Raw genomic sequence first — 72,089 nt, forward strand, 5'->3', positions numbered from 1 at the left:
ATAATATTCTAAACCCCAGAATCGAGAGAATACTGGGTGTCTCTGGCACAACTCTGCCTGTCATAAGTCCTATCTTACTGACAGGCAAGAGTTTGTCTTGGCAACAGCAAGTCTACCTTCATACCAGTTCTCAAGGCTCTGTCTCTGCATTTTCTGTATCTACTTGCTTGTCCATATTATTTGTAGCTTTGGACTGGGTTATCATTTTTACCCTGAAGATACTCAGATCAATTGCAATGTTAAAAATGGATATTGATCAGAGATTTGTCAACTCACAACTTTCCTTGCAGACATCTTTAAAATTAAAATGCAACAAAACAGATGTCATGCTTATTAACACTAAAATCCATCTTAAGAAAATGAGCTTATTTTCAATCGCTGTAATTTATGATATAATTATGTATTATTCTTCAGCAAGAAATCTTGCGTCATTGTTGATTCTTCCCATTTTTATTCAACCCACAAAAGTTAAAATTAAATGAAGAAACTTTTAATTTCACCTCCACAACATACAGAATCCCATGTTCGTTGGTTCTTATCGTTTTTGGCTATTGAGAGGCTTGCCCATGAGTATTTATCACATACCTCTCTGACTTTTGCAACTCACTATTGGCAGGTGTGCTTCTAATCTATGGTTCAAAACTTGCAAAAAGAATCCTCATTCTTTTAACACAAAATTGCTGTTTTGTTCTGCTTTCAATGGCTTTGTGTTTGTTATACGACTAAATATATTATACTAGCCGACCCGCGGCGTATTATTGATGGGTAAACACTTCCTGAAAGACACAGTTGTCCAAATGGGGTGGGTTTGAGGGTACGACTGTAAGTGAATGAAAAAATGGAAGAGAGCAACATACAATTGTCCGTGACTGAAAACTGGTTTTGGCAGATACAGGCATATCTTTTTTAAAGTTTGGCCCTGTGCCGTATTAATTGTCATTGCAAAGGCTAATCTAACAGGAAATTGTCTGTATGTAAAAGTAAAAGGCTAATTTGAATCTGATGGGGTCAGGGAAATACGGGGAATAAGGACAGTTTGTGAGGTAGCAGCTGTGATAGTTTTACACTCCAATACATTGCAGTGAATGCTGGTAACAGTCAGTCTAGTGCCATTACAGAGAACATCTTGCTGGCATAAGGTTTTTGAGAAGCATGACGACTGAACCAACTGTAATTTTGAGTTTATGCGGAGGCATGCCAGTGGGAGTAAGACTGTTAAGTAATTCTTTGGGGAATGAAAGTTGATCTGCGGGATCATCTGTGACGATGGAGTCAACGCTTGTGAAAGTTACTTTGTCGGTAGGGATAAGTTTCAGTACTTGTTCATTAAGGTCTAGCGAGTCTTCGTTGGTGACGCTTAATATAGCTTGCGTACTGAGTTGTTCCGGAGTGACAGTTGAGAAGTCAAAGCCTCGAGAGCGAGGGTGGATGTGGGAGGAGGGTTAGAGTTGGTGGGCGGGGCTCTGTCGTGTGTTCCCCATGATGTGGGAGGAGGGTTAGAGTGGGCAGGCGGGGCTCTGTCGTGCGTACCCCATGGTCAGCGACTTGGTCGATTATATATATAGAAAAGCAGCCGGAACCAAAAAGAACAATGAAAAGTCAACATGGCTCAGAGGTGCATGTGGACTGCAGCAGAGATGAAAGTGACTGAGGCTGTGTTTGGTGAGGTGTTGCATGCTGGCACATGAGCAGGCAGTGCGCATGCCTCGAGAGCGAGGGTGGACGCGGGAGGAGGGTTAGAGTTGGTGGGCGGGGCTCTGTCGTGTGTATCCCATAATGCAGGAGGAGGGTTAGAGTTGTTGGGCGGGGCTCTGTCGTGTGTATCCCATGGTCTCTGTCGTGTGTACCCTATGGTTGGGCTACTTAGTTAATCATATATATAGATTGATAACCTATAAAGCTTTAAATGGCCTTGGGCCAGACTACATCAATGACATCTTCCAGGACCACAGTCCTATTTGTCCACTTTGGCACACTGATATAGTACTGTCATGCCCCAAATTAATCTGTGATCTATTCCACCCAGACTTTAGGCAGGCCATCCTAAACTAATTTGGATTCATTCCTTTAAAAAGCATTTAATTTACCCTGACGTTCATACCCCTTCTCTCAGATCACTGTCTCGGTTCAGGTGCTCATGAGATTATATTAAAAATTATGTTGCTTCTTCATGTTTTCTTTTGCCATTTTCTACTTTTGTATTTTATATTTTTGCTTTAACTCAACATTAGAAATTTCTGTTTCCTGCATTTATCTTTGAATTTATTGTTTACTATTTGTTTGTATCCTGTGTTGCTCAATTTTTTTTTATTTTATTTCTGATGTATTCTTTTAATATTTGTGCTCAGAGTAAAAGAAAGTGGTATTTAAATGAAATGTATTAATATACATTTTGAATTGAGAAATGCATGGCTGTAGAATTACATATATAAATGTACGTATGTATGTATTTATTGTCAAACACGTGCAAGTAGGGGGACATTGTGTAGACCAAGTAAAGGTAATTACATGCCAGGCCAGGGGAGGGTGGGTTGCACTAAACCTTCTCCTGTTATCTCTACAAACCAGCCGTGGGAAAACCTATCTGAGTCAAGAATGTCACTTCCAGTTCTGGCGCCCAGAAGAAAATCAATTCCAGTTCCGGCGCCCAGGCTGATGCCAGAAAAACATCACTTCCTGTCTGACCACTTAAAATCACCATCTTTTCCAACCTTCATCAGTTCTGTCTTGGACTCTGTACTCTCAACAACTCTGCTGAATAAAAAAGAAACCCTTAGTAGCTAGGAATATAATACGGGTGGCTGCCCCAAACCTTTTTACGTGTGTCAGGTCTGTTCCTTTGCACAGTATATATATGTATTGTCACACATGCACGTCAGAGAACCTCCTTGCCAGCTCACTCAAGGTAGGTGGCAACCTGCCGGAGCAAGAGGGGGCACTGTCGCTAACTGTGTCATCTCTGCCCACAGCTCTGAAAAGCTGACCAGTGAGGGAAATTAGCTCCGGCCTTTCCGGTCCTCCCATTATTAGAAGCCCGACTGATTCCACTGAGCTATCTTTTGTGACTGATACCTGATGCCTTTGGCGCTCCATGTGAGACCTGCTATTTTGATGAAGAGGTTAACCAAATACCTAATTTTCTTTTGTGCTTTGCCCTATAGGCTTATACCAATAGACGTATATATATATAGTCTACCACGAACACAATTTGGAGTGCCTTCGGAGCAATGTGAAGATAAGGAACCCAATTTGAGAGGTCAGGGTATCTCAGATGTTTTATTTTCTTTCCTTTATAAAGCAAAAGAAAATGTGGCACTGGAACAGCAGTGATAGGGTGGCTTGTTGAATAACAGAATCCATTGACTACAGAAAGCATCTATAGTAAGGGAGGATTGGGGTTCAAATGTTTAATGTTCATCTAAAATTTCTACAAATCATAATGCTGTATTGACATTAAACCCAAAAATTATAAACTGCCTCATCTTAAAATGCACTTAAATACCATCAATAAACAGTAAAATTTACCCCAACTTCAGTCATTGACTTTCTAGCATATTCTAAACAGTGATTAGGCAGTGAATGAAAAGATGGAACTCTGGAGAGAGCAACATACATTGTCCGTGACTGGCTGATACAGGCATATCTTTTTGAAAATTTGGCCCTGTGCCTTATTAATTGTCATTGCAAAGGCTAATCTAACAGGAAATTGTCTGTGTGTAAAATTAAAAGGCTAATTTGAATCTGATGGGATCACGGAAATATGGGGAATAAGGACAATTTGTGAGGTAGCAGCTGCGATAGTTTTACACTCCAATACATTGCGGTGAATGCTTGTAACAGTCAGTCTAGTGCCATTACAGAGACCTCTTGCTGGCATGAGGTTTCTGAGAAGCATGACGAAGCATGATGAGTTAAAAAATTGCTTATCATACTGTGTCATAGTCGCTAATGTCTATTGCACTTAGTAATGCTATGCCAGTGTATAATACCATTGGCTTTTTCAAAAATGTAAGGCCGGCCTATTAAAATTGCAGCCTGTGGGCCACATATGGCCCAGAAGCAACGTACGAGTGGTCCCGTCAGGGCTCCAGACTGCAACAAAAATGGTTGTAAATGTGACCAAAAATAGGCTTTGGCAATTATCATTTCTACATAGTTTGCCAGTGGTGAATGTGGGCAGTGGTGCTGCCTCGCAGTTAGGAGACCCGGGTTCACTTCCCGTTCCTCCCTGCATGGAGTTTGCATGTTCTCCCCATCTCTGCGTGGGTTTCCTCTGGGTGCTCCGGTTTTCTCCTACAGTCCAAAGACATGCAGGTTAGGCACACTGGTGATTCTAAATTGTCCCTGTGTGTGCTTGGTGTGTGTGTGTGCACCCTGTGGTGGGTTGGCGCCCTGCCCGGGGTTTGTTTCCTGCCTTGCGTCCTGTGTTGGCTGGGATTGGCTCCAGCAGACCCCCGTGACCCGGTAGTTAGAATATAGTGGGTTGGATGATGGATGAATGGATATTGTAACAGATGCAAAAGGCATTTTTTTATTGTTGAGGGGATGTGCCGTTAACATATGTGCCGGTACGGGCTCCCCTTGCATATCCCTCAGTTGCATAAAGGCTAGTTTATACCTCGTGACAGGTGTGAGGGAGTCGCGGCAAAAATGACATCAGACTTAGAGACACGTGCAGGAAAATATTTCTAAGTACAAGGCGCTGCTGAGGGAACAGCCGTGAATTTCAATGAGAGGCTGGTTACACATGTGCTAGAATAATGAACGAAGGGCTGAATATGACACAAGCAGTCATCTAAACAAAAGGTAGGCATGCAAAACATTTGAAATTCCTGTGCCCATCATATAAGTCCCCCCTGTTATGAAAATATCTGTGCACTGTGGAATACGGTTGTCCCTTCTGATTCTGTGCAGGCACACTAAAGTGTGATTGTCTCCAATCTTCTTGTGTTCATGCATCTTTGAATGCTTTTACTCCATGCAAAATGACGACCTGTCCGTCAGTAAACATGTACTAGCAGTCACCTGTCCGTTGTTTCGTCACACACAGCAATGTGATGAAGTCTGCATTTTAAGGTTGTAAATGTATTTCTTTCATTTTACTAGGCTGCTTTGTGATTAACTGTGGACAGTAAACTTTGTTAAAATGATACTGAAACATGCCACTTCGTTAGTTGTTACTCCAGTCGTTTTGGTGTATGCGCTATACTTTCTGTTACCAATAAATTCTTTAAAGGGAGCACATCATCAAAAAAACATGGAAAATAAGTAAAATAAAATAATATTGATAATTATAATTAATAATTCATTACTTGACACACAAGAACTCTGTATAAAGATATTTTAAAGACAAATCATTAAAATAAATGTACAACTCCATGTTCACGCCATACATGGTGCCTTGCTCTTAAACGTTTACTGAGGTAGTTTTTTCTGTGGAAAAACGATCAATTTCCATGGGAAAGGCATTGTTGTGGAACTGAAATTTCACGTCTGTCATATGAGTGATTAAAACCATGTAAATGAAATATAATATTTATTCTTATACAGTATACATTTTGATGTGCTTGTGTCAGAGAGAGTTTTGGAGTGCACACCTGGATTGGGACCCGAGTGCAGCTGGTGACACCTCAGCACCACACTAGAACAGTGTGAGGTTTTTTAAGGTGGCTGGAGTGCCAATTCTGCCACCAACCCCCAGGTTTTTCTCTGCAGGTTGGAGGGCCTACTTACAGGGCTGGATGCAAATTAATGTCATACTCAGAACAGAGAAATTGCAGGTTAAGGGCCTTGCTCAAGGGCCCAATGGAGTAGAGTCACTTCTATTGTTTACTGAACAGGAAACCTTCCAATTGCCTGTGCAGATATGAAAGAATTTAAAAGGGAAAAAATGAATAAACATTACTTGCTTTTAAATGCATTCATTTGTGTTGATTTAAAATTTTTCATTACCTGCCTCTTACCAGCTGCTGAAAATGTCTAGCCCAGCTAAATTTCTTGGTTTGAAAATCTGGCCTAACTGAATTTGTAATTGAATAGCCATGATATAAGGTTTTTCTTTGATAAAAACATGTAGCGTCAGCAACTAATTTCAGAGTTATTTTCATGCATGTACAATGCAATGAAATTTCTATATGCATGTTTGACCAACCTGCGGTGGGCTGGCGCACTGCCCAGGGTTTGTTTCCTGCCTTGCGCCCTGTGTTGGCTGGGATTGGCTCCAGTGGACTCCCGTGACCCTGTGGTTAGGATTTAGCGGGTTAGACAATGGATGGATGGATGGATGGATGGATAATGGATGTTTGACCAATTAGGTGCAGGCTGCTACTGTCCTTTTTACTGTGGCTCAAATCTTGCTCCATATATTATGTATCAGAAAAGTTTCCTCTTGTGTTCAGTTTTGTAAAATTGATGCTAAACTTCATTTCGCATCAAAGTATTTTTGGTTGAAAAAAAGGAACATTGCTCCTTAAGAGTTTGGCAACACAGCTTTGGACCCACATATTTCTCTGAAAAGGTACTAGAAGAAAATAAATGGAGAAAAACTGTCTTTTAGAAATTCAACAAACTGTATCTAAACACAACCCAAAGTGAGACAAAAAGAGTACTCTTAGGCGAAAACTGTAATCCAAAAAGGCAATGAAACTGTTATCCAAATCAGTTGACAGGAAGCTGCAGTCTTTGATGAGAACCCACTTTGACTAGCACAAGTAACCGTGTGTGCTGAAGGTGTCCTCCCATCAGCCCAAGGGCAACCTTGCTGACTAATTAGAATTGTAGTCCCCACGTCGGTTTTTGGATTGCTGCCACTCCATTACAACACTCCTTCCTGATAACTCATAAAGTCTATATTTTAATATGAACCAACGGTAACACACTTGGAAAATTTCATGAAAATCAGTACTTCCATTTTTCCATGATGAACAAAGAGACAAACAGTGACACATAACATCAACCCTCTTACCTGATTACAATTCAGTGCAAAACATAACGATACTCTACTGATGATTCCCTTAACCTAATGGACAAACTGACTCCTTTACCTTTTGCTCTGTCATTGCCAAAGCAACTAATGCAGTTTTTAAAGAATATTATTCCTTTCTAAGCTTAATTAAAAAGTGAGACAGCAACAAATAATGAAAGAAATATTTTATAACCCTGTAGAGCTCAGTTTGTCAGGGTCTCTGGGCTTTCCCTTTGTTATATTACATTTTTCTTTATGTCACTATATCTGGACAATACTGTTATGATTTTTATTTACATGTGCATGTTAAATTTGGCACACAGGGGCTCAGCAGTTAATATTGCTAACCAAGCATTGGATTAGATAGCCAAAGACAACTGGAGGCTTGTATAGTCAGCTTAAACACAGGATAGTGTATTTCTGTCCTCTGTCAGCACAAAATCATCTTTTCTTATTGGGAGAATGAGAACCGGCATATAAGCACTATGATATTTCTGTATTTTGTGGAGGAGGAATTCAGCCCTTGTTTGGAGACAGAGAAGACCAGCAAGTGAAGCAAGACATTATTTAAAGGCTTGGACAACAGCCAGACCCTTGGAGGCGGTGTCGACAAAGTTCGAAAAACCTCCCAGCGTGGAGACAAGAAAATGGCTGACTGTGTTGATCCAGATTTTTCCACCTGGATAAAGTCTGTCCATATGCCTCCCCGTCTGTAACCACGTTAACCGTCAGTAAATGTAAGCTAAAAGATATTTTTTCTCATGTGATTCTTGTACCGTAATCACGATGGGAGGGATATCGCCTTTTCTGGTATATTATGATATTGTTTAGTTATTTAATATGCCACAATTTCAAAAGAACACATTTCCAAGAGAGCTAACGCCTCTTCAGGAAACACCCTTAAAGATAGGGTTTTTATTTACATGGTTTTAAAGATAGGGTGAGAAGCTCAGTCATCCGGGAGGGGCTCAGAGTAGAGCCGCTACTCCTCCGCATCGAGAGGAGTCAGATGGGGTGGCTTGGGCATCTGATCAGGATGCCTCCTGGACGCCTCCCTGGTGAGGTGTTCCGGGCACGTCCAACCAGGAAGAGGCCCCGGGGAAGACCCAGGACACGCTGGAGGGACTATGTCTCCCAGCTGGCCTGGGAACGCCTTGGGATTCTCCCGGAAGAGCTGGAAGAAGTGGCCGGGGAGAGGGAAGTCTGGGCCTCTCTGATCAAGCTGCTGCCCCCACGACCCGACCCCGGATAAGCGGAAGAGGATGGATGGATGGATGGATAGAGCTCAGTTTATAATAAAAAATTCTTTCCTTGATCTCACTCACAAATATTTTACCAATTACCAAAGAATCATCCATTACAGAGATATTTCATGGACAGACAATGTATGGAGGTCCAAACATGATAGTAACATACTATATTTACTGCAAAAAGTACTAAAAACAAGGAAGAATGGCTTGTAATGGGCATTTTTCACAATCTTATCTGCTCTAATCAAGACTAGATTACTAGAGCTAGGCTCCCACCAAGAAATCACTTGAGTCCTTCTTACATTGAAGACTGGGCCATAAACAGTAAATATCTAATGTGTTTGTAAAAAAAAAAAAAATCTGTTCTGCCCATCAATGACACTAAAGGTAAAGACTGTTTGCAGCAATGTTTCCTAGTTAGGGTGCCTCACATCGGAACTGTAAGTTGGAGGATACATTTTTAGAAAAGGAATTAAAATTAAGCAAGCAAATGGAGTTTGGGAAATGAAAAAAAATTGAAAGCCTCCGCTATGTGCTTGAGTTTTGTAGGGTGTCATTTACTCCTTTAAACCTTTTCTGCATTGAACACAAATTTCCAGTTCCAGTAGTGTAACCTCAAAACAAGTACAGTGTCAAACAAATCAATTAGTACTATAAAACAGTGAATTTTTGTTTTCATTTTTGTTTCTTTTTTTGTTTGGTATTTAGCATTTCTTTGGTATTTCATTTGGTACTTTTCATTTCCATATTCTTTGGATTTTGTAATTTAAATTTTGTTTCTTTTAAAGTTTTGATTTATTATTTAATTTAATAAATAAAATGTAAAAATTAACAGTTTTGTGTTTTGGGCTAGGGGTTTCAAAGATTCCTTCATCTTTTGACATTGCATTTTCACATCAGTGGCCTAAATCTTTAAATTTTGTGATTTGAATATATGTGGCAAAGCTACCTTTCCAGAGAATAGTAGTTATAAATACACAATTAGGTGACTGCTCCTCCTAAACTTTTTTTCATTCAGACGGCTCAAAAAATATGTTTTTTTATTAATTACCTGGGTATGTTTGTTTCATATAAATCTCTTTTTAAACTTATTTTATATAATATTTAGCTTTTTTGTATATTGGCCTTTAAATTATTATGTTATTTCTGTTGCTATTATCCATATGTTTTATATGTTGAGAGAAAGGGGTGGAACTGCCTTAAATTGTGTCAGCATTCTGCCAATACAATGTTATGACAACCACCATACAAAAAAGGCACCAAGAGTGAGTAAGGATCTAGCTATACCAGGACTTCACTGGGTCTAGGCAACACCCCAGCAGTCAGGCCCCAAACTCAAGAGGCAGGCTTCCAGACCCATTAGGCCCAAAATGGTGTTCAGGTTTTTAAAGGTTCAAAATACTCAAAAAACTAAAAATACAGGAGAATGCCCTTTATGGGAGAGAATCCATTTTAAAACCTCTGGTTTGAGAGGACAAGGCAAACAATTAATCTTTATAAATGAAGAAGTTATATAAATGTTCAAAATAAGCATACAAAAAAATTATAAGGTACATTTTAGTAGGCAACCCCAGGCAAAGTTGTCCAATCCATTAACCAGAAAATCAGAATCCAAAAGTAAGCAAAAATCCACAATTACCAAAAAATAGAAACTGTGCTAACAAATAATGATACTAACTCTTCAGCAATCAAAGAACCTCAATATAAAGGCCTTGATACTCAAATATTTAAAAAAAAAAACAGTTATATTTAGTGTTCCTCCCCTGGGTGGTGTAAATAATCCTTTTAATGTCATTTTTGTCTATTTTTAATAATTTGGTTATATTAATAGTGTTACTGATGTTAACTATTTGCATCATCCTCTGTTTCTTATTAGTTTTGTGTATTATGTATTTTGTGTGTCTATGTTTCTTCAGCTGTGTTCCTTCCATGTGTCTTGTAGGTGACTCCCCAAGGTTCACCTGCCTTTCACTGCCAAGGGATGCCTCTACAAAGGCTGAGGAAAACCAATAGTCCTTTGCAGTTCATTGAATACACCTGGGTTGGTGATTTTCTTTTGTGACTTGAAATCGTTGACTTTAGACATTTTTCTGTGCTTTCTGGATTGATAGTTTTGGATGTGTGAGCTTTCAACTTGTGATTTTAGTTTTAGTTAAGATGTTAATTTTTGTTTTATTTTTTTATTTTTTTATTTTTTTAATTTGGTATTTAGCATTTCTTTTGTTGATTTCATTATATGTTGCCCTTTTTCTGTGCAATTTTCCTCCTTCATTGTATCTTATTAATGACAATTAAAAACGAGCAGAGCAGACACCCAAGCAAACAACACTGAATTATGAATGGCTGCAGCTACATTAGCATCAGACCCAGTAATTAGAAAACAATGGATTAATTTAACAATTAGACTACCTGGAAAAGTAGAATGAAAATCAAGATGAAAATATTGTTAAAAAGAAAACAAAATATGTTATTCCCATATAACTGCTTGGTACAGTTTAATATTTTTCTTTTTTTTTTTTGCCAGTTTTCTAATTTCTACATTGTGCCCAAAACACAGAACGTGGGAAATAACAGTTCACTTAATTGGCCCAGGAGTCCAATTAAAAACAGAAGCTGGTTGGAACAAAAACCTGCAGCCACAGGGGTCCCCAGGACTGAGTTTGAGAAGCACTGTACTATACCATTCTGACATCAGTCTTGCTCACAGCAACACTTAAAACTGAAAAACAGTTACTGCAGCTGAAAGATATCAGTTAAGGTGATAAAAAACTGGATAAATAATGATGAATGGGAAGTCTATCCTGCCCTGCTAAGCCTGTGACTGACAGTCATCATTCTACTAGCAAAGCATTACATAAGGTAAGGGATGAAACAAATACAGAGAATGCCCAAATAATCCTAAAATAATCATAATTTTGGGGTAATCATGATTTGATTTTATTTTGTTTCAAGCATTTTGATAAAATTATGGAGATTCATAGGTTGCCTTCAGCTTTTTGAGCTAATCTTTCAGTGATGATCCACTAAAGGATGCTCTAAAATAGAATCTGAAAGTATATTTGTATATGATTTTGAGTGTTGTACAACTGAAACTGACAACATCCTTGGCATAGCCCTAAGAGAGTTGTGGGCAAAGGTGGATGTAAAAAAATGAAAGTTTAAATAATTTTTTACTGAATTTAATTAACCTGTTTTGATTTTCAGACCATAAATTGTTGATGATTCATTACTTAGAAGTATCCCAAAAAATGGTAAAAGGAAAATGAGAGCCATACATAAATTGTGTTTGTTTGAATAATCAGGCTAACAGATTACATCTTTAAAATACAACATCAGAGGAAATACAGTTAGAAAATGAATCAGCTATACTTCTACCTTTAAAAGATATAATTAAGGGTTTTCACACAGACTTAACCTTCTTCTAATTTAAATTTCTGGATTCTGAAGGTTTGTGTTGCAAACTGATGTTTTATTCAAGGCATTTAAAAGAGAGGAATGCAAGCATGCACTTTTTCTCTGGTCAATGCTGTTTTATAGCATAAGAAGCTCACATAGGAGTGCAGAGCTCTTAGCACCCAAAGCCAGAGCAATCCATATACTGACAACCAACATAAAGTGGACAAACTGGAATAGTGAGTATTTTAAAAAAGTCAACTTATAGGGTCATTTGAATGTAGAAATTTCCACTGTTAGGCATTTGTTTAATTCTCCTTCATACATTGTGCCTTCTTGACAATACCTTTCTCCCACTGCTACTTAAATTACATGAACACACAGTTAATTCAGTCAACAACAGCTTACATTATGAGCTTTTTTGTAACCCTTTACAAAACAATTCAACATACAATATCACTTTAGTATAGCCATGTTATCTCAAAGCACATTCTGGGGTACAAATATTAAGAAGATCAACAAGGTTGAACACTAAAAAATTCCTAAGTCAACAGTAGTCATAAAAACTTAATTTCTAAAATTTAACTAGCAGCCAAGGAAAAGAACCAGGATGAGTACACCACTTTGAGATGAGACCTCATGGAGCAGGATGTGTAACAGATACTGTTTCAATTTGTGTCTGTGCACTACAAAGAATAAAAAAAACTTTCCAAATTGTATAGGGAAACAAAATAATTTAAATTACTGAGATTTCTTAAACTGGTTCAGAATAAAACTGAGATACACAATGAGGATTAGAACTGGCTACCACTGCAATATACCATCTACCAGTACAGATTTACAGGTACAATTGAAACAACATGGTGCAACAACAATGGCTTCCTAGTCATTTTCAAGGAACTAACAAATGAAAAGATGCAGAAAACGAATTTACATTATGTGTATAAGGACAACACTGCAGCGCATTGGTGAAAGCCTATATTTAGACCGGTTACTATCTATATAGAACCTACATGTTTTCCCACTTTCTGTGAAAGTTTTTCTTCTAGGTACTCTCTGGTTACATTGAGTTTACTATAAACACTAAGCTTAAATGCCGTGTCTTTGTGACTGACTGGTGAACTGTCCAGGATTAGTTCTTTGCTTTTAGCATTTCCCTCAATTAGATTCTGGTTCTTTGCAGCATAAACTGGAATTCTCAGCCACAAAACAGGAATGTCTAGTCATGTGTATTGATGTGGTTGGCAAACTGAGCACTGAGATCGGGGCAGGGTGGAGACAGGTACATGGAATGGCAGAAGAGCCACTCTTCTCTGCTGCATCCAGAAAACTCTTTGCAAGGGTGTGGTTGTGCAGTTGTGTTTGTGGGCATTTGAATAGGTGAGCCATCCGCAAAGATGGTCAAAGGAGAGACCATGTATGGGACAGGTGACCACAATGAGTAAGCCATAGAACCGTAGGTGTGTGAGGTGCTGCAATCGAATTAGTGAGAAGGTGGCAAGATAAGGAACATAATGGGTTATGTTGGTTTGTATTTGTTGTTTCAGTCACATTCTCCATGGCCCAAACAGTGGGAAAGTTTATTTGAAATTCCCAGTACAACATACAATATTTGCCTACTCTGAGTAAACAATATACCCACAAGATAATATTGAGTAGGGAGTACTCTGTGGTACCTCTGTTTCTCTCACCTCAGTGCTAATGAAATCTCCTACTATTGTTTCTCCTATTGGTGGTTAAAATCTTGATTGCAAAGACCTAACAGATTTTAGTTTCCATTGGTTTTCCCACACATACATTCTTAGCCTTATTTCTAACCATGACATACTGTATAATGGATCACTACTGGTCTCATCTGCTAATCAGTCCCCCTAAATGTAATAACAAAAACTATATTGTTGTTACCATTGATAAATAAACATCTAAAGTGGCTCCTCTTCAAGGCCTCTAAGTACTTGTCGGAATTCTTGTCATTCCATGTATTTATTGTTGTTTGTATTACAGTCTGAGATATTAAGACAGACTTTTTGAACTCCATGCCATCATTAATTTAAAAAGCCTTTTGCCACATCTATCTCTTACCTTAAAATTGCTTGGACTTTGTGAATTATGTTTGGAGGAGAAAGGGCTTGTTCCAGAGTTGTCTTTAAAACTTGTACATACAATATTCAATAATGTCTGCCAAAAAAGTGATACCCCATTCACTGATTCTTCTTCTTCTTCTTCTTGGTCCAGTCAATTAGAAAAGAAAGATCATACAGTTTAGTGGAGAACCTAAAAAAAAAAATAAAAAATAAAAACCTTTTACCAAGCTTTGATAAGGTTTAGTCTAGGAGAGAGATGGGAAAAAAATGTTCTATTAAAAAATAAGCTGCAATAAAACCAAGTTTCTGGGGTTGGCCAACAAAATGCTTCACTGGTTTGGATGTTGTGAGATTAATCAGTTGGTTTATAACAATACATATGGGCAATTACACTTTTTTATTTCTGGATTTTATGCATTAATGCTGCTTTAAAATGCACAGCTACACTCTTAAAAATAATGGTGTCTAACATTACATCTACATTACAAGCCTCATTGCTCAATTACAATTTTTTGCTCAGATTGGATTGAGCTTTCTTGATAGTTCACATTCATAAGTACAAGTGACCAGTTTGCATGTGCACATTGATATGTCAGTGTACGACTCATTTGCATTACCTACAGCAAAAACGTCGTATTTCTTAGATGACTAGTGGGTTTAAAACCAAAAATGTACGTGCTAGTGGTTAGTATATGTATCACATGATCAGATTGAGAAAGTGAAGAGATGTGTACCCAAGAGATGTGTGGATATGAGAAAGGAACCAGCAATGGTGGGGCCATGAATGTTGTCACTGCTGTAGCTCTCCTCCATTGCTGTTTTCATGATGCTTTCAGTGCTGCAGATTGACTATTCACAAAGACATTAACCTAAACTTTCTCCAGATTTATCTTAGGTAAGTGTGCATTATTTATCTGTTCTATACTATTTATTCATTACTCTTAATAAATGTTGTTGTTATCTGTCTGTTTATCACACTGCATATTTAACAATGAAAGCAGTCAAATATAAGCACTTATGGCAAAAATGTATTTAACAACATTAGCCTTTAAAATAAATTAAACATTAATCTTTAGTCATAACAAAGCAGAACATTCTCACACCTGGCCAATCCAAGTCTGAGTCACAGGTTGAAGCTTGAGGGAGCAGGAAATAACTTCCATGTTCATAGGCCCAATTCAGAATCTATGGGATTTGGAAGGAAAATGGGAGTACCCTGAGGAGAAAAGTGCAGACAGTGGAAGAATGTGCAGATGTCACTGAATCTGAGAGGCAGTGGAACTTATCAAAGCACCAATGTGCCACCCACAATCAGTCTATCAGTTTTCATTGTATTCAGTGACTTTTGAAATCACCCTGACCTGAATGGGAAATGGATGAATAGATATTGAAGTTAAACATGGCTAATAAACAGACTGTATAAACACTTATGTAGACAATCATGTATCTTTTACTATACTGCCTGTAAAATACTTCAAAAAAAATTTCCCACAGACCTCTGTATCAGATCTTTGACACAGATAACCATATAACAGCTACCATAAAAATACAGTACATTAAAGCACTTACCCAATAAGGGTAGATTTTTATAATTGCATAGAGAAAGCACAGAGAGGAAGTCTGCTGTGGCTCACCCAAATAAAGCAAACTTCCAAAGGTTAAACGATAAGATTCTGGCAAAAGGTCATAAGAATCTCTCCAGTGAGGTGAGATTACTCTTTAATTCTGTGACCATGGAATGTGTGCAGTATGTTTTGATGCTGTTTACAAGACTAACAGAGAAAATACAGGCACAAAATAATTTTAAAAACCACAAACTTGAAATGCTAAGTATCCAAACAGTACATATTTATTTATAAATTTTCCCAAGTCTTAAATAACATACATATGTGAATAAAAAGATTGAATTATACACTTTTCAACAGTTAATTTAGTTAGTGTAACATTTTTCTCCTTTAACATGGCTTTTGTCATTATAATTTATCAGTATTATAAAGCAAATAGAGGCCATTAGAAGTACAATGTGTGTATTTATCTCATGAATTACAAAAGTAATGAGTTACATTTACAACTTTCTTTTAATTGTTCAGGTTTCATCAACTTTCAAGGAAGACAGACTTTTTGAGATAAAGTTGTTATACTTACAAGTCATTGAAGCATAGAGTGGCAACATTGATTAGCACATTTAAGTGACCATTTCATAATTCTCTGTACACATAAAAACAATGTCCCTGTGATCCTTTAACCCATTTTACCTATGCTACTCTTTTTATGAACATCAGTGTGTGCTGGGTGTTGAATTTGCCCGGAAGCTGGAAGTAAGTCAACTGAATTGTGACTGGGCTTATTCCACAGACCCTCCAATTTTTTTTAATCCAAGAAATACAAGTTTTGCTTTCCTTGCATCTATTTTCAATTGACCATCTTATATATTAGCTCAGTCTTATATTTTCATGAATTTCATTATATTTTAACAAAAGATGTATATTTGTATTAGTGTTTATTCTACTAGATATGGGTTAATTTGTATGTAAACATTTTAATAAGAGACTTTCTCTGTTGCTACATTTTATTTGTACATCTCTGTTATTATCTGTAGTGTGTTATATAATAATAAACTGGAATTAAATTAATTTTCCTTTTTTGGGATACACGTTGATGCAACCCCACAATAAAATTTTTATTTTTAGTACAACTGAGGAAATGAAAGACATACCATTGTTATTGTTTTTGTTGAAAGTAGAGTAAATTATTATGCAGGCTGAAAGGGGTTTCCAAACTTTTTCATATGTCTATATTAATGCTGCCAGCACATTTGATAAGCCAGTACGGCACAGCAGTGAGTAGAACCAACGAAAGATAGAAATAATCACTCAAAACCTTAAAATACTTAATTTTGCTAAGAACTTGCCAAAAGACAGAACTATATAATCCAAATCACACTGAAAAATATACCATGCGCAAATGACACTTAAAGTTCACTCAAGAAAAACTTACTGCATGCCTTTAAGCTTAGTGATCCCACAGCTTTACTGACTCAAAAGAGACAGTGAATAATTGCTAATGAAAAAGGGGCCAGGAGAAAAGACATGGTCAAGAAATGTGCTAATCAAATGAATGATCATCAAAGCCCAACTCACTTGTTAAAAAAATCTAACTTTAAAGCCATAATATCAAAAGCAAAGAAAATAAAGGTTTGCTCGCAATCACTCATAAAATCCCAATCTTGGATAATTTGAGAAGGCATATGCTGTGTCCCCAGTTTTATAGCACTTCTGGAAGAGCGATCATTATTGCAACAGGCAATGCTATTGAAAGAAAATGACAGTACCCTAAAAAACAAAATGGTACAAATGCTAAAAAGTTTTCAACTACTCAAGAACATTTTGTAGAGCAAAATGAATGTTTACATTTTTCTAAATCCTACAAACATACTAAAAAATAAAAGAATAGCACCCATTAAAACAACATTTTGAACAAAAGTGATTAAAATTACTACTCTGCGATCACAACATACTCCATAAATATGCTTACTGCTGAGATACTAACAATTACCTATTAAAATTATGGTGAAAAAAATAAGGGAGAGAACACTTAACCTATAAAAAGTTTTACTTCAGTTCCATACCAGCATCCCACACCACATCAGTCCAGTGCCTGAAGTAGATATATTTAAGTTCTGGTACTCTCTGTTTAAGCCTGATTTATTGAATGGAAGGGATGTCCCTTGGTGTTTCGAGGACTGCGATGCTTTCACATTAGATCAAAGACATAGGGGGTCCCCTGTGGAGCCTAAAGTGCCGTAGTAATTTTATATTTGATTGAGGATGGGGTGCAGTAGGTCCCCCTTGCTGTTTTGAGCATTTTCAGCACTTTAACATTTGATACTGTGATACGAGCCAGTATGTAAGAAACACTGCAGTACACAATTGCTAAAAAATAAGTGCACCAGTCCATACTGGCTCACTTCAAGCCCTACATCTATCACTAAATACTGACGGGAAAAGACTCTTTTTATAATTATATTAGCTCTCAGTTATTCAATTGAGGGTCCTTAAGAGTCACTCCTGTCCTCATCTTGTTCATTACACCCCTGTACTCCTCTATATTCTATTTCTTTGCCTCTAATTCCTCTAACTTAAAAGGCAGATAAATTTACATTGTTTTATTGCACCTTACCACAAACTGTTTTCTTTTGTAATGTTTTAAAAGTATAGTTTATCTATTACTGCTGAAAGACAAAAAGGTTAAGGGTATATGTAATAAGGTTACATCAAATCAAACAGCTTTTCATTCAATAAAATTGACATAAAATGGTTTTCTTATCATAGTTAAAATTGAAAATGTAACCAATCCACTCTCTTTTCAGCCAAGCATGTCCTTACTTGTTAGGTATGTCTCCTGTAAGCATACTATCTCAGCCTTTAAAGACATGTGATGAGAGAACACTTTTTTCTTTTAAGGTCGTGACTAAGGCCATTAACATTCCAGCTCACAAAGTTAAATAATTGATCAGAATTATACTGTGCCAGTCTTCTAGGAACATGTTTTAATATTAGATAATAGCACTAAGATTTTTTAAAATGTTATCATTAATTCTACACTTTCTTTATTAGTAAATTATCCAATAAACTGTGTGAAAAAAGACAAAATCATTATAACTTTCTCTCTTTCCTTTCTCTTCCCACACCCCTCTATGACCGTCATCTTGTCTCCGAAGACAATTTTAAAATCAGAAATCATCACAAAGTCCCATTTCCCGGACATGCAATTTTTGCTGTAAATAACAGTGGTTCTGAAAAATGCCTTATATAGATTCTGAATTATGACCGTAAACTCCTATAGGTTACCACAACAACATGACTATAAAAACAATTATGATGTGAAAAGTAGCTTTTTGGCCTTGAACCCAACAATCACACAGAACACACATAAGACTACAAGGCTGTTATATAATTTATATTAAAACGTATCACTAGCATTGATTATATGATTTAAAATAAAAGCAATAAGAAAAATAAATGCCAGTTTGAAACTGTTAGCTCAGGAAAAAATTCAGTCCATCGGGTTCATTATGAAATTGTGAAACCTTCTGCTGTTTCTATCCCTCAAACTCAATTAAGGACATAACAAGAAGGTTCAAGACTTTACTGTCCATTGTTGGACAGGGGTATCCAACTCCTGTCATGGAGGGCAACAATGGCTGGAGATTTTCATTCAAACCACTTTCCTAATCCGTGACCAGTTTTCACTGCTAATTGACTCATTTTCCCTTCATTTTAAAAGCCCAGTTTTTAAGGATTTAGTCCTCTGAATTGATTCTGTTCTTCATTAAATGGCAGTCAAACAGAAATTAGGTGTGAAGCAAGCCAACAGATAATTGGCTAAATTGGGGCTTCAAACTCCAACCAATTTCACTCCAACCAGTTTCTTAATTAAAACCAGACTCTTGTTATTAATTAAACCCATTATTTAATTCCATAGCTTGTTACTGCCACAGCAGACATTTCCAAAACTGATGGTTTTCTGTTTTTCTAAGAACACTGTCAAGATGTTTCGGTGACCAAAACAGATAAGACTTACTGAGATCTACATCTTTCTTCATTTTCAAATATTGTATGATGGACACAGATTAGCTGTTTATGTGGTGGCTCGTTTTGTGTGTTATTATTTTTTGACTGCTAGTTACGGAAAAACACAACTAAAGGGTCTGGTTCAAGTTAATTAAAACTAAGGCAAAAAAATTTAATTAACAGCAAAAACTGTTCACAAATTAAGAAGAAGTTTAGAATTAAAACCTGCAGCCACTGGGGCCCTCCAGGACCAGAGTTGGACATTCCTGATTTATAAACAAAAACTTAATTTTTACTTCAATGTAGTGCATGGCTTAACTGAAAACAACAACACAGGGCTATGTGGAGTTGTATCAAACAAAAGAAACGTTAGATCAATGTCAATAAGTTCACAGCATCCTTCATACAAATTTTAAAATGTGCAGCTGCTGTAGAAATAAAGATCACTTAAAGCAATTTCAGAAAAGGGAACTCTAAATCTTAGATCTAAGAGTAACAGCTCTGAAGAGTTGAGAAGAGTAAAGAGCACAGCCTTCAGTATTGCATTTCATCATTCTTCTTATTCTCTGTCCTATTTTATTTTATTGAGCTTAAAGCCTTCTTATGACAGCTTTCTATTGCTACTTTCATACATGTGATTTTGTCAACAAAAGTCTATCTGTTCATTCATTTGAAAAACCAACTTACTTCAATTCACGGTCACAGAAACCAAGAACCTTTTGCCACATCAGCTACACGGAAGGAACCTAAATAGGACACCAGTCCATCACTGGATACATTTACTGATAATGTCACAATCTAATTAACCGTTAAGCTGCCAGTTAAACTAAAATAAAACAAGAGGAAAACAAATCCACACACATTTGGAAGAACATGCATATTTCACAGCATATTTAAAACCAGCAGCATTAACCACTTGCAAAGGTATTAATAGTGAACCCATAATAAAACACCAATGTTCTCAAAAAAATGAAAAGCTCCTACCCAGTGAGCTGGTCAAGTCTGACAATAAATAGAAAGGCTGTTCAGTCTAATAGCCAATAAGATACACCACAAAGCATGTTTTCAAGATAACATTCAACTTAGAATGTAGACACAACCCATTGTTACTAGCAAATGAGGACTTCATAAATATTTTAAAATATTTTAGCCCAATCGCCACTATAAAATATCACATCTCATCTTATTTTCAGCTTGCTTTATTTGGTAAGGCGATGTTTGTAACGGATTTATCTGACCAACTAACTAAAACTTTGTTATCCCCAGTAACATTCACCAGGTCCTTTTGTGGTCCTTCCCAACTAAGGAATATTATCTCTCCAGTGGGCCATGGCTAATACACCTTCAACGGGAAATGCCCAAGGATCATCATCACTAGATATCCAAATCACATCAAGTAGCTCTACTACATACATAAGAACAGCAGCTCCACTTTGAGGTCTCCAATTATTGTTGAGCACCAGACCCTATCATTGAGAGTGAACCTAAACATTTTGGTTGCATTTACCCTATGAAGGAATATTTTGGACAAAATAAAATGACTAAATAAATAAATATGCAAATGCATATATTTATTGCAAAATATGACAATAAAGAATAGCAAAACGATATTTGAGCATACATAATAAAATTTATCAAGTCACTTCAGAAAAAAGCATCTGCCGAGAAAATAAATGTAACTATAAATGTATCTTGTCACGTATTTCTTCATGTATTGTGGCATGTAGAAAGACTTTAGTACCCCAAACCCAAAAGGAAGTACTTCTGGACATGGTGCTGACCCATCTGACAAGTAAGCCTCATTCCAGCAGCTACCTCCAGCTGCACCCAAGGATCCCAAAAAAGCTGCCATCTAGAACTGCTGGTGTCCATACAGAAGCTACGCTAGATGCCCCCCACCAGTGTACTGGGAGAACAAGTGGCCTGAAAGTTCTCCATTTGTTTATCCATTATACTGACCTCTCAATCAGGAAATGGAAAAGCAACCATCCATACTGGGATGCCAGTCCATCCACATGCTTTATCATAGTATTTCATTATTTCAGTAACACTGCATGCAACATGAAATATACCTTGAAATACTGCATTCTAGTGAATATTGTGTTTTGACTGATGTGTGTAAATCTTTTCCCATCTTTGCAACCAACACACATCTGATGCAGACTCCTGGGGAGATTCACATAGAAGTTCTAGGCAAACAAAGTGCATGCTCAAACTTTTGCCTGTTGCTCCGTTCACACCAAGGGGATCAAAGAAAGTAAGTATACAACATGTTATATTTGCCATAATGAAACGTTAAAAAAAAATCACACTAATCTAATTCATAGAAATTAAACCAGTTCCATCAAATACTACTGGCACTGCCTTCACCCAGAAGGGCATGTTTAATAAGTTAGGAGGAAGTTAACATTTCCTCATTTTTCTCAAACCTTCCACCTACCCTTCCTAACAAGAACATTGGGGACATCTGACCTATCTTAACTAAGATCTTGAAATAATTTTCCAATTTCAATTATCTTCCAGATAACAGTACACAGAATGCCTGTTTCATTAGTCTGGAAGCCTCACTAACCATCTGTGACTACCAACAGTGCCTAAACAAGTAAAATTTAACATTTTATTGTTATGCAACATTGAATCACAGCAGATTTAACTTAATTTCTTTGAACTGATTAATAGAAAAAAACACTTTAATGTCAAAATGAAAACAGATCCCTGAAGAGTCATCAAAACTAATTACAAATACCCAAAATAATTGATCCCATAAGACACAACTAAATCATCATTGGTGTAACCATTTGGCTTTAGAATTCCTATACTTAGTTAAATGGAGATCACATGTCTGTAGTCAAGGGGTATCAATTGATTGTAGCATAAATGCACCTACAGTACATCTGGAAGATCCAACTTGTGGTGAGTCAGTATTGTGGCCCAACCTACCTCCAAGCAACTCCGGGAAACAGATGATTGAAAAGCAGAAGTCATCGGATGGAGATAAGAAAATATCCAAGTCACTGAGTATTTCTTTGAGTTCAGTAAAGTCAATTATTAAAAAATGGAAAGAGTATATATAGCACAGCAGCAAAACTACCTAAGCAGATGTCTATAAAAACTGAATCATTGTACAAGGAGGTCTCTAGTGAGGGAGGCCACCCAGTTACAAGCTAAAATGACTCAGATTGGAGAAACTGTGGGTTAAACAGCTGTTGCAAGAATGCATCACCAGTCACAACATTATAGGTGAGTGGGAAAGAGAAGGCCACTGTAAAATAAATACACACAACATCTCAGCTAGAGTTTACTAAAAGGCACATGAGAAACAGCTAGAAGAAGGCTCTTTCATCTGATGAGACCAACACATATTATCAAAAACACAGGATCCACCAAAACATGGTTGTGGAAAGTATCATACTTTGGGGATATGTCTGACTTTGGGCCCTGACATACTTGTGAGGATAGAGGTTAAAATGAAAGCAACAAAATACAGGGAAATACTTCAGGATAGCCCGATGCAGTCTGCAAGAAACATGCTCCTTGGGAGATTTGTTTTCCAGCAACACAACAACCCCATGTATAAATCCATATACAAAGAAATAACCTAAAAACAACAATGTTAACTTCCTGGGGTGACCAAGTCAAAACTTATTCCAATTGAGAATTTGTGGCTAGACTTGAAAAAGCCTGTTCACTCACGATCCTCATGTAACCTGACAGAGCTTGGGTAGTTTTGCAAAGAAGAATGGTTAGTCCAGATGTGCAAAGCTGGTAAAGAGAGACGAGAGCTAAGCACACAAATTCAGGGCAATAATTACTGCCAAAGGTGTAGATGCTAATTATTTGTAATTCATTTTCAGAATTTTGTAAAGACTGTTATCTTTGCATACTGTTGATCAGTGTCAGAAAAGCGAAACTAAATCCATTGTGGTCCAATGTTGTACAATAGTAAAATGTGAAAACTTCCAAGGGGGTATATATTTTTATAGGCCTTGTCAGTACCAGCAATGCTTTGGCATCAGTTCCTTACATTTGCCTCCACAAATGACATTCTAGATCAGCTTTATTCAGACTCTGTGTCCCAGAATTTATTTGAAATACAGAAAAAGCTGTTCCAAAAATGAGAGTTAAACTCATCAGCAGGCCATAATTAGACTCCAATGATGTTTCTCAACACATTTATCAGTATCTCAACTGGAACAGGGATAACAAGACCCACTTCCAGAGCAAGGCCTGGGGGGACATTTGCCAGCACCTGATGACTTGGTGGTCCACATAACCTGGTCAAGCTCAACCTGAAGTAAATACCAACTGGAAGACAAAGGGTAAGAATAGGGTGTGTTGTTAGCCACACAATGGGCATGTGTAGAACAGATCCAAACATACATTATTAAACACAGAACGTAAGGGACAATGAAAGGGCCATATCAAAAAATGTGTTAAGTGTCAACATGTAATTATTAGTTTGTTACTTGATCTTTAGATATGTGAAGTGTTTAATTGGCTTGGAAAGACTTTTTAAAAATAATGTTGGATATGTTTCTATGTTTTCGTACAATCATCCTAACTATTCACAATTATTTTGTCTCTACAAAGAGATACTGATAGCAGTTTCTTTATCTGTATGTTCTAGGTATCAGTCAAATCACTTTGTTATCACCTAACTGCTTAGTCTAGTACTTTGCTGCAGCTTGATTTAAGCCTGCTAATGGCATAAATGGTATGATTCATAAAAGTCTTAAAAAGTCAGATACACAGGCTATAAGCTACATGTCTGGTTTTAGCCTAAACAAAAATGATGACATGTAATGTCTTAACAGACTGAACTGAAATAGTCACGTTTAAATCAAAATTTTACATCTACTGTTTTACAGAGTCATGATGCCCTGCATAGGATAAGTTGGCCTAGAAAATGAATGAATATAATCTTTTTACCAGATTGTTGGTGTATGGTTAAGGCTTTTGACTTCAAATCCTAAAGTTGTCATTTCAAATCATGCTACTGCCACTGTGTGACCATGAGCAACTCACTTCACTTATTAGTGTTTCAAAATGGAAAACACAAAAGAAATATAATCAATTGTAACTCAGAAGGTGGTAGTCAAATAATAAGTGAAAATAATAACAATATAAAGTATACCTAGTTTTATGAAAAGTTACATATAAATAAAATGCCTTTTATGCACCTGAAACTTGTAGACTCCATTCACATAGGCACAGTGTGAAGGCACAGAAATCTCAGCTGTATTTGAAAACCACTGTCTTTAAACAAATGAGTGAGATACATTTTCCTTACTATGGCTTACAAATTCTAAACCACTGACACTACAGTTATATAAGATTGTATACTGTACATATATAAAATCATGAAATAAGCATGCATATTTGTACTTTTTTATCTTATTCAGGTTCACATGAGCCTATCCAGACAGCACTGTGGGCACAGCAGAAAACAGTTCTGTAAAGGGTGGGAATTCATCAGAAAGCAAAATTTATTTCTACTTAATCCATTAGAAAATAAAGTGTGAAACATCCCAGATTCCATTCACACACATACTCATTCACATTAACACATGGCCTACTTTGATTTGCCAGTCAACCAAACGTGCATGTCTGTGTTGTGTATGAGAAAGCTGAAGTACCTGAAGCAACCTACTTCAAAAAGCACTAAACCAGATGTATGGACTGAACATTCTAGCACTTGTTATATTCCTTAAGTAATTAAGTCTCTTTGTTAACAAATTTAGATACATAGAATGCCATTTCAAAATGAAACACCATCCTGAATCAAAGCAAATAAAATATGGAATCTAATTGATAAAGGAATAATAAAAATATTCTTTAATTCAAAAAACTGGGAAACTAGATATTCCATCCATCCATTATCCAACCCACTATATCCTAACTACAGAGTCATGGGGGTCTGCTGGAGCCAATCCCAGCCAACACAGGGCGCAAGGCAGGAATCAAACCCCGGGCAAGGCACCAGACCACTGCAGGAAACTAGATATTGAATGTGCAAAATATTTTATACTGGGTAGCCATCATGAGGAAAATGCTTTGTTCTTTTAAACAGGAAATTCTAAAATACTATAATGCTTAATTGGGAGGGTACTACAAGCTGCCTATTCCAGAAAGTCTACAAAAAAACAAGCAGAGTTGCAGCCATAACAAACTTGTCCAGGGTGGAGATAAGGATATGATGAATCACTGAAATCAGGCAGGGCTAAAAGTAATCATTCTGAGAAGAAGGCGTGGTAAATTAGAAACAGTCATCATTCTACGTAAACTGTGAGCACCACTGCATCTTTAGAAGTAATATATCCATTGTAATGTTAACACCGATAATCTGAAAATTAACATACATTATGTATAACATTAAAAGAACGTAAATTTTCACAATTTGTGCATTTAACAGTAGACCCAGATTCAAAATAGACATAAATCAGATACAGTCTGCCAGCTTTTATTGTAATTGAGCATATAGAGTGTTACATATCTCTCAAAAGATGTGATTTAAAACAGAGAAGGAAGAAACAAAACTTAATCTTGATTTTTATAGGTCTTACAAATGCAGGACCTGGTTTCAAAAATAGAATTTCATAGAAAATTAACTGAATCTACCCTGCTTATTTATCTTTATAAACTTTATTTTAAAGTTGCTAGAGATACCTCACTCAAAATTGTCTAGTACCACAAGTAAAATTCATTAGTATTGGGTGATTAATTACTGATTCTACAAGAATTTGTCCTTATGAGCCCCTGGCTCAATCATACTCTTTTCTTTCACTATCAATGTATTTTTTTAGTTAAAAATAAAATCTTACATTTCAGCATTTCATGTAATGAAATGTGTAAGGGAAGTTAAAAAAAAAATGTTAACTAGCCATTCTCTGATGCAGCATTAATCACCAAACTGTGAATGGCAGTCATTGATGTCTAAGTGACTAAGTGAAATCTTAGTATTGTCTCAGTGATTAAAGAGAAAAAACAATAGATTAATTCACTATCAGTGAAGTGAATGTCAACTCATTTAAACATTATTAAGTAAAGGCTTTTTTAATGTGATTGACCATTAACTGGTGATTTAAAAGTTTTAGTAAACTGATCACACTTATAAGAAACTCTTGAATGGAAATTTGCTGTTAACCCAGATTAACGGTCCATCACAATTAGATGGTCATTTCATACATATAAATATCTTTAGAAACTGTCAAGATCAAGCATTAGATTGAATGTAACATGACCTCAGTAGGGACTGAACAAGCAGTTTAAGCAACTTTCAATGGGTCACATTGTGAGTCAGTGATGATAGACACAATAAAAGATTGTAATCTGCTGTCTCATATCACCAGTCCACACTGTCTGGTGTTTGAACTGAAATATTACTTTCCAAAAAAGTCCTATACATTTAGACTATGTCAAGCACAGTAACTCCATATCACACCAACATCTCTTATATTAGAGCTATCTCAGAAGACAGAGCAGTGTTAGTGTGCCTGTAAGGCCTTGAACCTCAGTCTTCTGTGTTGTTCACAGTTCCTTCTGCCAATGTGATACAAATTAGATCAAACACTTGTTCACTTACAGTTGAATAAACATACTGTATATATTTAAAGTTCCATGCACCTCAGTCATTTCTGTTTACATTTCTAAAATGACCTATGTGATTGGCATACAATATAATGTAATATTGCATCATTGACACAAAAAGTAGCCATCTACAGTAGTTAAGCATTAGGCCTAACAGACTGTGATGGGCTTCCAAGCGGTTGCCAATGGGGACAATAACAACACTACAATGGCATGGAATGGAATAAAGCACTGTATATTAGTTCCATAGGAGAGAGAGTATCACAGTAATAGATAGATACTGCATTAAAGTGTGTTAAAGCCACTAAAGGTTGTCTCCTCATGTCGCAGAAGCCTTGGAAAGACAACTGGATTTATTAAAAAGAGCTACAAAGAGAGATATTTGTAGCTTGAGTGAAAACATGAAATGATCTCTCAGTACACAAGAGAGCAGGTGACCTGGAGGGTTGCAAAGAAAGAGAAAGAAATGGTACAGAGCACTGGACACAGGCCACAAGATCACCTGCTGACAGGTGGCAATGCATTGTTATTAAATGGAGAAGTGGAGTTAGGCTGCAGTTTGGGAAGACTGCAAGGAGAAAAGTGATCTTGCAAATTGGAAGCTCTCTGAGTGAGCCCAAAATGATGAATGCTCCACATACTCTTTATAATACAGTTTCATGAAGCACCTTTAGCAACTGAGATGTTCCACAGCAGTGTGCTAAAATTTGCTCCTGGGGCACTTTTTGACCAGAGCTAGACTGTATAGTGCCTACTCTTACTGTAACTCTTTTATCCTTACTGGTTTTAACAGGTACACTGACATAAGGATAATATTTTGCTGACAGTTCAGAAGAGGAGCTTCAGCGTTCATAAGTTTTATAGTCGCTTGTTAATATGTAAGGCAAACAAAACACTTCTCAAAAGTTTTATTGCTAGCAGTAAGGGACTAATACATGCACAATAGGGAGAATAAATCGAGGTCCCTCAGCTTATAGTCAAAGAAGGACCCCAATTGACCTCCAGATGGGACTCTGACACTCATTTAGAAGTGACTCTGGGAAGGGACTGCCTCTAGTCGGAGTCTTCACTGTATCTTTAGAAGAAAGATGTTATGATTACATCAAAGAAAGCGAGAGTGTGTGTCACAAGGTATGAAATGTAACTCCTGGTAGCACTTGGGAGGAGGAAGAGTACAAAAAGTTACCCAACCAGAGAGACCTGTTTTGAGAGGTATAGACAGGCAGTGAGATTCTTATTTCATTATTTGCTTTGTGTTATCCCTTTCTTTAGCAATTTATCTTTATCTTTTATAAACTATTTTTTACACTGTATATTTGGCATCCTTGGTGTCAAGGTGTTTGTTATAACACTAATAAGTGGGTAAATAGTAATATCTATCAGATTCTGTGGTTTCACACCACCAGGAAAAAGCAGGCTTAGAAAATAGATGGAAGCTACTGTTTCATGTTAATGCAATAAAAAAGCAGAAAAAACAAATAGGAAAACTGACATTTTAAATCTGTGATATTTAAACATACATATTTTCCCTTTGTGGGTCTGGGTTTTTCTCCAGGTACATCAGCTTTCCTCCCACATCTTAATGACGTGTGTATGCTGGGTGTGTGAGGGTTGTCTACAATGTAGTGGCATCTCTTTCAAGCTTGGTTCCTTCTTGGCATCCATTGCTGCTGGGGTATTCTCCAGCACTCATAATCCTGAACTGGATTATGTGTGTTATTTATGAATGGATTGGTTAAAGAATAATTAAACTGTCAAGAATTGCATGACAAGTTTGGTTTAAAGATCCAATTTAAAGGAATATCATTCCTTTCAGTATGTTTAATTCTGGGTTTTGCAGGAGGTTTTACAGAAATCAGCCACAAGGGCCATAGCACAGGAGGGCATCATATATATAGCTGCACAAATTTAGAAATAGAAACTTAACACATACAAAGAGTAAACACTGAAATTCCTCACAGATGGCCTCCTAGTCTGAAACCTGATGCTACCTAAGACTACCATAGTAGCAATTTAGCACTTAATAGACAAAGTGAATTATTTTCAAATGATTTTTCAAAGTCACTGAAAAGATGTACAGTATTACTATATTCCAGTGTTTCTTAAACTATGGGTCCTAAAGCAATTTGATCGTAGACATTATTGTAAGTCATCACCAAATGATAGTGCAGTAAAATTAACTGAGTTTGTTCAAGTGTGATTTCTGCAGCAAGTGATGTATCACCCTCTATTACTACTATACTGTTTACTGCAGTAGTATGTGATCCAAGACACAGCTTATAAACAATGTCACTGACACATCACAGAGAGCTTATCTTTCTATGGTAAGAAATATAATAAATATTCCCCACAACATTACATTCCCCTCTCACAACCAGTTCAACAATCAAACTGAGATGAATGGCAAGCGAAGACGTATAAGAAAAAGGTAGAGAGATGAGAATGACAGATGATCATGTGGTGAAGAACCATGGTGCTTGAAATGCAGAAATATAAATAAGAGGTGCGGCACAAGTATGTGAAGATTATTAGGATATTGTGAGGTGTAATACAACAGGGCGGATATGCATACTGTATATTGCCGTGGCAATGTTGGATGTTAAATGCAGTTTCAGTAGCCATAGACAACTAGTCGAAGCCTCATTGCATGTTTCGACTGCAGTATGCATTGACTCCTGCACCATCAGTCAGAAAAGTAAGTTATGCAGCCATTCAAATACTGTTTAAAAATCATCATATTCTTCCACCACACCTGTTACAACAAATTAATTTTTTTTGGTTTACTAAAGTTTTCACTAAGCAGTTAAACTTGCAGTGTTATATCTCAAGAATCAATTCTGATTGGTAATTACTGTTTTATTAACCACTAGACATTAAGCCCGTTACAATAACGGGCGCTAGAACAGTAGTGTATAAACATTAGTAGGAACAGTCTATATTAAATGGCAAGGACCTGGACGTCATTCTGTTTGTTGTCTTAATTTTTTTTTTTTTTGTCAAAAATATTTTTGCAAGAAGCCTAAAGTAAAATAATAATAAAAATAAAATAGAAACATATATGACAATACAGTAAGTATAATTAATATTGTCTTAGTGTAAAACTTTGTAACAATCTGTAAGACACAATATTTGAAGAAGATATTTAGGTAAAATTTTCTGTTTTTTTACCTCATAAATTTTTCTGTACAATTTCATTATAGACAACATTTCTTGTAAATATTCTGCCTAAATTTTGGCAACAGTTTGCCTTGTTCAGGCCCATCTACAACCTTGACAACAACATCTGGAAAACGTCTAACTCTTGATAATACAACATATAGCTGACCGTGGCTGAATACTGGTTCTGGCAAGTAAATGCCAACTATTTCTAAGGTTTGCTCTTCTGAGTCTTTCTCTTTTAGCGTTTTTCAGACGGTCATTTTTCTTCAATCGATCTGTTTACTCGTATTTTTCTTTGTCTTTCAGCCTTTCTTTTGTTGATGTTTACTTGTTGAGCTGACCGTTCTTCCAGGAGATGTTGCTTATATAGGAATTGATTGTCTGTGTCTTTTGTGACTGTATTGTGTGTCTTTAATTTTCTCTCGCAGTAATACTGGTTTGTATTTCCATAAAATGCCTGCAATTTTCTCTGACAGTAATACTGGCTTTGTTGTCCGTAATATGACTTTAATTTTCTGTCACAACATTGGGCAATCAGCAGAGTGTCCCCAGCAACTGATGTAATGTGTGCCGTGTAGCTGATAATTGTGCCTGTGGCGTCTCCCCAGCAAGTACTGTTTAGTTCCTCAGCAAGTATTTTAATCTGTGCTGGCGTGCAGCTGCTTATTGTATGTGTGGCGTCTCCGCAGCAACGGATTTTATGTGCGTGGCCTCGACTACCCAATCAGCACTCTCCCCAGCAATGTTGTCCTTTATTTCTTATCATGCGCGGCCGTGGCAAGGCCATTCAATGTGTGCCCAGCTTCCAGTTGTGTGCTTTATTTACTTATCATGCGTGGCAGCAGCTAGGCCATTCACTGTGTGCCCGGCTTCCAGTGTGTGTGCGTCCACAGTGCCGCGCGCATGGGCGGGGCATGGTGCGATGCACAGCGCAGCCCGCACATGCGCAATTCACCAAAAGACACACACGCACGGACACCTGGACGCACAAAGGGGTTTTATTAAAGAGGATATGATACTTTTTCTTTCCACTTTTCTCTTTTTGTAATATTCATGTGAGAAATAAACTTGAATGGAAAGAAAAACAATTATTGCTTTTATTATCCTCACAGGTGGCACAGTGGTAGTGCTGCTGCTTTGCAGTAAGGAGACTGTGGAAGATTGTGGTTTTGCTTCCCAGTTCCTCCCTGTGTGGATAGCGCTTTGAGTACTGAGAAAAGCGCTATATAAATGTAATGAATTATTATTATGTGGCCATTTAATTTGTCTGTGAATGACTCTGTTGTCATTACAGTAATACTCCCTTTTGTTGGATCCAAATATGGTAGCAGTTTTCTTGTTTGGGTTCTTTGATTAAAACAAAATCTAAGAACCTCTGCCATACACTGTTTTACACCAATGGTGCACCCAATCCATTTTGAACCTTCTTAGTACATTACTGGGCTTGGAAGAGCTTGAGCTCAGTGGCACTGAGTGCAATTTAAGAACCAACACTGGTAAGGATGCCAGTCTGCTGCAGGGCTCACTCTTGAACATACCAACACTTGATCATGCGAGGCAACTACTGAGTCACCAAACAACATAACTATTTCTCTTGGACTTGGATGAATCCTATATGAACACAACACTGCACACAAAAGCTAGCTCTGGCAGTAAACAAAGTAAGAGATCAATGAAATTCATACCCCCATCAAGCTCTCTATTAACTGTACAAGTCTATAAAATATATCTGTGTTTAACTATCAATTTCTTCTAACCCTTTTAATGCAATTCAGAGCGGCCTCCTAGGAGTAGTGTGGCATAGTGGTTAAGGCTTTGGACTTCAAACCCTAAGGTTGTGGGTTCAAATTGCACTCCTGACTATAAGCAAGTCACTTCACCTTCCTGTGCTCCAATTGAAAAAAACAAAAGAAATAAAACCAATTTTATCTATGTTGTAAGTTGCCTTGGATAAAGGCATCAGCCAACTATGTGAAAATAGCATAGTTTTAATAGTAAAGTCTGGTTTGGTGGTATTAATTTGTGCACTAAAAACATAAAATGTGATTCCTTTAAAATACCAGTCAGTACTTCATGAACTGATACTCAGTTTTCAGTGGCAAAACATATTTTTGTAGTATTTTTGTAAAATGATTAGGCTCTGACTGCCACAGTCACAAATATAAGAATTTGGTGGAGAGATGTATTTTAATTTAATATAACATTCTCCGACCATCCATTTCAGGAACAGTAACATCATCAGCAATCTAACACTGAATGGGGTACTAGTCTATCACATGATCACTCTCTCACACACACACACACACACACATATCCAGTATGGGCCAATTTGGAAGCGCCTGTTAACAACAACTTACACATCTCTAGGGGGTGTGGGAAGAAAACTATCTGGAGGAAAACCCGTGGAGACATTGTGAGAAAGTACAAACTCCACAAGAAAAGCAGTGTGGAATTCAAACCCAAGATGCCACATATTTCTTATATAATTAAAATTAAAGGTGGGCAGTTACTGCTAAAAACTAAGAACTATATTGAGGTCAACCAAAAACCGGTGCTTTACATGTCACATAGGCACAGTTTTCAGAAGGGAAAGCTTTAGATCTACAATGAGGTTCTCAGAAAGATGCTGCCTGGGCAGAGCCAAACGATAACTATGGCTTGACACTGATAGACATATTTAGTATTAAGCTAATGAGGTGTAAAAACTTGCAACAGATTTATTACCCTTTATAGTATTACTGTTATAATTCTCATCCTTTTTATTATTGTTGTTGTGGGTGATCAGATTTAAAATGACATAGGTAAGTAGTGGATTTCAGTACCTGGCATACCATTAAATAAAAAAGGCAACAAGATGAAACAATCATCCTGATCCAGGGTTGAGTAGCAGTCACATGACATGGCGTCCTCCTAATCTCCTTGGGAAACGGTGCCGTCTGATCTGGAAATTAATTTAACTTTTCTACCTACCAGGGTGACCTCTAGTCTAGTCATTACAGTCACATTGCAGCCGATTAATTATGCATAGACACTCGTGATCTGTGTACGCACCTTAACCAAAAAAAAGGTAGCAACGAGACGCACACTGCTCGTGCGTCACAGATTCCATGGCACTCCCGGGGGCCGGAGCACATGTGCCTCCTTTGCTACTCCCCACAATTTCAGTAAAGCAGCCACCATACCATCCGAGTGCAGTAGTGTGAAGTATTAAGTACGTATATTCTGCTGTAGAGGTAGTTACAAGGATTCGGTGACATTTGTTTCAGTTTGATTTGTATTTACATCAACATTACCATTCGTTCCACGTTTACTCTCAGTCTCCGCCACCTTGCCCATGACGTTGAATCTTCAATGGTTTGTTTGTATACAAGCGTCGTCGATTGCAGCCAATCCTCATTGACGGAGGCGTGGTCTAATGTTAGGGCTGGCCTTAACCTTCCGTGTGTGCGGCTGATGCAAGATCTCACTATAAGAGCAGACCAACGCCGGTGAGACGTTATATGAGTCTTATCGCATCCTTAGTGAGCTCCCTTGTGTCTACCGACTTTTAATTATTGTTCTACCTGTTCAGCTGATTATACCTATTTATTTGAAAGCAATCATTAATATTTTTTTGTTTCGTTAATATGGATGTTCGCACATTGTAGGATTTTAAGAAGATTTGAATTATTTATATTTTGCCTTCTTCTGGAAAATTCTTCAAAGACGAGGTAAGAACATCCGTTGTTGGTGGTAACATGTTATTCTAAGAGTTTTGGTGAGATTTTCTTTTACTTTGTTTTTTTTTTCTCATATTCCACATACAGTTAAGTGAATGAAAAAGGGTAATATTTGTAATGTTTCCGCTTGTCGTTTGTGATCTAAAGTGGCAGTAACCACAGGGCAGCGGTTACATTTCTTAGAATTAAAAAGGCGCGCACTATGTATAGATCGGCCTTTCGTGAGAATACATCAGTAGAATATAATGGTGAAAAATAAGAGTAGTTTAGGAATTGGTAGGTTACTAACTGCTTTTTCATGTAATCCTATTTTGTATATAGCCATCTCTTTATTAAAAAAAATCACACACCTTCCGCATATGTTGAACAGCAGCACGTGCCTTTCTCCGCAGTGTGCCGGTATGGGTGGATTGTGGGAGGGTGGGGTAATAGAAAAAACATAAAAATGTAATCAGAATTATATCTCCGATATCCCATTGTGCCCATTAGTATGTCCTTTGTTTTTATTTCGATAAGCGCTTTTATTTTTAAAATGCCTAAATAGTCATTGACATGTGTTTTATGAAAGCAATCCGAGTTATCCATTCAAATACAGTAGGATAGGGTTATTATTATTAACATTGTATTGCTTCAGTGATTAGCAAATGAGGGGAGACGGTCTATTGTGATGCTGGATGGTGTGGATAATGTGGGATGCTGGCTGGTACTTTTCCACTCCTTAGATGAGTCAGTAACCCCCATCCCCAACCCCCTCCCTCCCCATCACATGATGGAGATCTATAGAGGATGCAGCAGTCCTCATACTGTGTGTGTATTGATTATTCCATATTTCCCCAGGGACCCACACGCTGTTCTATCACAAGGACAAAGAAGCGCACTGAGGTGAAAACGACGCAGGAGGATACAGACATACACCTTTTGAGCTGAGCCAAGCAATTTGCCTATTTATTTATTTATTGAGCTATTTATTCTAAACAAAGACACTTGCCGTACTTGAATTACAAGATGAAGAATGCGCCAAAAACAGAGATGAGCTTGTTTAATGCCTCATCTGATAAAGACAGTGGCTGCAGTGCCGGTGGCAATGACTGTGGATATACTGAGTGCACCAAGAAAGGACCAATAAACAGGTCTGTACTATTTTCATCATAGATATTGGTATTTGGGAATAAAACAGTATTTTTACATACAGTTCAATGTCATACGTGATAATACAACTATTTTTTTACACTTTTTCTCATGTCATTTTAGTCAATATCATGACATGGACCCAGAAAGTCAAAATTTCCTCACAGATTACCATCTGAAAAAGAAGAAGTATGAAACTGAATATGTAAGTGGCATTTACATAATGAAATGGGAACGGTACATTTATCTCCGCACCGCCCATGCCTTAAGATCTGATGCAATCTCTCCCATAGATTTCACTTCCTACCTAATACACTTTGAGGCACGCCTATTTCCTAACCTTGATGAATTATGTGCTCTTTCTTAACAGCATCCTGGCACCACCTCATTTGGCATGTCAGTATTCAACCTTAGCAATGCCATCATGGGAAGTGGCATCCTTGGACTTTCATTTGCAATGGCAAATACTGGAATTGCACTTTTTGTGTAAGTATTTAATGTCTGTACTGCAGCGTGTTCTTCATTTCAAGACATCTGATCTGCTGATAATGTAAACCTTGAGGGTTTTGCTGACTTCAGCTGATGTAGCTGCAGAGTTTGAATAGTTGTGTCGTCTATAATTTCAGATCTCATGTGTTCACAATGCAGAATTATCTAACATGTGATATAATTAATGACGCAAAAGATGGCCTGTCGTCACAAGAGTGGGCGAGAAAGTGTTGTGTTAAAGATCATACAATTTGTGGATTTAGACCTAGGCAACCAGTGTTTACAAACAATACACACCAGCTCAACAGAACACACGCCAGCTGCTTAATGTGTACGTCTAGCTAGCCTCAAATGCTAAGTGGAGTCAATCAGCTTAGAATCCCTAATCCAGCACTATTTACTCCAAATACATTCATTTTGTATGAGCTGTGTTATGTAAAAAAAAGAAAAACAGCAAAATGGCTTAAAATTTTGATTAGAATTTTGATGGCCCGATGTCATGAATCCTCATGCTTTTATTCTTTTGGATACTACACATAGAAAGGTGACTGCATAGATAAAAAATGAATGAAGGAATTATTATATATATTTATTACTAAATGAAAAAAATACTATATACAGTACATTGAGTGTCACGAGTAGCATATTTTTTCTTTACTTGACATAAAAGCATGTCATTAAAGATGAGAAGTACAAAAGAAACACAGAAGAGTGGATGCTCATGTCAGTGAAATGATTTTCCTTAAATGGCTTTGTTCTGATAATAGAAACTTTGTTTGATTTGAAGTAGTATAATTTGTAAAATATGCACAGGTCTACCCTAATTTGACTGGTCTAAATTTTAGTGAGGGGGGCACAATGTTGAATATTTGTGCCTCACCAGTCCAGTTAATAAAGTTTGAATTCTGTGAATGTAGTATGTGTGTTCTCCCTGCCTGGGTTTTTCACTGGGTACTTAAGTTTTTCTTCTACTGTTTCCAAAGGTATGCAGGTTAGGTTAGGTTAGTGGCTCAAAATTGGGTCTGTCCAAGTCTAACCATCAAAGTTGATATTTTTTATTGTCACTGTGCTTTCTGTATTCTCTGTAGCATTCCATGAGTCAAGTTTGACAACTTTAACAACGTGCTGTTTGATGAAGCAGCTGCAAGTGTTCTGTAACCAGATATTTTAAAACCAAGAGGCGCCATTACTAAAGACGCCATTACAAAACAGGCCGTGAATTTCAATTTCAGAAACCTTAAGGCTTTTTAGTTTGCCATACTAGTTTTATAATTATTTTTAAAACATTTTTCTGAATGTAGCCTATGCATAGCAACTGAGGTTTTAGAAAAATTGAAGCTATATTTATAGTGTTTGCACATTTTACATGTAACCAGCTATGCTTCTTGAAGTAGGCTTTCCTGTGAATTAAAAAACACGCACTTATTAATTAGCCAGTTTTATATGAGGTCTTTTTAAACATAAAAACGGCTGCACACCAACTAAAACCAAGAATTTTTTTTTTTTAGAATCCTCCTGGTTGCTGTTTGTATATTTTCATTGTATTCTATTCATCTCCTACTGAAAACAGCCAATGAAGGAGGTACTTGTCTTTTTTACTTTACTTGCAAGAAAAAAAATGACATTAGTGTCCAACTCTTTTATAGCTGTCTTTTTATTTGCATTTTCCTTTTTCTTTTAGGTGCATTAGTTTATGAGCAGCTGGGATACAGAGCCTTTGGGCTGCCAGGGAAACTGGCAGCCTCCTGCTCAATTACAATGCAGAATATTGGCGGTAACTATAATAATTTTTGTCATTGACTTTGTAAATGAAAATGCATAAATGACACTATTCTAAGGCTGCATTTCTTATTTTCATTTTAGCAATGTCAAGTTACCTCTACATTGTGAAGTATGAACTGCCAATTGTATTTCAAGCATTCTTGCACATAAAGGAGAGCTCAGGGTAAGCGACTACCTCTTAGGCAAATGCATGCTTATATAAGGAGCTGTTTGTCTGTTTTGTTTTTTTAATACATTTCATACAAATTTTGTATAGTCCAAAAAGTCTTCATGCAGTACTTTTTAGAATGGGTGTCACTATGGGGCATTGGTTGGCAAGGCTATCTTACAGCAGAAGACAGGTGTTGAATTCTGGCCCAGTTTTTGCCAATGCAGAAGACTTTGTCAGGGTGGTTGTTTCTCTGTGCTGTTATAAAATGAGTGCCAAGTTGATTGACGACTGTAAATGGATATGCACGAATGTACAAGTGTGTCATGAGAGTGTCATACAATGGTGTGTTCTCCCAACTTTGAACTGGAAGAAATGGGTTCAGGAAAATGTTATAGGTGAAGTAAAATATTCACATACTTTTGCAGGCAGGTTAAGCAAAATGGCTTTGGTACAATAATTTAGGAGTAGGAATAAAATCTGTAACATCACACACAGTTATACTCCTTAGACATTAATTAGATTGTACAGCCTGAAAATAATGCACTACAGTGTATTTTTAAATAGAGTGTCTCTAGTAAAACATTGCAGTGTATTAAAAGAACAACTAATAAATAATGCACATTGCCACATGGGATTGTTATACTTGTGTTTTTATATATGAATGTAACCTACGTTCGGTGTGCTTAAAAATGTGAATTTCAAAATATTACATTATTTTCACAGTTAAACATTTTTCTTACTGCATCTATTTCTTAACTTATGTGTCAAGTTTGGGATTGTAAGACATTTGTGGCTATACCAATTGAACAGAGAAGCATTTGTAGGCAGGGTGCCAGTTCATTTTAGTGTGCACACTTAGACACTACACAATGGAGCAATGGAGCACAGTTGTGGGTAGAGTTTGCAAACTATGCAACCTAGCTCAGAATTCTTCCACAACCACACTACTTTGTATATCAGCATTTAAATGTGAATATTTTACTTACTTTTTGTATAAATTTTGTATTATTTAACCCTCTAAATATCACTACAAAATTTGAATTGAAAACTGTTGAGTACATGTACTTGCTTTTTCAGCTTTATGTGGAGGGATAAAAATACCCTGTAATTATGACTTTCTTTCCTTCTCTTGTTTTCTCAAATGTGATATGAATTTTTTACTACAGCCAGATCAGAATTAAAGGCAATCATCCTTTTTGTTTATTTCAGGGAATGGTACCTCAATGGAGATTATCTTGTCCTCTTGGTGAGCGTTATCATCATCCTTCCACTATCGCTGTTAAAAAACCTTGGTGAGTAAACATAATAGAAATAAACCTGCCTAGTTTTTTTGTAACTTGAAACGAAACGTTTGTAAATTAGCTTAGTCATTACTTGTGGAAATTGGCCAAGTCATTGTTACTTTTCCACATCTGCCTGTACTCCTTTGTTATCCCCTCTTGGCAGATTAAGCAAGCGCCTGATGTAAACAGAAACATGATTTGACAGTCATTGTTTTCTTTTGTGCTATGTTTCAGGTTATCTCGGTTATACAAGTGGCTTCTCTTTGCTTTGCATGGTCTTCTTTTTGATTGTGGTAAGTTCTGTACTGTTTACTATAATATTACAAGTAATGTCTGTAACTATGTGAGATACTTTTCCGTAGAGCGTTGAAGAATTGAACACAATTCTTTTGTTTGACAGTGTTGAGCAAAATTCTTGTATTAGTGTGTATTAGTCTCATTCACACTTGATTATTTTTGGACTCATTATTTAAATATTTTTAACTGTTACAAGTGGGAACCATTCTGTAAATGAAAAATGTACACTGCTGTCACAGTTCACAGAAAACATGGTGGAGAATGTGTTTTTTTAATTTAGCATAATGCTCTATACCTGTACCAGAAACCCCATCTCCCAATACTTGGATGTAAACATTGTTAACTGCTTCGTTATTCAAAATGGAATGATGGCAAAGATTTAAATGAAATGTCTAGCAATAATTATGTAATTGGAAATTATTTGAAGACTAGAATGACACTAGAACACCAATGACGGGACACTATGCAGATGCCATTTTGACTGCACCCTTCTGATTCTTGAATAATTCATTAAATTATAACTGGTAACTTTGTACTTAGAGTTTCTCTGGTCTTCAACTGTAGGTATCAAACAATTACAATGTTTGCTTTCTTTAAAGTAGACCAAGCTTATGTGTAAACTACAGAAGTGACAATATTGTTTCACTGCAGTTTCAGATTTGTTTATGTATAATTCAAACCAAGCAAATGTGCTCAATTCTCAAAGTGTTACATAGGCAATGTCTGATTAGGAAAGATATTTGCTTAGCATGATGAAGGTTTGCTTCAGAAATTTAAAAAATGCTTTTTATGTGTGTGTTTTTAGGTTATTTACAAGAAATTTCTCATCCCTTGCCCTTTGCTATTGGAGGATGATGCTCTCAACCAAACATTACTTAATGCAACCTCACATGTCATAAATTCTGTAGTACAGAATGCTAGCTCTGCTGATGATATGTGCACACCTAAATATTTTGTCTTTAACTCTCAGGTATGTATGAAATTAATGTGCTGGTTAACCGTTTGCAAGGGATCATTTTAATCACATTTGTAACTTTGTACTCCCTTTCCTTGCACTTTGTTAAAACATTTTTTTTCCCCACAGACTGTTTATGCAGTTCCTATTCTGACATTTGCATTTGTGTGCCACCCTGCTGTACTACCTATTTATGAGGAACTCAAAGGGTAAGCAAGTCTTTACAGTATTTAAGGTAGTAGGGTGTTGTACCGTGTTAGCCATTATGAATGCAATGAGAACTCAAGCAAAATGACACCTTCTGTTGGCTAACTAAACAAATTACAATATGCAAGATTTCGAGGCCGCTTAGGCCCCTTCTTCAGGTAGGTTGCTGCCTGGAATGCTTGCATATTGTAATTTGTTCAATTAGCCAATAAAATGTGTCAATTTGCTCGACTTATCTTTGCAATATTTAAGGTTAACAGGTGGTGTAATATGTAGGTGTATAGAGTTTAGCTAGAGAGAAGTAAATGAAAATGTGTTGACACATTATTTTTTTTCCACTACAGCCGATCCCGCAAGAGAATGCAGAATGTGTCCAATGTTTCCTTTTTTGCCATGTTTGTAATGTATCTTCTAGCTGCTCTCTTTGGATACCTGACCTTCTATGGTATGTTCACAGTCCCCCTGTATTTTCTTCTGTTTTAGCAATATGTTTAGTACATTTTACATTTAGAATATAGACTATAGTAGTGCTATATTGCATGTAGTGCCAAGTGCATAGACATTTTTTTGCATGCATATTGATTTTATGTTGTTGAGCAATAAGTAAGTTTTAAAAATGTTTAGGGTTTTGTTTCCACAAAATATATTTTGAAATTTGTTGTGGAGATTCATTTCTGAGACACCATCATGTGACTGTTGATATTTGCTTCTAGGCAATGTGGAATCAGAACTGCTCCATACCTATGCAAATGTGTACAAGTTTGATGCCATCTTGCTTATTGTGCGGCTTGCAGTTTTGACAGCAGTCACCCTGACCGTTCCAGTCGTTCTTTTTCCTGTAAGTCATTTGAAGTACAGTAACTACTTGTGGGCCATTTTTAGAGCTTTGTACTATTTTTTTACTATCCAGTTTATTAAAAGGATAAAATATAAAAAAATGAATCAAGATTTCATTAATTCCTAATAAACAAGTATTTCAAAAGTCTGTCATGAATGAAAATGACATAGCATTCTTAAGCCTGCTGAAATTGTCATACTAGGAGATTGATGTGAACTGAGTAGATTTCAACACAGTAATTTAAGGTACACCTTAATGGTTGTTTTTAGCAGTCTATGTGATGCTTATCAGTTTACTCTTGAGACAACTCCTATTTTTATTCACACCTTAGATTTATATTATGCATCCATTCATTTTGTGGACATGGTGGCCCAGAGCCTATCCTGCTGCATCAGGCACATAGCAGGAATTCACCTTGGGTGTGGCAAGGCTTCCATTGTGCTTGAAAAATATTGTAAATGTAACACTTAGTGTGACAATCTGTCTTGGTAGCTCTGTTAAGTAAATGCTTGTGTTTTGGTTCATGGAAGAGCTGATGTTGCAGAGGAGCACCGTAATTCAGTTTTTATTAAAGGAAATTCTGCAGCACTGTCCCCAATTACATGTCAACTAGGGCAACCTAGGTGACTTTGTTCCCCCCATTCATTGTTAATCAACAAATTGAGGAGCCAAGTCCCACCTAGGGTATGTCCACATATAAAACAAACAAAAAAACTCAATTTTTAAAGATGCAAAATGTGTCTTTTTACTAAAGAATCAAATCTCACTTAGATTCCTTTTTTGAATGTCTTTTCTTTTTTATTTTCAGATCCGTACTTCACTGAATCAGTTTTTATGCCCCTCCAAAGAATTCAGCTGGCTTCGTCACATAGCGATTACTATTTTCCTTCTTGCTTTCACCAATGTTCTGGTCATTTATGTCCCTAATATCAAGGACATCTTTGGATTTATTGGTAGGTTTTTTTAATCAACTGGATTTATTTTTCAATGAAGTATGCACACAGTAAAGCCTTTATCACCTCTTAATATTTATGTTCTGTCTTACAGGGGCTTCTGCTGCTGCTATGCTGATCTTTATCCTTCCTTCTGCATTTTACATTAAGCTAGTGCAAAAGGAGTCAATGAAATCTGTACAGAAGATTGGGGTAGGTTTCTTTGCTTTTAGAAGAACTCAGAAAATTTCCCCTTTAGATTTAGTTTTCTATACTCTCTAAATATTGTAATGAGCATGTGAGTGCTTTTCATAGTGCCATTTCCCGCCGAAACCAGAATTAGTTACTTTTTTATTTTGGGGATAATTAATTCTGCAGCAAATTTTGCTTAAAGACATACCTGTTTAATTTCAGCCTTTTTAATATTCGCAAGTTGGATTTGTGATATTTTAACTCTTTATCACCAAAAGTGGATTGGAGTAACAAAAAAGCATGGCCTGCATGCCAAGTAAAATAAGCTATTCAGCAAAAAATGCAGAATTAGGGTTGCCAATGACAGTCCAGCCCGGGTTGTAAACATCAATGGTTTTTATCAGCTGCTTACTATAGAATTGCCAGTAATGTATGAAGAAGTTACAGTGGGCCTTAAAGTAGGTTGTTGATTTTAAATAAAAAAAGTGCTTTGTAATGCAAAAGTTTGAGAACCACTACAAAAGATTGTATTTGTTAGAATGGAGACATTTGCTGTATTAATTAACAACATTTTCTGCTTTTTTCAGGCTACAATCTTCCTTATCTGTGGATTCTTTGTCATGATTGGGTGCATGACGTTGATTACCCTGGACTGGATCCATAATGCTAAATCTAATGGCAACTAAACCACTCCGTGGGATACTATCCTTTTAGTCTATGGAGTTCAGCCTCATCGGCACTCTAGCTTGTCTCACATTATCAAGTGCATAAAAACTCTTAGAAGACGAATGGATGTTTGGTGGGAAATATACTGGATTTGCTGAAAAGCATCATAGCACAAACGTTTTGCTCAACCACAGACTGTGAGCAGTGATTTATACCATTCCAAGAGAATGTAATTAACTTTGTACAGTATGGTATTAGGCCACATAGATGGCAAAGATTGCCCTGTTAGTGATATTTTTATAATTGAAACTTTCTTATCTTAGTTATCATGCATATAATATTGAGCGTGCCTAAAACAGGGACATGTGTAATTTAGTAATACATGAGAAAAAATGATGCAGGTACAGAAATGATATTTGGAGCGTAGGTTGTTTCTGATTTTTTTTTTCATTTTTGACAAGGATCTGTGAATCTTATTTAAGAACTGACTTAAGTTTGCCATGAATGAGACTGATTAGGAAACATCAGATTATTTCAGTAGGTATTAAAAATGGTCCGTTCACTTCTACTTTAGTTTACCAAAAAGTTGTACATGTAATCTAATAGGTAGTTACTGTATCAACATTTTTGAGAATGTATAAATTATATATGATAGAGTTTATATTAGATCATGATCTACTGTATTTATCAGAACACTGTATAATCAGTTTTAACAGTATTTGTCTCAAGAAAAATGGACACAGTAATACTCCTAATTAGCTTTATAGAGGATAGATTTTATGGTTTAATGAGATACAAACCAAGAACTACCTTGTGTACTATTTACCCTAAAGCCAAAAACACTTGTACATTTGTGGGAGAATTGCAGTGGAGATATTTTACCTGTCCACTGTACACAGGATGAAGTTAGAAGATTTTGACAGTTTGTCTCATGGTCTACACTACATATTTTTGAAGCAGAGCTTTAATATTAATACAACACGCCACATGGGAAAGGTATAATCATTGTGTAAAGGGACGGCACAACAGTGAGCAACAAAGTGCCATCCTCAGTACCCTTTTGTTCAACCACAAGAGTGGAAACATTTTGAATAACCTTTCCTTTAAAATCACACTTTACACCCTACAACTTTAATATGGAACATTTTCTGTATGGTGGCTGCTAGACATGAGTAAAGATCTGTAAAATCTGAGCCAAGCTCTAGACTGTATCTTGTACTACTGTAATACCTCCCTCTTTCTTCATTTGACTTTTTCGTGATGTTTCTTGTGCAGTGGCAGCTTAATTTTAAATGAAGTCCTTCCTGGGCTTTAATAATGTAGACAGCTTCTTCAGCGAAGCATTGTGCGTACAAGTGTTGACAACAATTCCTACCGGACACTTTCATCATCATGACCAGGATTGCTTTTTTTTTTCACAACGTGTTAAATGTGCTTCCAATTGCAGACTTCACCATCATCTGTGGTTTACCTGTTCCTCTATTTATGGAGCACTATTTAATCTATTTTGCTATATTTATATAAATGTATATATGTATATATTTGTACATACACATTTTGTTTTTATGTTACAATTTTTTTTTTTGGTAATTTGTTAAATATCGTAACCCTCTGTTGTCCTAAAATGAAAACTGTTTTAACCACCAATCAGTTACAATGGACCAGTTCTTGTCAATTTTGTTGGTAGTCAGAGCCCAGCAAACCACTAACAGTAGTTACCAGTATGCAATGCATCAAGTTAATATTGAAAGTAAAATAGCAAAGGGTCTATGTTATTTGCGGGCAGTAATTGGCATTACCCATTGCTTTTTAGTTCTGTCGTAGTGCCAGGTACGATAACATGACAGTGTTTTCAGTTTAACCCAGTTTATCTATGAGATCCCATCCGTCAGAAGCTGACTGCTGTTACTTGAACTTTCAACAACAGTTGTTGATGTTAACTGTTGTTAGTCTGGAATTGTGTTTTATGTTTTTTTATTTATCTACAGTGGATTTAAATGCAATATAAACTAATAGCTGAACATCTGTTGTGTGTGAAATCTGGAGTTAACTATCTGACAGTGCTTGTATGTAAACTTGAATTACTGTACGCGTTGGTCCTGCAAACATACTTTCAGTATTCTAGCACTGATGAAGAGCACACTAGCTGAAAAGTGTGTCACTTACGACGAGGGCTCATTATCACCAGTGCTACACTCTTGTTTCAGTGAAACATTATGTATATCCTGTAATTATTAATTATGAATAAATAAAAGTTATAGATTACCCCAGGAGTAAATTGTGCCATTTGTATGCCCCTGCACCATGAACACAGCAAATCCAAGGACAAAGCCCACGGATGAAAGGTACGGTAAAGTGCAGCCCTGCTTTAAAGTCCAGATTTTTTTTTCTGTTTATGTTGTAGTATCCCAAATAATGGGAGACACAGTGGTGGACCTCAGTCTCACAGTTTCAGACAACTGGGTCTAAATTTCATTTGGGGTCTTATCAGTGCAATTGGCATGAGCTTCCCTAACCGCTAGAGAACTCCAGTTACTTTCCCTCATCCCAAAAGTCTTTAGGCCAAGTACAAGCGAGTGTGTGTGTGTACCCTGTGATAGACTTATGGCAAATTCAAGAATGGTTCTGGTCCCTGGGGCTTCAGGGTTGGGCAATGGTTTCCTGTAGCATATTAAGGGTACTGTTGTGAGCTTGGCTCCTGTATCCACAGTGCATATCAGCGTCCTGCCCCATTCCTGGTTATTTGTATGTCAATTTTGCACATTTCAAATGCACATTCTCCCCACATCTGTGTGATTTTTTTCACTTCTGTTTACCTGTGCAAAGATATGCTGTTGAGATCAAATTGACCCTGTGTGGGTGTGTATGAGTGGGCCCAGTGATGGACTGGCACTTGGCTGATTACACCGGGGGTATATTCTGATCCCTTATGACCCTGATTTGGATTAAGCAGGTTTAAGAATGTAATGTGCTATGATGGATGTTGTTCCCTGTCTTGCACCTCTTTCTGTTAAGTTAATCTCTATCCTTCAACAACACTGTCTTGGAAAAAGATGGTTGAGAATTCCAAAAAGATGCAGGTCGGAATAGAGATGGTTTAGTAAGAGTGAACCAATAAACCCACATCTCTGTTATCTTATTAACTGACTTGTATTTAAAGTCAGTAGGCCTGAGTTAATGTGATTAGTATATCTTGACAGCAGCTGTGACACTGGAAAAAATTATTTTACCTTTAAGATTGCGTATGATGCCTATTTGTCTATAAGAAACTGTAAACTCCACAACTTTGCACATGAGATCATGAGGTCTGAGGAGCTTGTATGAAGTTGGCTTTGGGGTAGAAATGCAAATATTATCAATATGCAGTACATTTGAATCCCTCATTTAACTCTTGGCTTTGTCACCCTATCTGGCATTGCCACTTTTTGTAGAGTGATGAACTAATCTACCTGTCACCCACTTTCTGTTTGTTTTCCTTAAATACTGACGCTGAGCCCTTTTTAACCTCAGGTCAGTTTCAAAGTGATGATTTGGATCAGGGGGTGTTTATCAGCTATTAAGAAGTATGTTGGGGGATTTAATATGAAAAACCAATACCAGCTGTTCTAAGTGTTGTTCTGTGAGCACATTGGAGGTAGCTGCACTTGTGTAAATTAAATGGTCAATTTCAATCATTTTAACATTGTCATGATATTGTTGAAGGAATCAGAGGCCATCCTAGCAGCTTTAACTGCACAACAGCAGCCAACCCTAACAGGAGATGTCACCCCCGCAGAATCCTAACAAAATGCTAAAAGTGTAGCTACACATCACAACATATTGCTTTGTTTCTTTGGTTAATTCTTGTCCATGGTGTCTTCCATGCAGACTTTACATACAGTATGCTCCATGTGCTCCCAAAGGTCTTCTCCAAATGATCTAAAGATATACACTCCTAGCTTAAAGTGTCCTGATGTGGTTTTATTTACCTGCTGCAAGGACCACAAACAGATGTATTTAATGCACAACCTTTTTTTAACAGGTTTATTGGGTCATTATTGTCACATGCACAGAGTAGAGTTCATTTTTACTTGCATGTGCTACTGCTCATTAACATGCAGCACATCACAATTACACAGTATTACAACCTTACCTTGACACTTCCGTCTTCCTTACCTAATAAAATCTCAGAACACTATTTACAACTTTATCTACTTTTAGGAGACATATTAAGCAAGCTACAATTTTTAAAATCCTTGTCATAAAATATAATGCACTGCGGTGGGTTGGCACCCTGCTCAGGATTGGTTCCTGCCTTGTGCCCTGTGTTGGCTGGGATTGGCTCCAGCAGACCCCTGTGACCCTGTGTTCGGATTCACCGGGTTGAAAAATGAATGGATGGAAAATATTATGCATTTCTGCATTCATTAGATTTTAATTTAAGTGCATTATGTTTTGGGGATAAAACAATTGCAGAGATTCAAAAATATAGAACCTAAGATGTTTGACAACATTAAAAATGTCCAAGTAGTGGAAAGCTCAACGATGTCTATTGGGCTGGTACCTTTCAGAAGCTGCTTTTCATTCATTAGAGAATCTTAAAACAATAAATAACTTACAATATGTTGAATAATAAACAATACCATTTTAATAACACATACAGTATGTGCATCTGTTACAAATGAATATTCTAAAGGTCAACAGGCTTCTTTAGGCATATACTGTAGTAAAATAAGTATCCTGATGTTCAAGCACATTTGTGGTCCTTATCTCAAGACAAATCAAGACAACATAAATCAGATGATTTCATTTGGTCAATAAAATCAATCAAATCTCCAGAAATGTAATTGCCCCAAATACTGTTTATAGCAAATACACTAAATCATATCAGAGCATAGGAAAAGGCAATATAAGGAGAGTAGCATCACATCATCTAAAAGTACAGAATAGTTGTGAAGAACTTTGTCTTGTGGTGCAGGGACAACAACCTGCAGCTCAACATCAACAAGACAAAAGAGCTGGTGGTGGACTTTCAATGTGCCATGAAGAGTCTAAGATCTGTCACCATTCAGGGGAAAGATGGGGAAGTGGCGCAGAGCTACAAGTACATGTTGGTTCAAATAAACAACAAGCTGGACTGGTCTGACAACTCAGCGGTGCTGTACAAGGAGGGCCAGAGTACACAGTACTTTATAAGGAGACTCTGGTCTTGTGATGTATGCAACAAGTGGCTGGAAATGTTCTACCAGTCTGTAAATGCCAGTGTGGTGTTCTACACTGCAGTTTCATGGGGGAGCAACTTGAGCTCAAAAGAAGCACAATGCCTGAGCAAACGTCCCCTCCATCCCTTGCAGGAGGAGCTCTCTTGGAGTTCTTTTAGCACCAGGCTCATTCCATCACAGTGTGCTAAGAAGCGCCTCTGGGGGTCTCTTCTGCCCACTGCTATCAGGCAATTCAATCCAATGTACTCATTAAGTTTATTTTTATTTATTTACTTATTGATTGACTGGCTGTATTACCTGTCCTGTGAATCTGTATCCTTGATTCTTATGCTTGTGCTGCTGTATCCATCCATCCATTATCCAACCCACTATATCCTAACTACAGGGTCACGGGGGTCTGCTGGAGCCAATCCCAGCCAACACAGGGCGCAAGGCAGGAAACAAACCCAAGGCAGGGTACCAGCCCACCTCAGGCTGGTGTATGCATCTGAATTTTTAATAAAGTTTATTTAATCTAATATCAAAAAATCATCCTAGGTTTCAGTTGTAAACAGTCATACTGTAAACATAAAATTCCTTCAGGACTGAATGCTTTATGGACATTAACTCACTTCTTACACTATTTATAAAAAACAAAGAAGAATGAAACAAGTGATGCTCCAGGCAATGGAATGATGGGCTGCCTGTTGCTGTGATCAAAACATTCATTAAAAAACATTATGTTGATCTGGAAGGGAAAATGAAGATCCCCCAAAGCAATTCATCTAGACTGGATTGAGTGTCACCAGTCTGTAGTCATCAAGACAGTACACATTTTGCTTTCTTCTTGAAGCACAATGGAACAGCAGAGTGGAACTAGAGTTTCTCTCAGTGTGACATTAAAAATGTTCTTGCTTTACGGAAGTTGACCAATTCTAAAACACTAAAAACACCAAGAGGCCTGGCTCTAGGGGGCCATTTCACCAGGCTAAGCCAGTTGAGAATGTCCCAAAAAACATACTGTTGAGTAAGTATACTGTTACATGTTGGAGTTTTGGGATGTTATTATACCAGACTACTAAACCACCAATACCAACAGTATTTTTAGATGCCCCGCTTACTTATTTGGTTTGGGACTAGAGATTGCTGAGATGATGGGATTGTGCTTTGGATAGTCCTGAAAGGCCACAGTGACCCAAGGATTTTTTTCACACCATTTTCTTCTTTTGACGTCAATTCCTGCTGCTGCGTAAACATCCTTATTTCAATGACTTACTCCAGCTCTTAAATGTTACAAACAGTGCAGATTTGATTCCTCGTGATGCTGTCTATTTTCCCACTTTTAACACATAGATGTTTGTTCATTATTCATATTTGTCTATTTTTATTTCCCTCTCTTCGTAGGATTCAGAGGTTGTAATTGTTTCTTTTGTCTTACCATTAGGCGACTGAGAATGAGGTGTAAAGGGCAAAGTAGCTAAAAGTCAGCCAGATTACTTGCTACCATTAACACCTATGCATATCACAAAGAAGCTATTTCTCTCTATTATAAAAGAAAATCGTGAGACGATTCGAGACTATTGCCAGGAGATTTTTTCAAGTCACACCCTCCTTTCAACCATTTCTGGTTCCCACGCCCACGGTGCTCTCACCTCTCATTCATGTGAATGCTTTTGTCAGACACATATCCTGTGCTCTCAGCTCTTACACATTTTTACGTTTTCCTCAATTTAAGTTCCCAATAAAAGAAAACTTATTATGTCCAAATCTTATTGAAGAATTTTATCCTGAAGGGGTTATCAACAGAAGAAATGAGAACATGGGCAATCCTAGCACCTAGAAACGATGAAGTAAAACGAATGAATGCGAAAATTGTTGATCGGTTACACAGCAAATTAGTTAAATGCATCTCAGTAGACTATGCTGGAACAGTTGGTGGTGATGGTGTGGAAACAAGAAAGGTAATGTAGTACATCTTCCATGGATAACATTAGACACCAAAGGAGATCTTGATATGCCATTCGTATTAAAACATTTACAGTTTCCTGTTAGAATAGCTTTTGCTATGACAATTAACAAATCACACGGACAAACATTCAAAAAAGTCAGTTTATCTATTAGAGAGAAAGAAACGATATTCACTCATGAGCAGTTATAAGTTGCGTTGTCACAATGTTAGTCCAAACACGGAATCAAAATTCAATGTGATATTGACGAATAGTTAATTCCATAATATTGTTTTTACTGAAGTTTTACAGTAAAAGTGTAATCTTAAAAAGTATTTGTGTGTTAATTTCAAAGCCAAACGGAACGAAAACGTATAACGCAATGAATTCCTCTAATGTAACATGAAATATAATTTTCTTTCAATTTATTATGTTTTACTATTTTTACTATGGTTAATTACTCACTGTAATGTAAAATAGGTCTATTATGCATATGTAACGATTCCAATGAAAATAACAATCTGTTTAAATTGTACATCCGATTCCCCATATGCAAGCGGCAGAGCCGCAAATTGGCTAGTGCGTACCACCCACCCGGGGGTTGGCGAGCAAAGCGAGCAGGGGGCAGAGCCCACTAGTTTAATAAAATTTTGAGAAATAAGCGGGAGGAAACTAGGATTAATGGTACTTATCAATCTCTTTCAAAGGAACACTTACTTGATTTTCTCAAGAAAGGGAAACTTCTGATGCAATAAAAGGAGAGCAGGACCTTCTAAGTAAATGGCCTGTCCCATTAACAGCAACAATTGGCACAACAATCTGGTTGTAACATCACCTGCAGCCACCAGAGTTCATCAAGATCAGAGTTTGTCGCCCTGGAGTAAAATGAAAAGCTCAATGTCAAAGGCCAACCATTTTTAGGCAATCTCATCATCTCATAAACTTTTACATTTTGATGCAAGTTTGGAAGCAAGATAGAACAGGATATCTCTCAGCACCAGGAAAATGGCTATGAATTCTGGCCTGTGGAGTATGAATGTTCTTCTAGTCTTTGTGTGGGACTTTCTCTAAGTACTCCATTTTAACATTCACATGGCATCTTAAATTATGGTTAACTTGAACTAGACCCATGGTTGTGTGTGTGTGTGCATGAATGTAACCTGGACTGTTTCCAGGTCAGTTAACTGCTGGTGTCTTGCACTCCTTAAGGGAATTAAACACGTTCAATAATGAAGTAAATGGTGGACTGCGTCAACAAGGTTCTGTGAAGGAAGGAAAAGGTAAAGGTTATTCCCAAGTTAAAAAGAAAAGAAGGTAAGAGACAAAATTTTTCGGTTGTATAGCCTCTGGATTTTTAAATTAGCTGACTTGCTACAGGAATGTGTGAAGGTGAAAAGGAGTGGCTTTCATGTTTATAAATAAAACACAGAGAAAGAAAAACGAAGGAAGAAAAGATTTGTCATTATGACACAGCAGTTTTAGCCTCTATGCAAAACATGAGAGCAAGAAGAATTTCTACGGCTAATGATGTGAACTGCTAATGTGAAATGGGTGGGACTCATTTAAATGGACGGCCGGTCATTTAGAGTAACTACAGAAAGCTTGTCAAATTAGTGTATAACAGTGGCGGTTTTGTAATGGTTTGTAAATATTTAAAAAATGTAAATTAATTAGGTAATGAGAAGAAATAATGAATTAAATTTTTTCATTTGCATGTGCCAGGTGTCAGTGTGTGTCAGCATCCATTAAAAATTGGTTCTGACTTGTACTTGCTTAATTTCTGTGTGAATAAAAAATGCAGAATGCAAGCCAAAACAGGAGAGGGATAATACAGTTCAATTTATTGTGGCATGTTGAATGGTTTATTAGCACATGCAAGTAAGAATTTTACTGTACACTGTACATGTAACAGAAATGACCATATAAATGTACTTACACTTCTATTTATTTAATGGAAAAGAACAGAAAAACTTTTAAATATAGAATGCAACAATTGTGAACTTTTAGACCATATTTTTGTACTGTTTAATATAACAAAAATGGCACTGAAACAATTGTTCAATGCAGCAAAGTCTGGTACATGCACTGAAGGCACTAACAGAATGTGCAGTCTTATTATTGGAAGGATGAAGAGAGAAACATAAGTCAGTCTGAGATCCTCTAACCCAAACTCATAGTCTTAATTTACAACAGTAAGAAAGTGTAACCAAACACACCTAAACTCCACACATACTTATTATATTTAAATCCACAACCTTGGCTGACTCTTATACTTTGACAACAAATTTTATACTGTGTAAGACAAAAAGTAGACACAAAACAGTCAGTGACCCTGTATAATGAAAATAAATGAAAAAAAAGATCTTTTAACAAAGATAATAATGATGTCTTTTTAGTCAGAAATCCAAGGTAGAACTAACTAAAACATGGCCGAACTTTCAGTCATATGGGTTCCAGGCAGGAAGGGGTAGGTCCAGGAGGGCAGACAATGAATGTGATGTCAACGGTGGAATGGCCGTCAGTCTTCCATTTTGCAGAAGGAGGAATTGAGAAAGCACTAGAACACAGTAGCAACCCCTGGTTCGGCAACTAACTACCACCACCAGAGACCTTAGGCTGCCTCTTAAGCTCAGTTGCTTGACAACTGTCACATTTGTGACCCAGGCTTGTGCATCATCTGGAGTCACAGCCCATTGTCACTAGACAATGCCACAACAAAATAGCGGTGCCCACAAGAAAAAAAAAGTGATGCAGTAAACATCCAACACAACAAAAATAGACACTGACATTCATAAATACATATTTCAACATACTCCATATTCAAAAAAACTCAAAACCTCCAATTGATTTTGGGAAAATTTCCATGGAGATGTACATATGTAAACTGCCATGAATCTTAACAGTATTCTTATTCAGTTTGCAGACTTAGTCAAATAAGCATTCACAAGCATTTTCCAGATCCACCTCTTCAGTTTGGGCTTGTAGGAAGGCAGTGTGAACAGGATGTTCATCTGTCCCAGACCGCTCGCTGTAAACAGAAGCATCCATCTGAATATTCATTGTCTAGACCTTATTTCATTATTAGGGGTTTATAGAAACTGAAGTCTGCCCTAGCAATGTTATATGTAGTGTCACACACGTGTGAATAGGAGGACGTTGTGTGGACCAAGTAATGGTAATTCCACGCCAGGCCAGGGGAGGGCGGGGTGCAATAAACCTTCTCTTGCTATCTCTGCAGACCAGCCGCAGGAAAGCCTATCTGAATCAGGAACATCACTTCCAGTTCCGGCGCCCAGAAGAACGTCACTTCCAGTTCCGCCCAGGAAAACGTCACTTCCAGTTCCGGTGCCCAGAAGATTGTCACTTCCTGTCCCGACTCACCGACTGATGTCAGAGAGACATCACTTCCGGTCAACCAACATCACTTCCTGTTAACATGTCACTTCCTGTTTGACCATTTAAAACCACCATCTTTTCAACCCTTGATCAGTTCTGTTTTGGACTCCGTACTGATAACATCAGTGCTGAAACTTAAAAGACTCCTTTGCAGCTAGGAATATTATATGGGTGGCTGCCCCAAACCTTTTATACGTGTGTCGAGTGGCTTCATTTCACAGTAGTTACGAGGCTTTATGATATCTCAAATACATTTTAAGATGTCTATAAAAAGACATGAACTTATTTCAAGATATTGAATGTAATTTCTAGGTGGCAAGGTAGTACCTCACAACAAGGATTCCTCTGGGTGTTCCAGTTTCCTCCCACAGTCTAAAGACATACAGGTTGTGTGAATTGGAGTTGCTAATTTGTCCCGTATGTGTGTCTGTCTACATGTGTGTTTGATATCCATGTAATGGACTATTGCCCTGCCAGGGATTGCTCCTACCTTGCCTCCAATGCTTACTGAGACAGGCTTCAGCTTCACAGTGACAGGCATGTGTGTAGACTCTGTGTACAAGCCGAGGAGGTTCTGGAATCTCAACTGCCATATGCACCTTGCATGACCTTTCCCTGCAATGACATCACACCTGTGATATCCAGCCCTGCCCCATTCCCTGGACTGTGTTTCTCTGCTGATCAAGTGAGGAGAGAGCAGGGAAATCTCTGCATAAACAAGGCTTCAGGGCCGGATGGAATCAGCCACAGGGTGCTGAAAACATGTGCTAGCCAACTCTGTGGGGTCCTTCAGTACCTATTCTCACTTTCCCTGAATTTGCAGTAGGTTTCTCGGATGTGAAAAAATCCTGTTTGGTCCCAGTGCCAAAGAAAGGGTATTCCAGTGATTCCAAGGACTTCAGGCCAGTGGCTCTTACTTCATATTTCATGAAGACCTTTGAGAGGCTGGTCCTAAAACAGCTAAAATCTCTGGTTTCAGAACATCTGGATCCTCTGCAGCTTGCTAGTCAGGCACATATAGGTGTAGAGGATGCTCTCATCTACATGTTCCACAAGGCCAACACCACTTCGGACAAATCCAGCACCCTAGTCAGTCAGGGTAATGTGCTTTGACTTTTCCAGAGCTTTCAACACCATTCTGCCTCATCAACTGGGGAAAAAGTTCAAGGCTTTGAATCTTGATGCTCTTACAGTCTCATAGATCCTGGACTACTTAACCAGCAGACAGCAATTTTGAGGCTGCAAAGCTATAAGTACCTTGGGTTTCACATAAACAACAAACTGGACTATTCTGACAACACAGTGGCGCTGTACAAGAAGGGCCAGAATAGACTGTGCTTGCTAAGGAGGCATGTCTTTTGATGTGTGGAACAAGCTGCTGGAAATGCTCTACAAGTTCGTAGTAGTCTGCAAGGGAAGCAACCTAAGCTCAAAAGAAGCACAAAGCCTGAACAAACTTATCAGAAAAGCCTGCTCAATCACAGAGCAACCACTGGATACACTGGAAGCTACTGTGGAAAAGAGGATGATAGAAAAATTGGATGCCGTCATGAAAACTCCCCTCCATCCCCCTCCAAGGGATGCTCTCTTGAAGCAGTTTTAGCAACACATGTGTACTTAGAGACTGTGTGTCAGAGAAAGCTCTAATTCCACTTTTTTTAACGTGTGCATCAATGAAAACTTCTCTGCACACCCCTATTGACTGCTGGGGACTGAAATCCTCTCTGTAAGCAATATCACAGGTCTATCCCAATAATGTCCTTATTTATTGAACAATTAACAGCAATACTGTAACCTAAGAACTTAATGAGATTTATGACTTTACTTTCTACTTTTTATGGGCCATGAGGAACAACAAATATGAAGTGGGAACAAGGCATAGGCAGCCTCACGTTATTTCCAGCCTGAGCATTTTCAGGATCATGGTATCAGCAGATGCCATCACATTCTTCATTCTCACTGAGGTGATGCCGTAAGCAGGTAACCTGTTACTTTTACACTTTTGAAAGACTTTGCCCACTTTCAGGAATCCTGCTGATTCAAAAGATATATCTCTCTTTCTTTCCGGCAGGCTGTTTCCATTAATTCATCTAACCCCATTTGGCCTGTGAAGCATTTGCAGACCAATATCGGCCAGTCTTTCCTGTGAAGAGCTCTCTTCCCTCTGATGCTGTACAATAATTTTTCACAAATTCAGTAATGGGCACTGAGTGATTTATAAGAGCATGACATGTTTTTATAATATATTTCCAGAGCCTCCCCCCAACATAATATTGATTTTCAGGGTTTCGGGGGTCCATTGTTTAACTGGGACCCCAGATTCCCCAGGATTCTCCCATATTTCAGTTGGAACCAGTTGTAGATGGGATTTTACAGTAGACCTCATACTATTCTCAACCACTCTTAATCATATGGGGTTCCTCAGCACAATAAGTCCCAAAAATGACTGAATGAAGACAAGAGTGAGGAGAACCACCAAACCCCAGGCAGTCACAAAGGACAAACGTAGAATATTCATGAATTAAAGAAGTATTATGAACAAAAATGCCCTGTAACAAAAAATGAGCTCAGAAAAGCACAAGGGACCAAAGGGATTCATTGAATCTACAAAGACAATCCAAGGCAAACAATGTCCCAATACATAAATCCAAAGAATAGTCAAAAAGTAGAACACAGGGATCAAAAAAAAATCACACAAGAAAATCACAAAAGAAACTCACTAACACCCCAAGCGCATTTAATGACCTGCCAAGGACATGTGGGTTCTCTTCAACCTTTATGGGGCTGTGGGCATTCCACTGACAGTGATGGGCAGGGGGCCAAAACTCTTGGGGGACCACCCACAAAGCACATGTAACATAGAGAAAGGTTTATAGACATAAAGAAATAAAATAATCAACAGTGTTAACATAAAAACATGAAAAAAAACAAACCTAAACGAGAAATGTGAACCCCAGCCAGGGCTGAGGCATAACATTTTCAGGCTTTCAGGGTTAATTAGGAGGTCCCAGACACCCCAGCATCCCCCCATATTTCTGTTGAAATAACTCATAGATATCATTATAGCAGAGTACACACTATCCTTAATCACCTTTATTTCAATTCAGGACAACAGAGGGCAAAGTGTATCAGGACAGCACTGGGGCAGTGGACGGGAAACGAGTCCATCACACGGCCCATTCACATCTCATCCACAAGGCTAATTTCAAGTCAATTAACTTAGCAAGTTTGTATTTGGGATATAGGAGGGATCTTCATGTAAACACAGTAGAAAATATGCAAACTCCATACAGAGTAGGATTTGAACCAGAGACATGAGATGCTTGACAAAGCAGCAGTAAGTAACCTCTGCATCAAGGGACTTACCCAAATTGTAAACAGAAATAGAATAATAAAAATAAAAACAAGCATAAGAACAAACAAAGTGAGTCACATTAACCTTACAAGTAATGACTCACTGTGCATTGCCTATTTTAAAGCACAATGTGGTTTGAAATGTGAAATTTTATCCGCAGGCTGTAAGTGCTTACCTCATGCAGCTGGGCATTTTCAGCCCTGTGTTTCAAAAAAAACTATTTATTAAAGAAACGCCATTGTAACATGTTTGATGTATCTGAAACAAATCGAGTACTTTGATTAGGGGTGATTAGTTCCAGTAGTTACTCAATCCACATTTGAACAGAACTAGGCATTTTGATAGGAATAATGATGTAAATTTGTATGCCATTGATGCCAGCTCACTTCCAAAGGTATTTCTACTAGAAAAAAATTAAAAAGTAGCGGTAGCTTTCCCCCAAGGTTGAAAAGCATGTGCCGTGTTGACTTTTAAGATGACTCATGGTATCTCATTTTTTTACAATAAATTCTGTAATGGTTGTTATAGCAACTTGTATCTTACCTTTGTAATAAGCAGGGGCTTCCTAAAATCACAATATATTCAGAGACACTGTGTTTCAAATCAACCTTAAAAAAAATTTTGGTGTTTAGCAAATGTGAAAATAGTGAAATAGATCAATTTATCATTTTTAAAATTACCTAATATTCTGTTCAGAGGTTTTCAGGTTTTTTTCTCACATTTCAAAAATATATAAAATTATTTTGATAAAAAAATATACTGCAAATGAAGTCTGCAACATGAAAATCACTAGAACAGTTGTGTAATATGACACGGCTCTTCAAACTAATTCTGAGGTTTGGTTAGGACTTAATCTGGATGCAGGAAGTAGTCGAGGAAGAGGAAACAGTGCATCTCAGGTCCCGCTGTCACAAACGCTCACAATCATAAGGGACAATTTAGAATCTCTGATTAGCCTAATAGACTCTACAAAAAAAATCAAAGGAACAAACCCTAAATCTAAATAAGCCCTATAGGAGTGAGTGTGGGACTGGGTAAGACATGTGCCCCGCAATGGATGGGTATCTTGACCAGAACTTTATCCCCTTTTTCTCTTAATGCTACTGGATTAGGCTTCAATTCACTGCAACTCCATAACACAATAAGTGGGTTTATTCTAAAGTTGTCCCTGGTTTTGAAAAATTTATATTGTCAGATCATTTATATTCAATACATATTTGCATATATTTTTTTCAAGTATTATGCATGAATTTCTACTTTAGTCTTTAAAAGTTTGGCAAAAAAAGTAGGATTTAAAAAAATATATATTTATTAATGTTTCAGAGCTTTTTCTTTGTCTAGAGCAGATTATCCCAGAAATCATATAATTTACAAGCTGCTGCCGATGTGTCATGAGTTGCTATCATTTATAATGGTAGTGGATCAGTTTAGTCACTAGTTTGATTTCCCCTGCTTTGACAATCATGCTCAATATACGTAGGGGGATCAATTCATCTTGGTGTGTCTTAATGCCAGAAAGGTTGAGAAACACTGGGTCAGAGCACATAAAAAAGCTTCATGTAGTGTGCTTTTGATTAACGGATAAGTTGACATTTTTCAAGTCTTAAGTTATTTCTTCAAAAACATGCTTTATATTTATTTGCTACATGGATTTGTATTCTGTTATATATAGGTACACATGCTATCTAGGAACCATATTGCATTACAGCAAACCACACACACAAAACAGAGGTATTACAAGAAATCTAGAAACAATAGCGGTATGAAAGAAAAAACAATACACAATATGGGAGCACAGTAACATCAATAAAAAAAATAAGTATGCACCTATAAATTAATCACAAAAATAACAATATAGTGCAAAATGGAGTATAAATTATTTTAATCAATTTCTAACACAAAAATAAGACTAGTCATTAATTTGTCCTAAGTGAAAATGGCACAGGGAAAACACAATGTGTCAAGGATCAGGAGACATTAGGCAGTGTTTCGCTATCTCTCTTATTATTATTGTTGTTGTAATTGTTGTTTTTATTTTATCAATAATTAAGCAATACAAACACAAGTTGCAAGCAAAGAATTTAGAACAATCTTCTTGTTGTTCCAAAAACACAAATATTTGCTATTAATGGAAAAATAAAATCCAAAGTAGCCTACAATACCTTTCGACAAGTATTCAAAAGTGCCACGCGCTTCAATAAAGCTATTTATTTGGTCTTCTACTGATGACTCTTTTGACACCGCTGATGAATCTCTAAACTCAAACAGCAAGTGTTGTCATTAGAAGGCTGTTGAATGCTGCCAAACTGAATTGTTAATTATCTGTGTTGTAGAATACAACAACTATATAAGATGGCGGCATCTGTGCCTCATTATTCTATGTTTAAATCAAACAAACACTGAAAAAAATCTCATAAATTTCTGATTTGGGAAAATCTTTTTTAGTGTATCATATTTTGACAATAACCTTTATTTTGCTTTGACTTGAGTTTTTAATAAACAATTTTTGTTCATCAATATTGACCCTCGCTTGTTTAAGACACAAGATGCTTATTCAAGATCCTTTGGCCATTTTTCATTTCCGGGTTAACTTTGTTTCATGTTTAGACGAAGACTTGCATTTGAGCAGATCAATACAGTTCTTAGGGGGTTTGTGTCCTGTCTTTCAAAACCTTTTCAATACATATTGAATTATGATGGGAACATTTTCTTTTAAAAAATACTAAAAGTGATATTTCTTTTGTTTAATATTTTACCATTTTGAAAGTTTTTTCTAGATGAAGAATTTGTTTTACTTTTCAAGATCATGACACTCAGCTGGATTTATCTAAAAGTACAGTTCACTTTTATCCTGCTTCAATGAGGTGAAACAGTGAGCAGCATCTTAAAGTCTCATATAAGAGAAATTCTGTTAGTGCACTGAATTCTGCAATTTCCAGTACAATACTGTCAGCTATAACATTTGGTTATGCTTACTCTTACTGAAAGCATGCTGAATCTTGTATTAATTATTCCAATTGGTTCTTTAATTAAAATATTAATAATATTTCTACGATCCAAAGTACCAAATTAAGATACATTTATGTGGTGCAGAGTACAGAAATAGTAGCTCACTACAATGCAGAACACAAACCACCATCTCTCCATTGAACAGAACATCTGATCAAATATTAAATAACAACCAGAATGTATTGTCAGATCATTCAATCTCTTATGTCACTACCTGGGCTTTTAGGTCATTTGTTTGAAAAGTACCCTTTTGACTTAATCAGTTGTTAATTGCTTATTGACAGATAGACATGACATTAATACAAGCCTATTTTTTTAGAAATATTAAATAAGTATCATGGCTCATTATCTTAGTTTAGCCTGCCCAAAGAAGAGGTGATGGTCTAAGCTGTTTTTAACTTATCTTAATGTTCCTTTACTTCTGGCATGTCTGTTTGCTACACTCGATGAACCTAGATGAACCTGCTATTGTCTGATGGGAGAAATTACATTGCCTTTGATACAAACTACTGAAGCATCCCACCACTGATGTACTGTAACAACAGACACTGGGGCCAAGGTGCCACAGTGACTGCATGGTTGCTGTTTCACAAAGCTTTATTTATTATTAATATGCTTGCCTATTTAACATGAGAATGAAAAAAATAATGGTCATATCAGTCTCACCACTCTATAAAGGTTAATCATGACAACTGACATTTTATTAGGCTTATATGTTTAACATATTGTATCTCATTGATGGTGGGTTTTTTTTTAATTGGATTTAATTAAATTTCACACGATGGGAGTCTAATTTATTTTTTGCAGTAGAGTACCAGTAAATTCTAGTTATGACACTGCATCTCAAACTACCACCATACATATATATATATGTATAACCCAGCCACAGGAGATGCACAAACCAGTGTGTTTCTTCAGGCAGGTCTCAATCCCAGATAAATGGTGAGGGTTACAGCAGGAAGGGCATCCAGTGTAAAATTTTGCCAGATCAATATCTGGAGAACAATACAAATTTTAATACCGGATCTGTCATATCTGTCAAGGTTAATAACGACCGCCACCACTACTGTTAGCTAACAGGGTGGTGGCAGAAATTGGGCTACTGTTGGACAAAGAAGGAGAAAATTGGGGGCAGATGTGTCCGGAGGCAGCAGGAGAGGAGAAAGGTAAAGAAAGTGGAACTGAGGGTAGGGATATTGAATGTCGGCAGTATGACTGGTAAGGGGAGAGAGTTAGCAGATATGATGGAGAGAATGAAGGTTGATATATTGTGCATGCAAGAGACTAAATGGAAGGGGAGTAAGGCCAGGTGGATCGGAGGTGGATTCAAATTGTTCTATCATGGTGTGGATGGGAGGAGAAATGGGGCAGGAGTTATTCTGAAGGAACAGTATGTCAAGAGTGTTTTGGAGGTGAAAAGAGTGTCAGACATAGTAATTATTATGAAGCTGGAAATTGGAGATGTGATGATGAATGTTGTTAGTGCATATGCCCCGCAAGTTGGGTATGTGATGGATGAGAAAGAAGATTTTTGGAGTGAGTTGGATGAAGTGATGAACACTGCAACCAAGGGACAGAAAGTGGTGATTGGAGTGTATTTCAATGGACATGTTGGTGAAGGAAACAGAAGAGACGCGGAGGTGATTGGTAGGTATGTTGTCAAGGAGGGGAATGAAGAAGGTCAGAGGATAGTGGATTTTGCCAAAAGGATGGACATGGCTGTGGTGAATATGTACTTTAAGAAGAGGGAGGAACATAGGGTTATGTACAAGAGTGGAGGAAGATGCACACAGGTAGATTACTTCCTAGAGTCAATCTGATGGAGATTGAAGAATGCAAAGTGGTGGCAGGGGAAAGTGTAGTTAAGCAGCATAGGATGGTGGTCTGTAGGATGACATTGGAGATCAAGAAGAGGAACAGAGTGAGGGCAGAGCCAAGTATCAAATTGTGGAAGTATATATATATAAGTAGTTCTCAGTACCTCATATTACAGGCAAATGACAGTTTTCACCATGCCAGCTCCATACAGTGTGACTCATTTATCTTGATCTCAGTTTTTTAACTACAACAGTTTCGACTACATTCAATTATATTTGTCTTAGAATTACAGGAAAAAAGACAACTGATCTTGACACAAAAATGAAGGTCATCAAGCAGTATGAGGGAGGAAAGAAAGTGAATGCGACCGCATGTGACATCAACCAGGACACCCTGTTTAATCAAACAAAAAGGTCCAATAGAAACACCTCTTGGCATTATGTTGTCAGCCCTCGGCAAAATATAAACAAATAGATTCAGCTCTTAGCCACAGAAATGAGGATCTCAGGAGCTCTATCTAGCGGGATGCAGTACTTGTAAAAGATACCCCCTTCTGGGCAGTTGCATTTCTTATTTTGAATGAACCGGAAGGGGTGGGGCTATGTTCTCTTACTGAGTGGTTTCTATGAGCTGCAGGGAAAGAATGAGAAGAAAATGTTAGCGACAGCACACTCTCTTGCTCAGCAGGTTATCACATACCTCGATCGAGCCCATGAGAAAATCCTCTGATGCTCATGTTTGACAAAATATGTACAGTATGTATATATACTGTTTATATATATATATAGAGAGAGAGAGAAAGAGAAATAGATTTACTGTATAAATATAAATATGCTGTAAATATATATATATGATACAAATATACTGTGTACATATATATATATATATATATATATATATATATATATATATATATATATATATATATATATATATCATCAGGAAGCACCTGGAGCATATCCAGGTGAAATATAAAAGAGGCCGCCTCACTCCATTAAAGGAGCCAGAGTCGGGTGTAAAAGGAGCTTGCAACGGGAGGAGAAGAAAGTCAGAAGAAATAAAGAATGAACTGAGGGTGGACTGAGCACTATATTGTGTGTGCATTGTGGATAGCAGAAGTAAAACGTACGTGTTTTGGAACATTCTGTGTCTGCCTGTTTGTGCTTGGGTCCAAAGCTCACAGTATATATAAATATATACATATATAAATACACAGAAATTCTTGATTTTAGCGAGCAAAATCTGCAATTGACAGAGTAAAGAAAATTGATACAGCATAAAAAATAATGTCTTATTTCTTCACCAAAAAGAGAAGAACTAAGAAACTTGAATAAAAGTGGAAATCTCTATTGCAAGAATCTAAGCAATTATTTTCTCAAGTACAAATTCATTGCTGGAAACTAGACTGATGTAATTTAATATTAAACTGATGTGCAAAAGGTGGAAAGAATTATTAAATAACAGAAAATATATGGTGGAGTGGAATTCACTGCTCATACCTCACAGCTCAAGAATGATTTTGAATCACTGTGTTTCAGAAACGTGATTACTGTACATTGTTTTGTATAATTTCTGAACAAACCATATTAATAGCTAAGTTGTAACTTTATTTTTGTGCCATTTTCATAGTACCATTTTGTTATTGTTTTTCTACAGCTGTTGTTATTTTATGTGTCATGTAGCACATTGTTTATGGCAACAGACCCCATGACTGGTAAAGTGGTTTGTACATTTTGTCATGCATGATGCCATTGCATCACCACTATTTAAGACTGCAGCACACAGTTGAAATTTATCTAATAATGGAAGGAAGACTCCCACTAAAAAGGCATTTGTTCTTAAAAGTGAATTTAGAATCTTTTTACTTAGTTTTTTTTCTGTGATTTGTGATTTTTTTTTTTTATTTCTGTATTGAACAGTTCTTTACAGATTAATGCTTGAACAAATTTGTTGCATCTCTGAAGCTGTGAATTTCAATTATAGCAATGCACTGTCTCCGTCTCAATGGAGTCTACATATCTATGTGGGCTTTTTCATTCCATTATTTTTATTTTCCTTTTACATTTGAAAAAGTGCACATCAAGTTAATTGACGACTCTGAATGGCCCTTTGTGAAAGAACGTGGGTGATTGGCTCCTGCCTTGAGCAAAATCTAACAGAAAAACCTATCCACAACCCTGAAGCTGGAATAAGCGAGCCTGAAAATGCACAGATAAATGTGCATTCCTTCATTAGATTTTCTATAAATAGTTGCACGTATTTGTCTTTAAAAATGCTATCTGTTTGACACTAATTCACTTTTCTTTACTTTGTGGGGTTGCTTTACTGCTGTCCTTGAACAAGAGGGCTCACAACAAATTAGTACCTACTTTTATTAGGTATATTAACTTTGCTTTGTTAAAAAAATTATGCAGTGATTGAGACATGAGAATCCATCCCTCAGTATCATTATTTACACAGATCTAGTCAGATTATGTGTCTTTTTTTCCATCTTAAAAGATTTTTTAGGAACAGACATTTAAATGCCAAGTATATCATCAAGAGACATGTGTAATGCCACTATCAATATTTTCCATTGACGCAATGTCACCAGTCACCAGTGTTAAACAAACATGTTAAATACAATGTAAAAGTGTGCTGTATATGTGTGTACATATATACAGTACACTTAAAGGGTTACTTTTAAGAGTTTAACAATTTAATGCTGATGATTTTGCTGCATTATATTCTTTCCTTATAATGACTAAAATGCAGTTTGGTGTGAATGCCTGTGTATTGAGGCGACATTTACAAGATTTGGTTAAAATTTTGCCTTTGGAAGATTAGCTTTGTGAAGTGCCAAACCGATGAAGTGCAAATACCAGTCTACTGACACTGACCCACAAGAGAAGGTTTGAACTTTCATTTACCCTGACAGAGGCTGACATCAGACTCACCCCGGTGCAAAAGCCCAATAATGTCAATGTGATAGTTTATACAGAAATGTAAATAAATGCATATAGTGATATCTTAAGCTTTAAAACCTGCTAGTATATGTCAATACAACACAGACAATCCATGTTGTCCATGTTTTCAGCAGATGAGAAACAGGCTTGGCTGTTCCTTTTCGGTCACTAATCCTATTTTTTAAATCCCTAGTTCCTTTAATGAGCTCAGGTTCAAAGATTACTATATATAGAAATAAACTAAGTGACGCTGCAGGATTTGCTGCAGTTAATAACACGTGTATTGAAACCAAAGGTAAAACAAATGACAGCTACAAACAACGGCAAGCACAGCATGACAATCACAGATTTCCTTTTGTCGCAAAAGGGTTTCTTAACTGTGAATCCAAATACATGTTATGAATACCAGCACCAGTATTTTCTGCTGTCTGTTTGATAACAGGAAAGCGGCTTGCTCATCCTGACCACATATCTGTGGCTGACTGATCATAACTTGACTATAAGTGGAAATTTCAATACTGGGCCCACTAATTCAGACATCACTGCCTGTGATAGGCTGAGAAACATTTTCACCATTTTTCTACATTACCTTCTAATGCATTTGGACTTAATCAATGTAACTTTTGACACTGTGGTGTGTATTTTTAATCTCTGTAAAGCCGATAGAGGTCTCAGTAGTTTTCCATCTAGAAAAAAGTGTGGTATGCAGTAATCACAAAATCTAGTTTGCACAAATCAATGATTAATCACTCAGATTCACCAGCCTGCCCACTTACTGATTAGCGGGTTGTAAAAGGCTGGAATTCACATCACATATTTTCTCATGAGTGTGCACTCAAACTCGAACGTGTAGTCAAATGATTGTCTTCTTTGAAGTCATTTTGTGATTCTTTGTCCAATTATAAATGAAAAACCAAGGACAGTTATGTTTCAATACAGGACATGCTTGTTTCAGTTTCATTTTTAGCCTGCCTTTCAGTTATGACATCAATTCCTACTCAATGTTACAGTCAGATGTATGAACTTCATCTATTGTGAGCAAGTAGAAAATCTGGAAGGACTAAAGTATGAAAATGGGAAAAATGTAGAGAATAGTCATTACAAGCAGAGGGTCCAAATAAAGAAGTGAAAAGGAAAATTAATCATCAACTTCAAACCCTAGAGGTCAAAGCAAAAATGTAGATTACCTAGAGATCCTTTCCTGAAATAACTGGTGATTTCTTCTGAAAGATGTAATCAAAACCTCAATGCTTTCATTACCGTGCCGCCACAGCATCAGAACCAGGATGATACACGTTGTGTTGCAATCAGAGTTCATGACCGGCAATTAGGGCCGCTTCCAAAAACAACTTGAGATGAAAACCAAAATGGCAACAGAATGATGTCACCAATAAAAAGAATAAAATGATGTCACCAAAAATAATAACAATATAAAAATATTATAACATAAACAGAAATCATTCCTAGTGGTCAAAAATTCAGATTCATAAGTTTAATAGATAACAAGATAATAAAATATTGTGCAACTCATCATGGCAAAAAGCCAAGCTGGGACAGTGTGTTCTAAGTCAAGACAGACTGGGAAACCATGGCGGCTGTGGTCATATCTGGGAACTGTTGCTTAGCCAAGTTAATGAAACATTCTGTAACTCCCCATTACAGAAGGCCAAGCTAAAACAATCAGTTCTAATCCAAAACATTCTGGCTTTAAAGGCTTGTAGTTTAAAAAAGTAGAGACCTGAGACCTGAGGCATGTTCTCTCATATTCCAATTTGGTTTACTTACCTGCATTAGGATCTAAAAAAATAATTCTCGTCATATCATCAATATTCACTTTAGTTAAAAGGATTATACAAAAATGTTCATCAATCAATTTTCTGAACTTTCTTATCACAGACAGGAGAATACAAAGTGCAATCTGATAGGGTCCCAAAAGACCATTCTCATTACAGTAATGTTTTTGCACTATGCGAGTCCTTAGAGACCAAAGAGAAAGAAGCATAGACAACACTGAACATTCATGGCCTGGAAAAAATCTGTACTTAATATGCCACCAAAAATTTATATATATATATATATATAAACTGCTCAAAAAAATTAAAGGAACACTTTGAAAACACATCAGATCTCAATGGGAAAAAGAAATCCTCCTGGATATCTACTGATATAGACTGGGTAATGTGTTAGGAATGAAAGGATGCCACATCGTTTGATGGAAATGAAAATGATCAACCTACAGAGCCCTGAATTCAAAGACGCCCCAAAAATCAGAGTGAAAAAATTATGTGGCAGGCTAGTCCATTTTGCCAAAATTTAATTGCAGCAACTCAAAATTGTACGCAGCACTTTGTATGGCCCCTGTGTTCTTGTATACATGCCTGACAACATCGGTGCATGCTTCTAATGAGATGACAGATGGTGTTGTGGGGGATCTCCTCCCAGATCTGGACCAGGGCATCACTGAGCTCCTGGACAGTCTGAGGTGCAACCTGGTGGCATTGGATGGACCAAAACATAATGTCCCAGAGGTGTTCTATTGGATTTAGGTCAGGAAAGTGTGGTGGCCAGTCAATGGTATCAATTCCTTCATCCTCCAGGAACTGCCTGCATACTCTCACCACATGAGGCCAGGAATTGTTGTGCACCAGGAGCCACTGTACCAGCATAGCGTCTGACAATGGGTCCAAGAACTTCATCCTGATACCTAATGGCAGCCAAGGTGCCTTTGTCAAGCCTATAGCGGTCTGTGTGACCCTCCATGGATATGCCTCCCCAGACAATCATTAACCCACCACCAAACTGCTCATGCTGAATGATGTTACAGGCAGCATAATGTTCTCCATGGCTTCTCCAGACCCTTTCACTTCTGTCACGTGCTCAGGGTGAACCTGCTCTCATCTGTAAAAGCACAGGGCACCAGTGGTGCATCTGCCAATTCTGGTATTCTATGGCGAATGCCAATCGAGCTGCATGCTGCTGGGCAGTGAGCTCAGGGCCCATTAGAGGACATGGGGCCCTTGGGTCACCCTCATGAAGTCTTTCTGGTTGTTTGGTCAGAGACATTCACACCAGTGGCCTGCTGGAGGTCATTTTGTAGGGCTCTGGCAGTGCTCATCCTGTTCCTCCTTGCCCAAAGGAGCAGATACTGGTCCTGCTGATGGGTTATGGACCTTCTATGGCCCTCTCCAGCTCTCCTAGAGTAACTGCTTGTCTCTAGAATCTCCTCCATGCCCTTGAGACTGTGCAGGAGACACAGCAAACCTTCTGGCAATGACACGTATTGATGTGCCATCCTGGAGAAGTTGGACTACCTGTGCAACCTCTGTAGGGTCCAGGTATCGCCTCATGCTACCAGTAGTGACACTGACTGTAGCCAAATGCAAAACTAGTGAAGAAACAGTCAGAAAAGATGAGGAGGGAAAAATGTCAGTGGCCTCCACCTGTTAAACCATTCCTGTTTTGGGGGTCATCTCATTGTTGCCCCTCTAGTGCATCTGTTGTTAATTTCATTAACACCACAGCAGCTGAAACTGATTAACAACCCCTCTGCTACTTAACTGACCAGATTAATATCCCATAAGTTTCATTGACTTTATGCTATACTCTGATTAAAAGTGTTCCTTTAATTCTTTTGAGCAGTATATATATATATATATATATATATATATATATATATATATATATATATATATATATATATATATATATATATATATTATATATATATATATATATATATCAATGTGAGAACATTGGGATGATTCCCTGAACCTAAATGATTTGCCATAATAAAAAAAACCTTAACTGTGACACCAGGTAGGGACGAGCAAAGGAAGTCACATAAGCAAATATCATAATATATAATACAGTGTGTGGGCGGCACGGTGGCGCAGTGGTAGCGGTGCTGCCTCGCAGTTAGGAGACCCGGGTTCGCTTCCCGGGTCCTCCCTGCGTGGAGTTTGCATGTTCTCCCGTGTCTGTGTTTCCTCGGGGTTTCCTCCCACAATCCAAAGACATGCAGGTTAGGTGGATTGGCGATTCTAAATTGGCCCTAGTGTGTGTGTGTGTGTGTGTGTCCTGCGGTGGGTTGGCACCCTGCCCAGGATTGGTTCCTGCCCTGTGTTGGCTGGGATTGGCTCCAGCAGACCCCCGTGACCCTGTGTTCGGATTCAGCGGGTTAGACAATGGATGGATGGATAATACAGTGCTAGTTGTCCCAGTGAGTCTAATTCAGAAGTTTAAGAATAAAAAATTCCCTAGTCTGAAACTTTAGACCAATTGTCTAAAATTGTCAATTTCTTTGAACTAGAAATTACTGCAAAAACTAGAATAAAAGAAACAGTATAAAAATAATTTTGCACAAAATGTGTATATTATATAAATAACTAGCTGTCCCATGTGGCTGTGCCTACATAGCAGTGAAATATAACACACTTTAAAAATTAATAAACAAACAGGTATCGCTAGCTAAGTGGAGGCAAGGTCTGCTTCAAAACGTGGCCAGAGGTAGGGCACATCAATGAGGAGGCCCCCCTGCCCAGCTCCCCACTCCTGACGTCACCACTCCTAACCTCGGTCTGCAGCCTCTGTCTCGGATTAGCGCGAATATAAAGCTTCTGTAAATGAACTATGATACTCAGTGCAATGAAAGAAGTCGCAAAATGAACTGAAATGTTCAAGCAAATTATAGAAAAAGAAAAAGCGGACAGACATACAGACAGATTTTATTTATATATATATATATATATATATATATATATATATATATATATATATATATATATATGTAAAAGCACTATATATGCGCCTGACCCAACACAGATTGGACACGGAGGCACATATATAAAATAAACATTTATTTTTCTTCAGCTGGAGGGCACATCTTCCCCGTGTCCCCCAGCCACAACACAGTCCCAAAAAGACAACCACACAAAGTAAAGCACGCTCCTTCGGCACCACCAATCTTTCCGGGCAACCTCGTCCTCCTCCACCCGACTCTGGCTGCTGAGTGGTGGTTGCTGGCTCCTTTTATTGGGCACCCCAAACCTTTCCAGGTGTTTGATTGCCGACATCTGGCTGCACTTCCCGGTGTGGCAAAACCAGTGGCCAGAAGGGTCCAGCAGCTCCTGCTGCAGCACCCCTACGGAACCCAACAGGGCTGCACAACACTACAACCCCCATGAAGACCTGCGTGAGTCCGAGGCACCAATGCAACTGAGGGAGGCTGCCATCTAGTGTCTAGGAGGAGATGCTGGGTTTCCCATCCTTGCTTCCCCGGAAGATATGCTGCAGGGGCTTCCTGTCTGGACATGGGCCCCGGCCGCCTGCCACAATATATACATATATAGATGTAAATAATGAACATGTTTCAAGTGCTGAGCATATTTCAATGACCACATCTAATGAGCTTATTTAAAGAAATTTATTGTGCTGTGACAAATGCATATTTAACTAGCACAATAACTTTCATGTTAAATACATTTGTAAACAAATATCTTCTTTGCTTTTTTCCTTCTGGCAAATGGTACAGGACATTGTCCCTCACACCACTAGATTCGGGGATGGTTTTTATCCATCTATTATCACACTAATTAGTACTGACAATTGCATGAAAGTTTCTTGTACATATTTTCTGAGGTTTGTTTTCATATATGGTGTTGTATTCATCATCTGTTGTTGGTATTGTACTACTGTAAATAGTCTGTGAGAGGACAGCAAGGAACAATTTCATGCTACTAAATACTCATACCAATACATTTTAATACAAAGTGATTCTGACTAACAGTAAACCTTAAAAAAGAGCTGAGCAGCTCAAAATAGATCTCGACTAAAGAGGCTGTGAGCTGATATTTCAGAGCATATATTACTTCTTCACAGACAGGAGTCCAAACCACAGTCATACAGGGTGTGAAAGTAACAGTCTTAAAGGGTGTGATAGTAGAATAAATGACCAGAAATTGAACATAATAAGCCATCATTCCTATACAGAAAGCTACCTCTGACTTGTTTGAAGTTTTGGCACTTGGAGAAAGGTATCAACACTAGATAAGAGTGACATGATGTTCCTAACAAAAATCTTAAATCCTTTCCAATCTATTTCTAGAGCAGACATCACTAACTCTGGTTGTTGAGCGCTACTGTGTCTGCAGGTTTTCATTCTAACCATTTTCTTAATCAGTCTCCAGTTTTTGCTGCTAATTAAATATTTTGCCTTAATTTTAATTGACTTGCTATTTAAGACACTTATTTTTTGCTTAATTAGCAGTCAAACAATAATGAGATGCAAAATGAGTCAACACATGATCAGCAATCTGTGTCCATCATACAATATCTGAAAATAAAGATAGGTGAAGCTCTCAGTGATGTTGATCTGCAAAAACATTAGAAAAAAGAAAATCAACAGTTTAAGAAATGTCAGCTGTGGCAGAATGAGAGCAGCAACAAGCCTTGGAATTAAATAACGGGTTTAATCAACAACAAGAATCAGCTTCTAATTATGAAACTTGTTGGAGTGAAATTGGTTGAAGTATGTGGCTGGTTTATCTGTTGACTCACTTTGGCTCTCATTTCTGTTTGGGTGCCATTTTAGGAAAAAATGAAGCAATTTAGTGGACTCGCTCTTAAAAAATAAGTCAATTAAAATGAAGGGAATAGAAATTAATCAGTAGCAAAAACTGGTCACTAATTATGAAAACAGTTAGAATGAAAACCTGCAGTCACAGTAGCACTCCAGGACCAGAGTTGGAGACCATTGTTCTAGAGCTTCTAACTCCCATTTCTTTACATGACATTGAGGTTGTGTCTGGAGAGCAAACATCATGTCAAGGAAGTGGCCTCCAGGCAATGGGACACTACGTTGTCAAGTATAGCACATTGCCTGGGATGTCATTAAAACAGTGAAACGTTTTTGAAACAGTTGTAGTAGTCCATAGAGCACCTACTGTATGTAAAGTGATTCCTAGTTTTCCAGTCTAGACCTTTGACAGACTCCTTCACCTTTTGCTGTGCTTTTTGCTATTTGCGGTTCCCACGGTAATCCTCCAGCGACCACACATGTTATTGATAGATAGATAGATAGATAGATAGATAGATAGATAGATAGATAGATAGATAGATAGATAGATAGATAGATAGATAGTGTAATGCATTTCAAAGGTAAAAACTGAAAAAACAGTAGTACGCAGTGCAAATGCCTCACATAGCTGATGACCACACTTGTCAAAAAGGGTGTTGAATTTCCCCTTGGGATTAATAAAGTATCTATCTATCTACTCACACTAGGCATGTTTGTTCCATACTGTGCCCAAGCACAATTGTCCCCCCTTCCTACTCCTCCGCTGGCCTGCACTCACACTGTTTAACATTCTAGGCCCTGGAACGCTTTCAGCATGACAATGTAACTTTATGTAAAGCCAAAACAAGATCTGTACATGGTGTAACAGCGTGCATGTCAAAATGATTTTACTTATTTTGTGGTTGTTTTGGAGTCATGTAGAGCAGGATAATGCTCTAACCTCTCACAGATTTATTGAGTGTGCAGTACAGCATTTTGCTCTTAATCATGTTGCATGTCCGAGAAGATTTTTACTGTGACAAATGATGTTAAGGGAGAAATTTGCAGCTTTTCTTTCCAATTACAATTCACGTTCATGTGTAAGATGACAATAAAAACCTGTTTTTAATGCAAAGGATATTGAATGAAATGAGAATTGCACTATCTGACTTGTCGCATCATTGATGTCATGTCTGTTTTTTGGGCTCGGGGACATTTAGCAATCACACTGTTCATGA

General features: G+C 37.4%; 1 protein-coding gene across 1 annotated transcript; it reads left to right on the forward strand.

The window, feature by feature from the left end:
* Positions 1-33,474: 33,474 nt before the first annotated feature.
* On the forward strand, positions 33,475-44,914 carry slc38a2 (solute carrier family 38 member 2). The gene is made up of 16 exons (XM_039760872.1): positions 33,475-33,720; positions 34,567-34,859; positions 34,981-35,062; positions 35,228-35,343; positions 36,855-36,928; positions 37,028-37,120; positions 37,210-37,291; positions 38,489-38,571; positions 38,797-38,855; positions 39,665-39,829; positions 39,944-40,023; positions 40,366-40,466; positions 40,735-40,859; positions 41,668-41,812; positions 41,907-42,004; positions 42,571-44,914. The coding sequence occupies exons 2-16, from the start codon at positions 34,735-34,737 to the stop codon at positions 42,667-42,669; spliced, it is 1,527 nt and encodes a 508-aa protein (XP_039616806.1). The 5' UTR covers positions 33,475-33,720; positions 34,567-34,734; the 3' UTR covers positions 42,670-44,914.
* The last annotated feature ends 27,175 nt before the right edge of the window (positions 44,915-72,089 follow it).

Source organism: Polypterus senegalus, chromosome 8 (genome assembly GCF_016835505.1).
Source record: "Polypterus senegalus isolate Bchr_013 chromosome 8, ASM1683550v1, whole genome shotgun sequence".
NCBI lineage: Eukaryota > Metazoa > Chordata > Cladistia > Polypteriformes > Polypteridae > Polypterus > Polypterus senegalus.

Bases quoted from the DNA above. Each gene is read 5' to 3' on its own strand.
- slc38a2 (XM_039760872.1), top strand. From the start codon at position 34,735: ATGAAGAATGCGCCAAAAACAGAGATGAGCTTGTTTAATGCCTCATCT. The intron at 34,860-34,980 runs GTCTGTACTATT...ATGTCATTTTAG, and splicing joins AAGAAAGGACCAATAAACAG to TCAATATCATGACATGGACC. The intron at 35,344-36,854 runs GTAAGTATTTAA...TTTTTTTTTTAG, and splicing joins ACTGGAATTGCACTTTTTGT to AATCCTCCTGGTTGCTGTTT.